At 51.6% G+C, this 60,948-nt stretch overlaps 2 protein-coding genes and 1 long non-coding RNA gene across 7 annotated transcripts; 1 reads left to right on the plus strand and 2 right to left on the minus strand.

Moving 5' to 3' along the window:
* Nucleotides 1-23,526: 23,526 nt before the first annotated feature.
* On the minus strand, nucleotides 23,527-32,892 carry HEMGN (hemogen). 5 transcript variants are annotated; one of them, XR_004000854.1, is made up of 5 exons: nucleotides 32,573-32,784; nucleotides 28,499-28,577; nucleotides 26,754-26,818; nucleotides 25,897-26,150; nucleotides 23,527-23,734 (listed from the first exon to the last, which is right to left on the minus strand). XR_004000854.1 is itself a non-coding variant. In XM_030565918.1 (4 exons), exons 1-4 carry the CDS (start codon nucleotides 32,840-32,842, stop codon nucleotides 23,625-23,627), a joined length of 507 nt encoding a protein of 168 aa, XP_030421778.1. In that variant the 5' UTR covers nucleotides 32,843-32,892; the 3' UTR covers nucleotides 23,527-23,624. The 5 variants fall into 5 exon arrangements, 3 of the variants coding, with proteins under 3 accessions (XP_030421778.1, XP_030421777.1, XP_030421776.1); XR_004000853.1 differs by having other exon boundaries at nucleotides 28,487-28,577; XM_030565918.1 differs by lacking the exons at nucleotides 26,754-26,818; nucleotides 32,573-32,784 and adding an exon at nucleotides 32,791-32,892 and having other exon boundaries at nucleotides 28,487-28,577.
* Nucleotides 28,577-31,780, plus strand: LOC115653135. The gene is made up of 2 exons (XR_004000855.1): nucleotides 28,577-28,652; nucleotides 30,787-31,780. It is a non-coding gene; the product is annotated as an uncharacterized LOC115653135 (long non-coding RNA).
* Nucleotides 32,893-46,142: 13,250 nt separating the features above from the next.
* Nucleotides 46,143-59,959, minus strand: SPINK4 (serine peptidase inhibitor, Kazal type 4). The gene is made up of 4 exons (XM_030566373.1): nucleotides 59,644-59,959; nucleotides 48,673-48,707; nucleotides 48,025-48,137; nucleotides 46,143-46,328 (listed from the first exon to the last, which is right to left on the minus strand). Exons 1-4 carry the CDS (start codon nucleotides 59,723-59,725, stop codon nucleotides 46,283-46,285), a joined length of 276 nt encoding a protein of 91 aa, XP_030422233.1. The 5' UTR covers nucleotides 59,726-59,959; the 3' UTR covers nucleotides 46,143-46,282.
* Between the last annotated feature and the right edge of the window lie 989 nt (nucleotides 59,960-60,948).

A 60,948-nucleotide genomic window follows, 5' to 3' on the forward strand; every position in this document is an offset into this window, starting at 1 on the left:
CACCAAAAAAGAAAATTAACCTTCTGCTGATGGCATCTGACTCAGATGATGAAAATGAACATGCATTGGTCCGCACTGCTTTGGATCGTTATCGAACAGAACCTGTCGTCAGCATTGACACATGTCCTCTGGAATGGTGGTTGAAGCATGAAGGGACATATGAATCTTTAGCGCATCTGGCAGGTAAATATCTTGCGACACTGGCTACAACAGTGCCATGCGAACATCTGTTCTCACTTTCAGGTGACGTAAACAAGAAGCGGGCAGCATTATCTCCTGCAAATTGTAACCAAACTTGTTTGTCTGAGCGATTGGCTAAACAAGAAGTAGGACTGAGAGGACTTCAGGCAGGGGTGAAATTAAGTTAAAGGACTTACCGGTATGCTGGAGTCCTGAGCAGGGGCGTGGCCTCAACTGGAATAGATGTGGCCTTAACCAGAAGAAGCAGGACCTTTAAATCAAGATTTAAAGGCCTCAGGGCTCCAGCTGTGGCTGGGAGTCCCAGGGCCTTTAAATCACCCCCGGAACTACCAGCTGCAGAGGTGGCTGGGAGTCCCGAGTCTTGGGCAATTTAAAGGGCCCGGGGCTCTGGCTGCCACTACCACAGTGGAGCTCTGGGCCCTTTAAATTGCAGATGGAGCCCTGTCGCCGCTACCCTGGGGCTTTGGCAGCCGGGTTCAGGCAGCAATTTAAAGCACCTGGGGCTCCAGCGGCGTGGAGTCCCTGACCCTTTAAATCGCCACCCAAGCCCTGCTGCTGGAACCCCGAGGTATTGGCGACAGGGATCCCATGGGGATTTAAAGGGTCAGGGGCTCTGGTTGCTGCGGGGAGTTCCGGGCCCTTTAAATCACTGCTCGAGCCCCGCCGCTGGAGCCCTGAGGTAGCACCAGCAGGGCTCCTGTGTGGATTTAAAGGTCCGGGGCTCCCCGCAGTGGCAGGAGCCCAGAGCCCTTTAAATCACCCCAAGAGCCCTGCCTCTGGGGCTCCGGCAGCCGGGCTTGGGAGGTGATTTAAAGGACCCTGGACTCCAGCCAGTGCAGGGAGCCCTGGACCCTTTAAATTGCCAGCCTCGGGAAGCCAGTCCGGTCTGGCATGGCGCACTGTACCGTACCAACTTACTTTCACCTCTGATTCAGGCTCTAAAGTTTTACATTGTTTTATTTTTGAATGCAGTTATTATCTGTACATAATTCTACATCTGTAAGTTCAACTGTCATGATAAAGAGATTGCACTACAGTACTTGTAATGGGGGACTTGAAAAATACTATTTCTTTTGTTTTGTACACTGCAAATATTTGTAATAAAAATAAAGTGAGCACTGTACACTTTGTATTCTGTGCTGTCATTGAAATCAATATATTTGAAAACGTAGAAAACATCCAAAAATATTTAAATGAATGGTATTCTATTGTTGTTTAACAGCGCAATTAATCACACGATTAATCACAATTAATTTTTTAATCACACAATTAATCACGATTAATTTTTTTAATTGCTTGGCAGCCCTGCTTGTACCTATGCTAATGGCTAAGCTATTCTTGCAGGCCTAGGCCTATAGGTCTCTGGCGTTCCTGTGGTCAGTTCCTTACCCATTTATCGTCTCCATACTGTGTAAGTGTCAGTGCTGTATGGGTGTGTACTCACTGCCTGGGCTACACCTGTGAACGCTCATTTGATGTGGGGGGTTTGCCCAGCAAAAAGGTACAAAATGCAAAACTCATGGGATAGACCTTCTGAGGGTGCTGAGTGTGTGACTGAGGTGCCTCATACGACACAGCAATGCCACAGCAAAGTTGTTTCACAGATGATGCATGTCAATAGGCTTAAAGCCTCTCTCCATAGAGAAGCCATTGTAAATATGATTTGTTGTGCGCAGGAGGATTCTGAAAGAGCTTCTCTCCTTGAGCTGTTGGTTGACTGCCATAGAGGGCAGTGAGATACGTACAGAGTTAGCAGACTGAAAGGGCAGAAATGTCAGCTGTGCTGCAAAGAAACAAGCAGGTCTCCTCTACTATGCCAGGTTTGATTCAGAAGATGGTCTCTCATTGGTGCTGGGACCTCAGCCTGCCCCAAGTGGAGCCTCCCAAACCACTGGAAAAAGGCAGGAGAAGATTCATAAAGAAATACTCAGTATGTTGGAAATAGAGATATTAGAGTGGGACAGTTCCTGCACCTCACTAGTTGTTATGGTTCCTAAGGGAGCTGGGACTATACGATTGTTGTCACAGTACCTGACAACTATCCTCTCCCCAGAATGGGTGATGTGTTCGATACCTGAGGCAAGGCAAAGTACCTAGGTTGGTTAAAGGCTATTGGAAAATACCTTTAAACAGCAAAGCATGGAGAAAATCTACTTCCATTACGGATATGAGACTTTGTGAGTACAAAGAGTTACCTTTTGGGTTCATTAATGCAGGAGTCACTTTGCAGAGGGTCATTAATCAAGTGTTAAACAGATTACAAGATTTTGCATGGGCTTAATATGCAATATTAATATTGCACTATGGAGCAATTTGTGGTGATATCATAAAAACCATTTGGGAACTGTGGGAAACATCTGGGAAAGGGGCAGCCTGTACAGGAAGGATGGGCTTCACCTAAACGAAAATAGAACCAGACTTCTGGCACTTAAAATGAAAAAGGTCGTTGAGCAGTTTTTAAGCGCTGTGGGAAAGCCGACAGGAGCACGTGGTTCGGACAGAGACATCGCTTATGGGAGGTTCTACTAATGGAGATTCTCTATGTCCTAGTAAGAAGGAGAGGATGGAAGATAAAATACGGGTAGGCTCTGATGAGAAACAGTCAAATGAAAGAGTTCCATTCAATTACATCATGTAAGGGCAGACAGCTAAAAAGTGACGAGTTTTTAAAGTGCTTATATACAAATGCTAGAAGGCTAAATAATAAGATAAGTGAACTAGAGTGCCTCATATTAAACGAGGATATTGATACAAGAGGCATCACAGAAACTTGGTGGAATGAGGATAATCAGTGGGACACAGGAATACCAAAGTACAAAATATATCGGAAGGTCAGAACAGGTCGTGCTCATGGGGGAGTGGCACTATGTGCAGTGGTGAGCTGGAGCCGGTTCGCACCAGTTCGCAAGAACCAGTTAATGTAGAAGTTGGTGTAGAACGGGTTATTAAAGGGGCTGTTGGATGGGCAAACTCCAGTCCATGGGCCACATCCGGCCCACAGGACCGTCCTGTCCTGCTCACCTGAGCTCCCAGCTGGGGAGGGTCCCCAGGCCCCTCCCCTGCTCCCCCCCTCGCAGAGCCACAGTGTGCCATGCTGCTGGTGCCAGCACTCTGGGCAGCTCTGCAGCTCCTGCTGCTTTGAACAGCATGGTAAGGGGGCCAGCCGGGGTTGGGAGGAGGGGTTGGATAAGGGGCAGGGAGTGGATGGAGGGAGCGGAAGTTCTAGGGGGGGCGGTCAGGGGACAGGGAAATGGGGGGGTTGAGTAGGCATGGGAGTTCCGTGGGTCTTTTGGGGTGGTGGTGGATGGGGTTGGGGCAGTCAGGGGACAGGTAGTGGGGCGAGTTTGGTAGGGGGTGGGATCCTGGGGGCAATTAGGGTGGGAGGTCTCGGGAGGGGGTGGTCAGGGGACAAGGAGCGGGGGGGTTGATGGGTTGTGGTTTCTGAGGGGAGCAGTCAGGGGAAGGACCTGGGCTGGGGTCAGATGAGTGGGGAGACAGGCACGTGGGGCTTGTACTCACCGCGCGGTCCCCTACCAGCTCTTCGGTGGCACTTAGGCAGCGGCCGGGGGGGTCTTCACTCGCTCCGCATGAAGGACCTGCCACCGAAATGCCACCAAAAACCCAGAGAGAGTGAAGACCTCCCCCACTGCCGAAGTGCCACCGAGGACCCGGTAGGGAGCCGGTTATTAGGATTTTGGGAGCTCATCACTTACATGTGTGTAAGAAAACATAGAATCAAATGAAGTAAAAATCTTAAATGAAGCAAACTGTGCCATGGAATCTCTGTGGAGAGTGATTCCAGGCTTGACACGGAACTCAGAGACGTGTGTCTCACGGTAAAGGGGTCAAAGCGCAAAATGGGAGCTGCCAAAGTTCCTTACATAGAATACTGGGCGAGGGGCGAATTTCTCCCGATCCCTGGAAAGTAGATGCTCTTGGCAACTGGCTCATGGTCCAGAACAAAAAACAAGTCCAGTTTTTCATAGGTTTGCTTAACTATTACCAGAGATCGGCAGGTAGTTTTAGTGATATTGTGTCTCAGTCACTGACTTGTGCAAAAAGCCAAAGCCAAATGAAATAGTTTGGGCAAAGGCTCGTCAGGAAGGTTTTGATAAAGTAAAGAAAACCTTATATGCAGTGTTGTTGTAGCCATGTCGGTCCCTGGATATTAGAGAGACAAGGTGGATGAGGTAATATCGTTTATTGGACCAACTTTTGTTGGTGAAAGAGACAAGCTTTTGAGACACATGAAGCTCTTCCGCAGGTCAGGGAAAGTTACTCCAAACATCACAGCTAAATGCCAAGTGGAACACATGGTTTAGCATGAGTAGTTAGCACATATTTGAAGGGACCATTCATGGTAGAGTGGCCCGTTAATGCCTGTGTAGCCATAGGACAAAAAGTGGGGGTAATGGGTTAGAGATTGTTGTAATAAGCCATAAATCTAGTGCAGAGGAGAACCAAAAAGCCTTTTGTAGGACATGGGGATATTAATGAAAACTTGGATCCTAATTCTGACTGAAAATCAGCTGTCAAAACCTAAATCCTTGGGAGAAAACCTACTTTATAAAATAGGAATGTTGTTGTCAAGGTTCCTTCCCCTTGCTGAACTCTAGGGTACAGATGTGGAGACCCGCATGAAAGCCCCCTAAGCTTATTTCTACCAGCTTAGGTTAAACCTGGTACGCTGCCACCACCAAGTGATTTAACAAGAAACAGGGAAAGGACCACTTAGAGTTCCTCTTCCCCGAAAATATCCCCCAAAGCCCTTACACCCTCTTTCCGGAGGAGGTTTGAGAATAGTATCCTAACCAGTTGGTTACAAAAGTGATCAAAGACCCAAACTCCTGGATCTTTGGACAATTGAAAAATCAGTCAGATTCTTAAAAGAAGGGTTTTATTAAAAAGAAAAGGTTAAAAATCATCTCTGTAAAATCAGGATGGAAAATAACTTTACAGGGTAATCAGATTCAAAGAGCCCAGAGGAACCCCCTCTAGCCTTAGTTTCAAAGTTACAACAAAACAGGGATACCTCCCTCTAGCTAAGGAACATTCACAAGTTGCGAAAACAAAAATAAACTAACACGCCTGGCCTGGCTGTTACTTCCAAGTTTGAAATATGAGAGACTTGATCTGGAGAGCCTGGATAGATGTCCGATCCCTCTTAGTCCCAGGAGCGAACAACCCCCAAAACAAAGAGCACAAACACAAGCCTCCTCCCGCCCCAAGATTTGAAAGTCTCTTGTCCCCTTATGGTCCTTTGGGTCAGGTGTCAGCCAGGTTACCTGAGCTTCTTAACCCTTTACAGGTACAAGGATTTTGGTGCCTCTGGCCAGGAAGGATTTTATAGTATTGTACACAGGAGGGCTGTTACCCTTCCTTTTATAGTTATGACAGATGCCATTAGTAATAGATGTAGGACTGCATTCTCCATTTTGTGTTATATGTGGAATCACTTCTCTTTCCACTCATTATCCTTTCTCAGTAGCTCTTAAACCTTAATCGTTGTTAATAAACTCGTAGTTGTTTTCACTATAAGCAGATTCCAGTGCTGTGCTGTTATAAAGGGTTTGACCCTGAGTTGTACCAGTCAAGCTGTGTGTACATTGTCTCTTTGGGCACAGCTTACCTGGTAATTACTGTGAGTGTCCACTGACAGTCTGGGGCCTGCAGGGAGTGCTCTGAGGATCGGATTGGTGTGTACCTAGTGTTAGCCTGCATGGAGACAGTACGGCCTGCAGAGATCTGGGAGCCAGATTTGTGGGGACAGAGGCTGGTGGTTTCAGGGAGCTGAACCACAGTAGGCACAGACAAGACTGTTTCCCACTAAGGGCAGGTAGTGGCATGGTGCCTCGCATCCCTGGGGACCCTGGGAAGTATCACAGAGATATTCTGCAGTCCTCTTCCAAAGTGTTCCAAGGATGCGTTGCAGGAGCACCGTAGTGCAGACCCTTACTACAGTGACAGATGGGGGGGGGGTTGCATCGCTGTAGTGAATCCACCCCTCAAGAGGCAATAGCAAGGTCAATGTAAGAATTCCTCCATTGACTAAATTGTGTCTACACTGGGGCTTAGGTTGGCTTGACTACATTTCTCAAGGGGGTGAAGGACATAGCTAGGTTGACCTAAGTTTTAGGCATAGACTGGGTTCTAGTAAGACAGGGTTAGTGCTCACTGGAGTGTTCTACTAGTGCCATCTGATGGCTGTGGGCTAAAATAGCGAGCCAGAGAATACATGATTAGCTAGCAGCTTCATCTTGACTTGGTTTGTATTATGGGAAAACCTTCCAATTAACAAATGCCTGAGCAGCAAGGCAGTGAGGGTGGTGACTATGATGCAGACGTGCATAAAGAGAAGACTGGATTAGCCAGCAAAGCACAGCAGACCCTCAATGATCTCCACTTCCTATTGTTTGTACAAATACAGAGTCCTTGTGCGTTTGTCTGCAAAAATTTCATTACATCACATGAAACAGACATGACCTAAACAGACAGCTGAGGCTGAGGATTCCCCTGGCATGGGGAAATCTCCAGGTGGCATAAAGCTGCTGTAGCAAATCCTACACTCCCTCCCCAGGCCCGGCATACTGTAGGCCACTGGCAAGTACTATAATGCAGAGCAGTCCCAAGGCTGCTCTGCTTGTGCAGCACAAAATGGCCTCATGACTGGGAAGCTCCAAAAGTGGCTTGGAGCCAGCTTTGCGCCTCTCCCCACCTGTGCTGACTGGGAAGGCTGAGACCCCACGCACTGAGTCAAAGAGTTTATAAAACTCCACACACTTATGGCCAGACTGTCTCTGCCCCTGGCCCACATGTGCAGGACAGGAGAGGACAAGGAGCCTTCCTACTCTCAGCACATCTTGTGCAAGGGCCTAGGACATGTACAGCCTCCTCCTGTCCCTGAGCATGCACATCACCCCGAAGGAGTTTTTGTACCACCCCTTGCCTGAGTTTCTGCTGGGGCAGTGCAATAAGGAGACAGGATGTGGTTGTCCTGCAGGTCCCTAGAGATCTCTTTGAGAGGACAGAGAAATGGAGTCCAGCACCACTCCATAGTGACATCCATGGGATGCTGAGAGCAGGAAGGTGGAGGCATTTGAGCCCTCAAAGCTTCCTGGGCTATAGGTGTTATTCCAATCTACACAGTCTGTCGGCATGTCTGTGCAGCCAGGAACAGGAGACATAAGGTCTACAGTCCAGAACAGAGTGGATCCCAGTTGTTCAGACAGCTTCCTGTTCCTGCTGCTGGCTGTCCCAGCAGGCCAATCAACTGCTCTGGGATTCTGGCAATGGGGTGTTGGGGGTGGACCCTCAAACTGGGGCTCACAAGGTGGCCAAGTGGAGGGTTGCAGCATAGCTGTTCCTGTGGACCCAGGTTCGAGGCCTGTGGGTCATGACATCCCTGCGGGCCTATTACATTCAACCCCAAGAAGCAGCAAGCAGAGAGGAAAAGAGCAGTGAAGGTGGGTCCTCCAAAATTGCTTAGAGAGGACTTTCCAGAGCAGCCATTTTGGAAATCAGAGAGATCTGGTCTTCGAGGGGCTAGCAAGAGCCAATCAGGGCCCAGCTGGTCCAGATAAGAGGAGCTGCCTGGCTGTAGCCGGTCAGTTCCCAGCTGGCACCAGAGCATGCCAAGGGGGTGGCTCTTTAGGAAAGGGAAGGCGAGCAAGCGAGCTTGCGGGTGGCCAGCCAGCTGGGACTTACACAGCTGAGCGTGCAGAGAGAGAACAAGCTGGGAGTGCCGGTCCTGACACTGCTCTGGTGATAAAAGGGCTGGTAGGAAGAGGCCCAGGGATACAGGAGCAAAGGGATGGAGAAGGCAGTTCATGGCGGCTGGAACTCCCCTACCAGCCACAGCAAAGGGGTGTCAACCCCAAGAATGGGACAGGGCTTATTTGGGAGCCTGAACAAAGAGCTGAATTTCAAGGTCCTAGATCCAAATTATGCTAGTGATGACAAATAGACTGTTTCTCTCTTGGACTCTGTAGTGCCCTGGGAGGGGTTCACTCAGCCAGCGGGCTAAGCTGCTGAATACCAGTCAGGGTCGGCCAGTAGCCTTCATGGGGCACCAGGATGAGAAAGGACTGTTGTACTGCACCCTGCCGTTTGGAGGCACCCAAGAGGTTAGTGCCCTGCCTCCCTTACACAGGCATGGGCGCCAAGTTTTGTATCATTTTTGGTGGTGCTGAGAAAGGGTCCAAGTCCTGCCCCCCACCTGCCTTGTAAGCTTATATATATTTTTGAAAATAATGTAAAAATGGACTGGAAACAGTAAGCATTTAACAGTTTCCCTACGTTGCACAATGTGGCGGGGGGGAATGAGGAGTTTGAGGTGCAGGCAGGCTGCCTCATGGCTGGGGCCAGAGGAGGAATTCCCCCCCAGCTTTCTCCCCACCAGCAGGAGTGAGCTGTGGGGGAGGGGTCCTCTTTTCCCTGCTGGCCAGGCCTGCCAATAGGGTGCAGGGTAGAGGGGGCAATTGCCCAGGGGCCCAGGTGATTTAAAAAGGCCTGGGGGCCCTGGCTGCTGCCGTGGTAGCTCTGCCTGTTCTAGGAAAAAGCATCTCTTGATTCAAAGATGCTTTGATATGCCCCATGCAGGTTCTGGGATGGCTGAAGCAGCGGAGTAGGAAATACCACTGCCTCAGTTGCCCCGGAACCTGCATGAGTCATAAAATATCAGGATTGGAAGAGACCTCAGGAGGTATCTAGTCCAACCCCCTGCTCAAAGCAGCACCAACCCCAACTAAATCATCCCAGCCAGGGCTTTGTCAAGCTGGGCCTTAAAAACCTTTAAGGTTGGAGATTCCACCGCCTCCCTAGGTAACCCATTCCAGTGCTTCTCCACCCTCCTAGCGAAATAGTGTTTCCTAATATCCAACCTAAACCTCCCCCACTGCAACTTGAGACCATTGCTCCTTGTTCTGTCATCTGCCACCACTGAGAACAGCCTAGATCCATTCTCTTTGGAACCCTCCTTCATGTAGTTGAAGGCTGCTATCAAATCCCCCCTCACTTTTCTGCAGACTAAATAACCCCAGTTCCCTCAGCTTCTCCTCATAAGTCATGTGCCCCAGCCCCCTAATAATTTTCGTTGCCCTCCACTGGACTCTCTCCAATGTATCCACACTGTTTCTGTAGTGGGAGGACCAAAACTGGATGCAATACTCCAGGTGTGGCCTCACCAGTGCCAAATAGAGGGGAATAATCACTTCCCTCGATCTGCTGGCAATGCTCCTACTAATACAGCCCAATATGCCATTGGCCTTCTTGGCAACAAGGGCACACTGCTGACTCATGTCCAGCTTCTCGTCCGCTGTAATCACCAGGTCCTTTTCGCCAGAACTGCTGCTTAGCCAGTCAGTCTCCAGCCTGTAGCGGTGCTGGGATTCTTCCTAAGTGCAGGACTCTGCACTTGTCCTTGTTGAACCTCATCAGATTTCTTTTGGCCCAATCCTCCAATTTGTCTAGGTCACTCCGGACCCTATCCCTACCCTCCAGCATATCTACCTCTCCTCCCAGCTTAGTGTCATCTGCAAACTTGCTGAGGGTGTGTCATGGTATAATTCCCCACTCTGAACCTTAGCGTCCAAAAGATGGGGTACCAGCATGAATTCCTTTAAGCTTAATTACCAGCTTACAACCTGTAGCGCTGCCACCAACCAGGAATTCCAGTGCCTGGTACACTCTGGTCCCCCCAAAACCTTGCCCGGGACTCCCAAGACCCAGTCCCTCTGGATCTTAACACAAGGAAAGTAAACCCTTTCCCTCACCGTTGCCTCTCCCAGGCTTCCCGTCCCTGGGTTACCCTGGAAGATCACTGTGATTCAAACTCCTTGAATCTTTAAACAGAGAGGAAAATCCACCTTCCCCCTCCTTCTCTCTCCCCCTCCCAGACTCTCCCTGAGAGAGAAAGTAATCCTAACACAGAGAGAAAATAACCTCTCTCTCCCCCTTCCCTCCTTTCTCCCCACCAATTCCCTGGTGGATCCAGACCCCATCCCCTGGGGTCTCACCAGAATAAAAAAACAATCAGGTTCTTAAACAAGAAAAGCTTTTAATTAAAGAAAGAAAAAACAGTAAAAATTATCTTTGTAAATTTAATATGGAATATGTCACAGGGTCTTTCAGCTATAGACACTGGGAATACCCTCCCAGCCTAAGTATACAAGTACAAATTAAAATCCTTTCAGCAAAATACACATTTGAACTCCTCTCAGCCAAATACACATTTGCAAATAAAGAAAACAACCATAAGCCTAACTCGCCTCATCTACCTAGTACTCACTATTCTGAACTGATGAGAGCCTGTATTGGAGAGATTGGAGAGAAACCTGGTTGCACGTCTGGTCCCTCTGAGCCCCTAGAGTGAACAACAACCAAACACTAACAGCACACACAAAAACTTCCCTCCCTCAAGATTTGAAAGTATCCTGTCCCCTGATTGGTCCTCTGGTCAGGTGACAGCCAGGCTCACTGAACTTAACCTTTTACAGGCAAAAGAGACATAAAGTACTTCTGTTCTATTAACCCTTGACTATCTGTTTATGACAGGGTGCAATTAATCCCATCCTCCAGATCATCAATAAAGATGTTGAACAAAACCGGCCCCAGGACTGATCCGTGGGGCCACTCTGCTTGATACCAGCTGCCAGCTAGACATGGAGCTGTTGATCACTACCCGCTGAGCCTGAGAATCTAGCCAGCTTTCTATCCACCTTAGAGTCCATTCATCCAGCCCATACTTCTTTAACTTGCTGGCAAGAATACTGTGGGAGACCGTATCAAAAGCTTTGCTAAAGTCAAGATATATCACATCCACTGCTTTCCGCTCATCCACAGAGCTAGTTATCTCATCATAGAAGGCAATCAGGTTGGTCAGACATGACTTGCCCTTGGTGAATCAAAAGTGTCTTTGGATCAAGAGACAATGCAGCTTTTTCCCAGAGCAGGTTGGGTTGGCACGGATGCCCTGAGGCTCCTCTGGGCAGCTGAGGGATGGGACTGTGGCCGGCCCAGGGTTTCTCTGGTGGGGGGTAGGGGAGGCAGTGCTCGGGGCTTCTCTGGGCAGGGGCGCTGTGGCCCTGATGAATGGAGGGGTGGGGGACCCCATGACTGATCTGCCCTGGGACCCAGAATTGCTGTCAGCAATGCTGCCAGCAGCACATTCACCCCGCACCACACTACATGTGCTCCTAGGGCCCCTCTCCACCAGCCCCTGCATGCTACCCAGAAAGGGGGCAGGGGGGCAGCGGATGTGCCCTGTCAGCTTGTGGCCTGACTGGTGAAGGGTCACGGCCCAGGGGGAGGGCTGCTATCACATCACATGTGCTTCCTCCGTCCACTGATCACAGCAGCAGCCACTCAGCCTTCCCTGCTCCCTTGTAGCCAGAGCGGTGGAGTGGGATGGGAGCAGCGTGAAAGGGCCAGCCAACAGCCAGCGAGGGAGCGCAGCATGGGGGGGCAGCAGTGTAGTTAGTGTAGCTCAAGTATCAGCAGGAGCTGTGTTAGTCTGTATCCACAAAAACAAGGAGGAGTCTGGTGGCACCTTGGAGACTGACAGATTGATTTGGGCATAAGCTTTCGTGGGAGCTCAGTTCACTGCGAAGACTCAACGTGCCATACCAGGAGCAGAACCGAGCTGGCGTAAAATGCAGCACATGGTCCACGTATATTGGTGAGACCGCCCTTAAGTATGAGCAAATGCCCCATAGCCTCTTCCCCCTACCCCGCCTCAAACTATGGGCACAGCTAGCTAAAACTGCAGAATACTAGGAACTTTCACATTGCCGAGATCGCTCACAGCATCAAATACTATGGCAAGCTGTGCTCTGAGTAGGTCTTTAAGGGATGGCTGCATCGTGCCAATAGCTACTGCAAGGTTGTTGGCAAACACAGTGTTCTAGTTATATGAACTCAAACATGCATACATACGATCACAATTATTGATGTTACCACTAGGTGCCGCTGCTGGCACGGGTGCCAAATGCATTCACTAATTCAGAGCAAGGTGCTGGAGGTGGCTGTCACCCACAGCGCTGCCCAGTATTATGCAATTCTGCAAGAGACAGACATTTGAAGGGCCAGGCGTGCCATGTGCCATGAGTAGTACCAAAGCACCACCAGACTGCGCACAGCAGTTAATGCAGAAGGGAGCCAGGCGGTTCTGGAGCAGCCAGTGCGTCCAGCTGGATGCAATGGAAAGTGTCCTGTCGGGAGGTATTTCTGCTGTGGGATTTTACTGCGGAAAGGCTGCCTGCATGTCCTCAGACGATCCTCTCTCAGCCCGTCCTTGAGCTGCCCTTGTTTGTCCGAGGAAGGGCCAAGCTCTTGTGGGGGAGGGAATTGGGCAGCGAGACTTGAGCAGGCTGTTCCAGCATTAGGATTATGGAAGCTGTGTTCTCAGCAGGGCTGTACCATGGAAGGTGCTAGGAATGGGAGGTGGGGGGAGCATGGCAAATCCCTGTCCCACCCACCTTAGCAAGCTGGCAGCAGTAGTCTGGTTCCAAACCCCAGCCTCCTTCCACAGGGAAGAGCGAGAGTTCGTTTCAGCCTTGGGAGACCAAAGCCTTTCAAGCGACTGTCAGGAAGTGGCACCCCAAACCACCAGTCACTTTTGAAAAGCTTGGCCAGGGGGATGCACGTGTGTGTGTGTGCACGTGTGTGTGCACATGTGTGTGTGCGCGTGCACCCACGTGTATTCCACCTCCCATTTCTAGCTGCTGCTGCTGAGCTCACTGTGCCCCTGTGCAGGCCTGAGCTGCCTGTCCCACCCTTCAGCTGTAACCAGGCTGGACACCAGCCTAGTGCCTTTATCAGCCCCATCCTCTTGGGCAGGGCGGCAGAGTAAGAGTCCATCCCTGGGCCGTGTCCCCCTTCTCTGCACCCCATGGGCTAAAGTCTCAGGAGATGGGGCTTCTCTGCTGCCCTCCTGCAGTGGTTCCAGCCTGTGGGCTCTCAGAGGGGAGGCGCTGGGCTGGGTGGAGGAGCCTATGCTGGTAGCTGCTTGTGCTGGAGCGCCCTAGCTCGAGTGCCATGACCCTGAGAGCACAGAGACACTGGGGGCAGGAGAAGGGGCCTGTGGGTTAAGCGGGGGTGACGGGGATTGCATACTCAGTGGGACAGGAGGCTTTGTGGGGCTGCCTGCAGTTTGGATTCTGGCCAGGGCTGTCATGTGGCACCTCTCCCACTCACTGTCATCTAGAGACAGCTACATGCAGGAGCCCGCACGTGCCACCACCGCCTCCTGCCTTGGGCTCATCCTGGGGCATTGGGGATCTGGGGCTGGGAGAGAGGTGATGAGGCCCCCAGTGACCTGGTGCAAATCTGCCCCTCTCACCGTCTCCTCCCTCCACCCATCGGTTTCTGGCGGCTCCATGTGTGCACACACTTAGCCCTGCTCCAGGAGCAGGCTGATGAAGGCACCAGACAATGGCGTGTGCCCCAGTCTATCCTCTCTGCCACCCACATCGATCAGAACCCCCAGGTACAGTGCATCATGACCCTTAGCACTCTGCCACATCTGTGCCCACCCCACAGGGTGAAAGTAACTTACAGGACTTACTGGTACCGCTGGAGTCCTGAGGGGCGTGGCCTCAACCAGAAGAGGCGGGGCCTCTCAAAATTTAAAGGCCCCGGTGCACCAGCAGTGGCTGGGAGCCCCAGAGTCTTTAAATCAACCCAGGACTCTCAGCTGCAGAGGTGGCTGGGAGCCCCTGGGGCTCAGAGGCAAATTAAAGGGCCCAGGACTCTGGCCGCGGAAGCTCTGAGCCCTTTAAATCTGGCCCCAGCCCAGCTGCCGGAGCAGTGGGTGGGATTTAAAGGGCTCTGAGCTGCCAGCAGCCATGGGAGCTCTGACCCCTTTAAATCCAGCCCCAGCCCAGCTGCCGGAGCCACGGGCAGGATTCAAAGGGCTCTGGGCTCCCCGCTAAGGCGGGGAGCACAGAGCCCTTTAAATCCCCACCGTACTCTTGCCGGCACACTGTACTGGACCATACCAGCTTGCTTTCACCTCTGCCTCCTGCCATCAGCATAAGGCCAGGGCAGGGAATTGTTCCCAAATCTACGTTTTCCTGCCATTTTTAGCAGACACTCTTAGTGTAGGAATTGCAGGCAGAGCAGTATGTGACTGCAGTTCCCCCAAAGGCCACTAGAGGCAGCTGCTCCCAGCCCACTGACCTTCCCCATTCAGAGCCTGGCACGCACCCACGCAGAGGTGCCCACATAGAACGCTTATGTGCCATTTCAGTCTCATTTAAACTGCGTTAGGGCCTGTGCGCTGCTCCGGCACCAAGCTGCTGCGTGTGGTGTGGAACCTGTGTTGTGGTGAACGTACCCCACAGCCCTGGTTGCTGAATGGCACTGTGCTAGCAGAAACCATGCCAAGCTCAAGTGCCGAAAACCAGGAGACTGGATGAAAATCATGAGATTAAAAATAAAGAAATCTGGGTTCTTGCTATTTGCTCTCTGGTTTTGGAAGCTGTAACGCACATTGGGATCATGGGTTCAAGCTTTTCTCTACAACCATAGAGCTAAAAACGTACTTTAAAAAAACAAGAATGTGATTTTCAGAAAATAAAATGACTGAAGGAGCTGGTGCTTGATGAAGAACATCAGATCTCACTATTCGCACAATGAAAGCACAACTGGCAACACTGCAGGTGTTAGTTATTGACACAAATATATTTTTTCTACAAAGTAACGTACACTTTCACAAACAACTTATTGGGAAAGCCTTTTGAACTAACTGCTACAGATATTTTTCTTGCAGTTCCTAAACAATTGCATATAAAGTTTTAAATTATGACGATAGAACATCTTGACTAATGACATGAACACATTGTGGTATTTTATCAGCTTAAAAATCTGCAACAGGTATTGTGTGTTTATTCAGAGCTCTCAGACATCTCAGACTCTGTGGGACATGCCTCCTATCAACAGAATCAGTCTGCGCTACCGACATCCCATCCAAATACCCTCCGGCCTGGAGACCATTTCGGGTCTCACCACTGCTGTGTGCTTCAGAGCCCTTATTAGTGAGCAAGGCTTCACACCAGAACTCAGCACACAGTTAAGTATCTCCCCACCCTCCACCCCCAGATTAACAAATGAGGTATCTGAGATGTTACACAAGGCTCCTTGCTAGCAGTACAAATGTCTTCACTGGGATACGTGCAAGACTCACCCACTCAACCTTGCAGAAAGCTTGTGCCAAATCTACGTGATGGGCTACCCTTTCTCTAACCTACCACTGTTCTAACCTCTGGGTCACACTCCTCTCCCAGACACCCAGGACTAGAGCTCAGGATTCCTGAGCTCCTACATCCTACTTCTGTCCAGCAATTGGCTATGTACTCCACTGGCAAAGCATGTGCACCCCCCCTCCACTGGCAAAGCGTGCGCACCCCCCCCCTCCACTGGCAAAACGTGTGCACCCCCCCCTCCACTGGCAAAGCATGTGCACTCCCCCTCTAGGGAGTGACCTGGACTAGAAATAAGTGGCTCCTTCAGCGCAAGTTACAGAGGTCTGTGCTAGGACATGACGGTCTAAACCCTGCTGATGCCTGAGGAAGGGCTAATAGTTGCATGTGATGGCATTTTCCCCTGTTCGCTTTCTTTTAAAATGGCTTATTTAATTCACAGTGAGCGAACATCCTGCAGACAAGTTTTGTCATTCAAAATACTATTTGAGTGAAAGCAAGGTATTCCACTCTTGGGCACTTGTCACCAGCTTTGATGGCTTGTGTCACTCACTGACCCACCGTGGAGCATGAGAGGTGTGAAGTAATGGGGAGGATGAATTCCTGATGTCTGAGCCTGGACATGCTGCTGACTTTCACAATGGACTTTTAAGGAGCGGGGAAATTTTGAACTGTATCAAATAACAAACTCCAGTCTCTTTGCCTTTGCCATTGTTCTTTGTGTTTGCTTACAGCCCAGTCACTCTTTGTTTGACCCAGCATTTACAGCTAGATTCATGAGGATTCTGTGAACGGAAAATCAACAAACATTTTGTAGTGTCATGTCAGAACAAGCCTAAGCAAGATAATCCTGTTTACTGACTAGGTGAAAGCAGTTGTACACACAACTTACATAGGAGGTGAACATTTTAGAGCCAGATTGTAAATCATTGTTAATAATTAATATAACGGTTAATAGAAAAGGCTTCCTGATGACAGATAATCAAAGGACAATATGTGTTCTGTCACTTCCTAAAACTGTCTGGTATGGCACTAGTAAATAATTTAATTACAGCCATGAAGTCCTCTATCCTGCAATGATATCCATGTAGGCACAGATCTCACTGCTGGAGGGGACCTAAAACATGGAGTGTAAAAAGATTTAAATTCACTGTTTTGACTCATTTCCCTCTTAAGTGAATGAATTTGAGTATGGCCAAGATTTGCAATGTTGGGCCCAGATCCTCGAAGGTATTTAGGCACCTAATCCCATTAGTTTGTCTTCCAAGTCCATATTCAGACCCAGGGCCTGCTCCAGGCCACAGCATGCCAAGCGATTGCTTGGGGCAGCACACCGCGGGGGGCGCTCTGCCGGTTGCTGGGAGGGCAGCAGGTGGCTCCGGTGGACCTCCTGCAGACAAGCCTGCGGCAGCTCCACTGGAGCCGCAGGACCAGCTGACCATCCACAGACACGTCTGCGGCAGCTCCATCAGGGCTGCGGGACCAGCTGACCGTCCGCAGAAACGCTTGTGGGAGGTCCACCGGAGCCACGGGACTGGCAAGCGGCAGAGCGCCCCCTGCGGCGTGCCGCTGTGCTTGGGGCAGCGAAATTGCTAGAGCTGGCCCTATTCAGACCTAAGTAAGAGATTTCATTGTTGAAAGTGTGGCACTTCACTGATATGTAACCCTTCTTCCCCTCTGAGTTGGCAGCAACAAGGGCCGGGTTCCGTATCTAGGGGTTCCATTTCAATGACACAATGCAAAACCAGCTTGAGCCCCCACCCAGTGACCTGGGACAATTACATACCACCCCCCCGGGCGCCTCTAGGAGGCGATACTTCCCCTCTCGCAAGCACGGAGTCTGAGTGTAGCAAAATCCTTTTAATAAAGGAGGGAAACAATGTGGCACCATATTGGGGAAACACCACAAACAGGATTCATAACATAAAGCAAATGAGCAAAAGACCCACCCAGTAAGTTTTGGCAACGTCCTTTTCCCCTTAGGGTCCTAAGTCCAATCACCCCAAAGTCCAACAACCCAAAAGTCTCTGTTCCTGGTTAGTGCCATCCCAGAGTTCAAAAGTTTATCTGCAGTTTTACCTCCCACCCAGCCTGGGTGGAAATGTGGGGGGGGGCACACAGGGTGTTAAGGGGCACCTTATGTGGGCTGGGGCCAACTGCCCCACCTCTCTGCAGAGTTCTGCTGCAGCCTTCACCACAACCTGCTCCACTCCACCAGGTGGGCCGCTCCTCCAGCCAACCTGTGAACTGCTCCACTCACTGCTCTGTGGGGTGCTCCAACTGTACTGCAAACTGCTCTGCTCTGCCAGCTGCTTAGCCATATATCTTCAGGCTCCTCCACTAGTTAACACAGCACTCAGTGATCTCAGCAAGCTTAGCTCTTTTAGTGATTTCAGCTTGTAGTAGGGGAGCCCCAGTGCTGGTGCACCATTGGCCCAACGTGAATTCAGCTCAGCAGCCTCTAGGTAGGCTCCTAACAGAATCAAAATTAGCTCTACTCTTCAACAGCAGAGAGAGAAGGTACAATTAGCATTTTATACCCTCAAAGGAAGACCCATACCCCCAGATACACATAGCAATCCCCAACCACTCTCAATTCACTGGGTTTTGGAACCCATGTCCCTTGTCTAGCGAGTGCTACTTCATTGATGGTGAGATCCTCTGTCATAAAACAGGTTCATAGTCCTTCATTCACATAAATCAGGGTAACAACACTTTATTCCTCCTGCCCCAATAACAGAGAAATTGAGGATCCCACAGCTATCAAAGTGACCATTTTAGGCCAGCGTGGGTTATGCTAGACAGGGTGGGTGTGCCTATGCAAACAAGATCAGCTCCTGAAATTCTTTTCCACACTCACCATAATTCACCACCAGATGTCAGGGTAGCACTCATCCTGACTCTGCTTACAGACATTAACAGCAGCTAATGGATGCTCAGCACTCGTGCGAGTCAGACCTGACTATGGATTTAGCAGCCTAACTTTGAAAATCTTGGTCTCTGTTACTAACAATGCACATGGTGACTAAGGAACAGCTCTTTGAAAGTACTTAGGTTTAGACAATGATGTCATTAGTTAAAAAATAGTTGATAGTTTATGTTGCTTGTGCCTAGGCAAATTCTAGTGCAGTACACTAAAAATGGTAACTATGGCATAGTAGAAAGTCAATTTGAAATTGCTCTGTACTCTGGGCCGTCGCCGGTGTGGCCTCCAGCTCAGCCAGGCTGCCTGTACCTTGGGGAGGGTGAGCATTCTGGGCCAGCAGGGGATTGATCTCCAGCTCAGCCGGGCTGCCTGTACCTCGGGGAAGGAGAGTGTTCTGGGCCAGTGCGGGTGTGGCCTCCAGCTCAGCCGGGCTGCCTGTACCTCGGGGAAAGTGAGCGTTCTGGGCTGGCAGGGGGGTGCCTTTCCAGAAAAAAGCTGGCGTGAGCTGGGTTTAAAGGAGCTCTGTGAGCTTTTCCAAATCCTGTCTCCAGTCTTTGCCATGGGAGCCAAGGTACTGACTTGCTTTCACTGTCTCACCCCTGGGAGCAGCCTGGGGCTGCACAGCTTTCTGGGTTGGAGGATGTCTCAGTGCCAGAAGTGGGATTTTGCTTTCCTGTTGGAATAGGATTCCCTTTGCCTCCAGTGTCTCTGGTTTCCCCACATGGCTTGATTGGCTCTTGACTCCTGCGCAGTTTGCAGGGGAAGAGGTACCGAGCAGAACAACCTGTCGATCTGCTTGTTGTGGCCTGGGCTTGCCAGCCCTTAGCCGTCCTGGTGCGGACTTGATCCCTCCCTTGCTCGGGGCTGGTCCCAGTATCCCGAAGCATGTTGGCACAGACCATGTGGCCCTTGCGATGAGCCTGCATCAGTGGGGTGAGTCCATCCTTGGTGGCCCTGTTGATCTCCAGGCCGAACTGCTTTAGTGAGAGGATGATCATTGTGCTAATCCCCACATGGCCCTTTCCCTGCCATGCCATGAGCACCCAAGAGCTTGCTGGGCACTGGGCCTCTGAAGATGTGGGGGGGGGCCTCTTCCTGGCTTTGGCTCACTGACCCATCTGGCCACGCTGGCAACTAACCTGCAGGGAGGGCAAGAGATGAGCACTCGGCTGGAAGCCCTTGTTGTTCTGTGCTGATGCCAGAGCTCAGGAAAGGCCTGTGAAGGTTGAGACAGGCCAGGCTGCTGCACTGGGAGCTCATGGATAAGCTCTCTGCTGTGCATTGCAGAGGGCTCCAGCCCCATTCAGGTGCGGTTGCTGCTCTGATGGGGGCCTGGTTTGCACTGCAGCCTCCTGTACCAAGCCCAGTGCTGAGGATTTCAGTACTGAGGGTGAGCCCAGCCTGGCGGGATGCTCTGTAGTACAGGCCCACCCAGCCAGACTCCAGCCCCACTGCACTTGGGTATAGCCCTTGTCCCACAGAGCTACGGGCCAGACGTCCAAAGGGATGTAGGCACTCAAGGTGCAGAGAGGTGCTTCTGAAGACCCCTCTAGGTCCCACTGAGGTCAAACACCATCATCCCTCTGTCACAGCTCGGCTGCTGAGGCACCGAGAGAGAATGTCAGCGGCAGAGCGAGGGCCTGCCTGCCGCTTTCCAGGGTCCCAGCCCAGCGCCAGAACCAGAACCACAGGCCTGCTCAGTAAGGAGCCTCAGGGTTTCCCAGAAGCCATGTCTGCGCTGGCTACACATAGCCAAATGGAGTTAAGAGTCGCACCCACACAGTCTTGCCTGCCTCTGCTCCTCCCCAGCCTCAGGCACAGGCTGAGGCAGGGGGGTCCTTTCTCCCTGCTGGTGCGGGGGTGCCTCTCCAGGACACATGCTGAGGACTCCAGTGGGTCTGTAACAGTAGCCTGTGCTCTGCTGACAGCCATGGAGGAGCTCTCCCTCTGTGCAGACTGGTGTGTCCAGGGCTGGCTGTTACTAGCAAGGCCAGAGAGGAGAGATTTGGGGCTGGAAGGAGACAACTGTGAAGGCTGATCCTCCGCAGGAACCTGGCGGCTCCTCTCTTTGCCCTGCTGCTGCAGCTGCTCCCTGGTGACATGGACTTTCCTCCCCTAGTAACCCTAGCTCCTGCCTGGGAACACACTGCTCACAGCAACCCAGGCTTGGCCTGGGTACTAAAGCATCTGTTTTGCTGATAGCAGATTCAATGTTACTACTGCTCCGGTCTCTCCAGCTCTGCACAGGTACAGCATGGCCAGGGCATTGCGCCCCCTCCCCCCCCGCTTGGCACCCAGTCTGAGATGAAGGGAGCCCCTCTCGCGGGGAGCGCAGCAGCCTTGTGATCCTGCTTTGGGCCTCTGCTCCACAGAGCCATCTGTCCACGAGCAACATGGCATCACACCACTAACGCACGTCACACAAGCTGCCAAACAGCCAGCCACTAGCAGCGTATCTCTGTCACCACATACCTAGGCTGGGAGAGAACCAATGATTAAGGGTAACAGTTCCAGATCTTATACTAGTGCCAGCTTGGTATAACCCCCGAGCCATGCAGCCCAGGCCAGCTGAACTCTTACCTGGCACTGTGGGACCTACATGGCACAGTAGGACTGGGGCTGTTGTTTTTAGTGACGTCTCTCATTCTGTAGCGCTCTCATTTTAATTAGTCTAGCGGAGAAGTGCGTTCCTCTGCACCCTGCAGGGACATCAGAAAGCTCTCAGGGGGTGTCTGACATCAGGGCTGTGCTAGGAAATGGCTTCTTGGCATTTTCAATGGAGTTTTATGAAAAAATATCCCAGATATAGCGAATGCAAGAGACCGGTGTCCTGCATTGCACAGCCTAGCTCCCATCAGATTTGGGCACACATGTCAAGGCAAAAATACTGTCCTAGGCTAGGTGGAAAGAAACCTGATGCATCTGACTCTTATAGATAACTTTGGTACAATCCTCGCTTATCTCATCAGACGACTCCATGAATAAGGCAGTGTGCCAAGGGGAAAGTGTGCTCCTTTCTGACCGCAGTCTGGCTAGCATCTACTGCACTCAGGGCTGTAATGGCAAAGTAGGAGATTTCAGTTGGAAATTATCAGGAACAGCCACTTGGCTTCTGCTTTCAAACTTCTTGTCGACTCCACCCTAGCACCTGTGGCAATATTGTCATATTGGGGATCAGTAGCCAGGGGATTGTAAAGAAGTTGCTGGCAGTGCGATAGGGCAGAGAAGGAAATAGAAGGAAACACATTTACATGACTAGGTCTCCTGGCACAGCAAATGTTTTGATTAATTTAGTAAAAGATCCACGCCCAATGGAAACAGGTCATAGTTCTGCTAAGCTGAATGCAAGGGCCTGATCCGTGCTAATCACTAAGCTGCCGGGTGTATGGAGTCGATCCTCTGGGCCCACTAAGATTTCTTTGTACTGCCAGGGTAGAGGGATCTTGGAGCAACCCTACATGGCTCCACCTGCCATAGGGAGCCAGGGTCCAGCACACTGGAGTGGCAGGGCTAAGGGGTCCATCTGGTCAGAAGCAAAGCTAGGCGTCCCAGGCATCCACCGAGCCCTGGAGTTGGCAGGGACCAGAAGGGAAGATTGAGCTTGACACAGAGACAGACTCAGGAGAGGGGCAGGAGAGATTGGTGGGTCTAGCCCAGGGCACAAAGCACATTGTAGCCTGCCCTTGTAATGCACTGTTAATTGGCCACTCACTCCTGCTCGCTCACACCCACACTCTGTGTGCAAATGAGTTTGTAACAGTATCCAGAGCTGATCAGAAACCATGTATTTTAGCCAAAATCTCCTTGGCCTTCTGAACACATTGTTTGGCTACAGAGTTGCAATCTCACTAAGGCACTGACAGGCTAAGATTTTTTACCAAGGATGCCTACAAGTAGGTGCCCCTATAAACCCAGCCCAGTTCCAAACATGCTGAGACCCCACAGTCCCTGAGCAACTTAGTGTGGCTGCAGAGGCTCCCATCTCTGAAAATTAGGCCGGTATCCATGGAGCTCAGGAGAAGACTTTCCGTCGAGTTCAGTGGGAGCTGGAGGAGGCCCTCAACCTGGCTATCTCTGGGCACCCAAGTATGAAGATTTTGGCCACAATGCCTGATTTCAGAAGTGCTGAGAATCTACAACTCTTGTTTAAGTCAATGGAGCTCAGCACCCCTGAGAACGGGGCCCATTCTGCTAGGACATTCTGCAGCATCCACTTAGTGGAGTCCATTCTGGGGTCAGTTCTGCAAGGCACTGAGCACCCTGCCTGGACAACCCTTTATCCCCATGATAACACGTAGGCATGGAATAAGAAATTGCTAGCCTTCTTCAGCACAGCAGTAAGCATGGGATCTATGGCTGTCTTTAGCCATGGGATGTGGAGATATGTGCCCAGCAAAATGCTCAGGGGGGGTAAGCGACATCCTCCCTGTGATCCAGACACTGACTAAAGGGCAGTTTCAGTTTTGGTTGGCTAGAAACACAGCATTGTGCATTCCTTATCCTTTTCCTGGCCTTACTTGTGTGTTCCCAGCGCTGTCGACACAGGAAGCCACGTCCAAGGTGCACGATTTATGCAAAGCAGCTAAACAGGGAGTGTCTGAGTGAGTTTGACAAGTGAAAGGTGAAAGCTCAACACAGCTTCCCTCCCTCGTGGTCTGCGAAGGGGCTGCAGGGAGCAGATGAGGGGCCACAAAGGAAAAGTACAAAACACAGATCAAAGTGAAGAGACTTTGGAAAGGCCTAAGATTCATCACCGCTAGAGAGAAATACCACAGCTGCTGGGACAGTCAATTAAACTCCGGCACGCCCCTCTCCCTGGGTCTATCTGGGAGAGTCATGTGAAGCTATCCTGTAGTTACATGTTCAGCACCAGCTGGAAAGCTGGATAAAGAGCTGGCTCTTCAGTGCTGCCTGCGATCTAAGTCTATGTTGCAAGGCCCAGTCCAGAAATGGGCTCTGCCCTGGAAACCTCTGGACTTCAGTGGGAGTAGGGACTGCTGGGGAAGAGCAGCAGAGGGAATTGGGTGAAGGGAAGGGGCTGGAAGAGAAAGCCCAAGGTCTGTGGTATAGTCCTGAGCATACAGCTGCTGAGTTTTAGAGGGAGAATATTTTTTTTTTTGGCTGAGGGGCAAGGGAAGGGGGAATGAACAGATTTCCCCAGTATTCCTAGGTAGGCAAAATACCAGTGATGGGAGACGATGGTGCAAGTGTTTAGTTTTTATTGCTCACACAGGAATAGCATATCTAAATCATTCTACAGTGGCTGGACTTTGACCAAAGCAATGGGAAGGAAAAAAAGATCAAAATAAAACAGAGGGGTAGTATCCATTATCTGTATGGTCATTTTCCAGAGGGATATTCAAAGCCTCTGATGTTCCTGCTTCTTCTGACTTTGGTTCTTCCCCATGCTCTGTAAAAGAGAAAGAGAAAACCCATTGCCATGTTGAGTGTCACGGTATTTTCCTTAACTCCCCAGCTGCTGGAATCATGATCACTTGAGAATCTTGGCTTTTATTTAAAACAAAAACAAAAAGGAAAGGGTCCTAGCTCTTTGTGAGGGAGTGTCCTCCACACACAAAGCCAGAAGGGGTAAATTAGGCCAAACTTGCCCCTGGAGAGAGCCAGGGATTGCTAAAGCCTAAGGGCTGAGGAAGTCCTGCTGGGGGAGGAGCTGGGCTGGGTTAATAAAGCTAGGAAGTTGGCAGCAGAAAGGGGGCTATGGGGAAAGTCGTCTGCAGTCCTGCCCTGGGAGAAGGTTAAGGTATGTGTGTTTGGCTCTGTGGAGTGTAGTCTACAGTTACTGCCTGGGAGGAGGGGGTTTGGACTGGCAAACCCAGAGAGCGGGGAAACCAGAAAGTCGAGCTCAGAGGTAGGAAGGTGTTCAGGAAAAGAGCAACAAGGTCTGAGGGAAGGCAGACCACAGTCGCAGGTATAGTGTCCCTGGGCTGGAACCTAGAGAAGTGGGTGGGTCCAGGTTCCCCTACCAGCCACTAGGGAAGTGGCACAGACCAGGCAGTGGAGCTCTGACTGCCTAGGACTGTTGTCTGCAGAGCTTTTGTTACCCTGGAAGAGGGGGACTATAGTGACCTGACCAGAGGACTGAGTCCTGAAGAAGCCGCACACTGTGTGCTAGAGAAAGAGGGAGACCACGGGCCAAGGAACCAGCAGGAGGGAGTATCAGCTCTGAAACCAGCTAATTCCCAGAGCAAAGTGGTGGAGGCGCTCCAAGGGTGAGTGGATCCCATGACACCTTGTGTTTCTATGTGCACTGATTTGGGGGGGCCTGACTCAGGATTTTTAAGGTGTGGTGTGGGTGACCCTGCGTAGCAGTAGCAAATAAGATGCTGGCCTCTGGTCACACAGACTATTCCTTTGTATCGAAGGATCATGTGCACAGGCCCAACCTGAAATGAACTCTGCAGGGGGGAGCCCTGCCCCTAAACAGAAACCTGGGAAGTCAGTGGGCCCCTGTAAGGCACATGGGATCTTGATGCAGGACTGGGGCCTCAGGGTTTCTGGACTCCAATGGAGGTCAATGGGCATAGCAGGCACCCAGCACTTCTGACATGCTGGCCCTAAGAGGATGGTTTCAAAGCCCCCAGGGAAGGTGGATGTTCAATTTCCATCAATGTCAATGGGAAATGGCACCCAAATCCCATAGCCACCTCTAGGAATCTCAGCCCAATCTCCAGGAAGCGCCCTGTGGAATAAACATGAACGGCCTGGTGTCGATAGCGCTAGTCCCAGTGAGTTCCTTGTGAGCCAGGAAGAGGCCCAGGTAATACAGGGACCCTGTTATCTCTGTAGCTGTCCCATGGGGCACCTATGGGGAGAACCTTTGGCAGTGCTGTAACAAGGGCGAGGTGAGTGAGGTACTTGCCTCGGGCACGCAAAGCGGAGGGGCACAGCTCTACCGTGATTGGCAGCAATTCGGCGGCGGGTCCCTGAGTCCCTCTCGGAGGGAAGGACATGCAACTGAATTGGTCTCCGACAGGGACTCAGGGACCCGCCGCCGAATTGCCGTCGAAGAGCCTGAAACCAGCCTTTGCCTTGGGCACAAAAATTCCTTGTTACAGCTCTGAGCCTTGGGCCCCAGAATCTCCATACCTGCCATTTCCAGGCTGCACTGGTGATGGATGGGTTCCTCTTGGGTCTGGACTTGGTGGGATCCCCTTCTTGTTGCCCAGGCCCAGTTCCCTGCTCGGCTCTGCCCCCTCTGCACTGACTGTCTGGGACACCCCTGCTGCGGGGACCTCCAGGGTAGAGAAATTCCCCAAAGGCCTGGACAGAGCCATCAGCTCCACTCCCGCCTTGGGGCACTTGTGGCCAGGGAAGCAGGGCCTTCCCAGGGGTTGCCGTTTTGAACAGACTGGCTCAGCAAGTGGGGTGCCAGGAGGTTGCTGTATCTGTCACTGCAGTGTCCAAGTGCAGGCTTGAGCGAGGAAAAGGCTCTGCATCTAGCCAGTCACTGCTCCACTGCCTGGCTGGGCAGTTCCTCTCCTCCCCAAGGATGCACCCGGGGAGAGTTCTCTGGGAATATGCTCTGATCCCTGAGGGTCTCTAACCACTTACCTGCTGGATGCAGAGTATCCTCAGCTCGTGGGCCCTCCACCACCTCCTGCTGAGTCCCACCAGACAGCTCTTGAGTCACAGACAGGGCGGGCTCCTCCTCGTGGTGCCCTGGAGATGCCTGTGCTTTCTCTGGGGGCTCCGTCTCCAGCTCCTCTTGCACTTCAGGCTGAGGCTCCGGCTCTGTACCCCGCTGTCGGCCTCTTCTTCTCCCAGCTCCTCGGCCCCTCTTTGGCCCTTTGCTCGTACCTTGCTCTCTGTCGGAACATGACAACATCTCACTCAGCGCCATGAACCGGGGACAGCCCGGCCAGGCACACAGGGGAGGGAAGCTCCCGGCTGCCAGGCACTTTCAGTGTGAGCTGCGTGTTGGATTCCCCTACGCAAAGAGCGCTTTGTCAGTGTAGCTGTTCTGCTGAGCTCCACTGGCAAACAACTCTCACTGTGGGCACAACCAGCCCAGTAGAGCTCAGCACTAGTGCTGGTGTAGTTTATCCAACCACTCCTCTTCTCCCCTTGTGTGCGCACTTCTCCGCCAGCCCAGCCCAGCTCAAGCAAACTAAACTTGACTGGCAAAAGTACAGTTCTGCTGCTACAGCTGGCTGCACTAGGGGCTTTGGCTGGTACAGCTGCATTCGTCACAGATCACATATACAGCGACGCTGGCACAAGTCTGTAGTTAGACCTGGTCTGGGCATTAGTGCCTCTCCCCTTTGTAACATAGATATGGACAAACTAGCTATTCTGGGAGATAAATCACTGCCTGGGAAAATAATGCACCACGGCCAACACAGCCTTTCCTGTGGACTGATGCACACAGCTGGTGACTTCTGAGCTTGCCTGGGTAATAGGGGTCATACCTAAAGTCAAGTGTCTTGCCAGCAGGTGAGTGGGCAAAGTCATGCCTCCAGAGAGATACCACCACCTGGAGAGAGGCACATATATACTGCTTCAAGCTGGATTCTTCAGGGACCCGCAGCCAAAGAAAGGACTTCGGGTTAACTATCCTGAGTTTAAACTGACTCAGGGCCTTCTTCCTGTCCAGCAAACAGACTGGACCTCTGTCCCAGGGCCCCCCCCCCCAATCCTTAGGGAAGAGTTGGAAGGAATTTAGCCTACTGAGACAGCATAAGACTGAGAGGACTTGTTCTGAACTGAAGCTGGGGTGAAGTTGTGACTGGAAGAAAACCAGCCATGGGGTTTGAAGGACTTGCTGGAGACAGAGTGATCTCTGGTGGAGATTCTTTTACTATTTTCCTGTTTTCTCTGGAATGCTTTCACCTTAAGAATAAATGTGCTTGCTTAGGCAGAGCCATGTAGTAACTTAACTGTGGCAATTACCATTTGCTGTCTCTGAGGAGAAACATTAAGCGGGCTGCGTAGGTAGCCAAACTGCTGGGGATCTCCCAGTGTAGGCAGGGAGCTGTGCAGTCTGGTCAGGAGGGAGAAAGATGGGTGGAAAGCTGGGAGCCTACAGTGGGTGCAGGTGCCCTGAGCTGTGATATTGTGGTCACCGGGGGTAGGGCTAGATGGCCCAGGCCAGAGCAAGGGAGCAGGAGCAGCCCTGAGAGCCAGCATGACACACGCCCACCCCGAATCACAATTCCTTCTCCCTGCCCAAGGTCTCCCACAGCTGCCAAGTTTTGTGTGGCTCCATGTCTGACAGTTTGTGAAAATTATTTAATGAACTACTTTGCATATGCACAATCCATATATCACAATAAATGCCATCTTATGGTCAATTCACTTTGCCGGGAGCAGCGGTGGGAGATAGGACATGGAGCTGCACACCACTTGGCAGCTCTGAGGCTGGGGCAGATGGAGGAGTGGGGAGGCTGGAGGGTGTTGGGGGCACCAGAGGAGGTGGGGATGGTGCTGGTGTGTTGGGGTCAGTGGGAACTAGAGGGCAGATGAGGAGGCTAATGTGTATCAAGTCCTAGCTGGGGGCTGGCAGGGGACTGGGGCTGTCTCTGGGGGGCTGGCGGGGGGATGTGTCTGCATGAGGGAGCCTGGGGCTAGTATTGAGCCGGCCCCCCCAACAGAATAGCCCATTGCGTGCGGCATGCTGGGTAAAACCTCATGGCTGCCTTGGGCAGTGGGTTGGTTTCTCCCACATGCTCTCAGTGGTCCCTGAGCTCATCAGGACATGTGTGAATGTTTGACCAGCAGAAGATTTGGATCCATGACTCCTCCCCTGGGCAGCAGTGCGTAGCGGCGTTCATTGCACTTACCACTGCACATGATCAAAGGGACAGGGCTAGACGTGGCCATTGGGCCCTGCCCTGAGCTGGGCTGGTGTGTAGGTGGCATCATCCCACAAGTAGCCCTTGGAGCAGAGTTACAGCCCCGCGGCTCTCAGCGGGGGCTGGTCTCTCTCACACCCAGCACCAGGTCAGCCATGCTGGATCAGACCCCCGGCTCTGCCCACTTCCCGCTCTGCCGGAGGGGACTCCCCATAACAGTGCAGAGGGGTTCTTCTTCCACCCACCCCATGTGAGCCTGCGTCACAGTGTAGTGCATGGCCATTCCCTGGGTACAAGGAGTGCTTCCCTGTCACTAAGACAGAATTCCCATGGGTGTAAGTATAATTTACCCCAGAACCCACTGGACAGTATCTTTCTCCTGTGCCTCCGCTTTCCTTTTCCGCAGCAGCTCTCGGTCTCTCAGGCGGTGCGTGATGGCCCCTACAAGAACAGACCAATTGTCAATTTGGTGTCATGACTGAAAACTAGTCCTGGCGATGACAGGGACACAGCAAGGTGAGTCGAGCAGGAGCACCCTGGGGTGGGGCCTGCTAGTGGAAGGGAGTCACCTCAGCCAGAGAGCGAGCTATCATGTAAATAACACTCGGGACAGCAGTGCCCTAGAAGCTGCAGATAACGGGCAAGTGATCACATCCCTCATGCTGCAGATAACACTTTAATGGAAGCAGATGGGCTTTGGGTATGGACTGGGCATGCCCAGCTTCTTGGACAATCGCTCCCACAGGGCAGCAGTGGGTGCTGCATCCAGAACATTGTCTCCCATTAAGTCTTTGCAGAGCAGCTAGTTGGAAAGCCTGCAGGCTGTTAACCCAAAGCCTGTTGGATTGGCAGGGTGTCATTCTGTCTCTCCCGTCCCTTGTCTGTGAGTCCCACGCCCTCGGCTCCAAGTGGACCTGGACACATGGCTTTACCTCCCTTTGAGCTGAATTTGCTGCTATTTGAAGGCTCATGTATTCGTTGCTCATCTGTACTTGGAGAGCTACCAGGTATTCAGGAATCCCAAGGTTCATCCAGTTTTGCCTACACTGAGTATTCATTGTGGCCTGTGGCCTGGAACTCATCAGACCTGCATTCTAATCTGCTGAGTGACCCGGGGGGAAGCCTCTTTGAACTGCATTCAAAAAAGAATGAGAAGTTCATGGAGGGGAGTTCATCAGGGGCTATTAGCCAGGTGGTCAGGGATGTAATCCCGTGCTCTGGGTGTCCTTCGCCTCTGGCTGCCAAAGCTAGGAGTGGACAACAGGGGATGGATCACTTGCTGATTGCCCCAAAGAGAATGAACAGAACAGGCACCTGGCATTGGTCACTGTTGGTAGACAGGATACTGGGCTAGATGGATCTCTGGTCTGACCCAGTGTAGCCGTTCTTACTTCCCATCTGTAATATGGGGGTAATGACACTGACCTCCTCTACAAAGTGCTTTGAGATCTACTAGAGAGAAGAGCCAGGGATCACTATCTGACAATCTGCAGTAGGTGCTTGCATGTGGCTCTTCTCATCAGCTCCTCTCCTGTGGAAGGGCCAGGTCCTGCGAGAGGCGATGCACCCTGGCCTGGATCTGACAGTACAGGAACGCACTCGGACTGCTCAGGGGGCGAGCGGTCATGATGAGGGCAGGGAGAGGCTCAGTCAGGAATGAGTTCCCGGGCAGTGTTGGAGTGGGGTGGGAGTGCTTGGCACCTGGCAGGACTGAGGCCTACTGGGTTTCAGCCAGCCCATCAGGAACCAGGAACATTCTTGTCTGACAGGGCTGAGCACTTACTGCAGAGAATAATGACAGCCACAGGGTATGTCTGCCCCACAGTTAGACACCTGCAGCTGGCTGGCCCATGCCAGCTGCCTCGAGCAAAGGGGCTGTTTCATTGTGATGTTCAGGCTTGGTCTGGAGTCTGGGCTCTAGGACCCTGCAAGATGGGACCGTCTCAGAGCTTGGGCTGCAGCCCATGATGAAACTGCCCACAGCCCAAGAGGCCAACTGCAGGCGTCTAATTGCAGTGCAGACACACCCAGCGTGACTCCATGGGCTGAAGGCTGTTTGCAGAAAGGAGGCCACAGTTCCCTTCAGCACAGGGCCCAGCACAAGACCCCCATTAACCCTGTGTGAAAGGCTGAAGCGGGCAGAGAGCTGGGCACATCACCCATTCATGAATTAGTCCTCACTGCCTCTGTGGTCTGGTGTTTTTGGCCTCAGTGACTTGCCCAGTGTCACATGGCTGGCCAATGGTGGCATTGGGGACAGAATTCAGGGCTGCTGTCAATGACAAAACTCCTATTGACTTCACTGGGGCCATGATTTCCACCCCGACCTCCTGAGGCCCAGCCCCAAAGTTATCCTTGTGGTACGGACACCTGCCCACTAGGAACATCGAGTTGCGGTAACTTGGTCTGTATGTACATGCCTTGTTTCTCTCTCCCTATGCCTCAGTGCACCGTAAACAAGGCTCAGGGCAGAGCTGCTAGCATACTCCTTGGCTGAGACTCCTGGCCGCAGCTGGGCCATGCAGGCAGAATATAACACATCTCTGCACCAGCTCTAGTGAGGGACGGTGTGAAGTCAGGAGTGAGGAATGAGGCATGGTACAGATACATTAAAAGAATAAATGAGTTGTGACTTCCTAATTTCTAACAGGCCAGCACAACAGACAACTGGTCGAAATAATGACACCTTCCAGCCAACAGCCGCAAAGCACGTTAATGCATTAAGCTTCCCAAACGAGCACTGGGAGAACCAGGAAGGGTTATCACCAAATGAAGAAACTGAGCCCTGGTCTACACTACGAGTTTAGGTCGAATTTAGCAGCAACAGGCAAAGTGACTTGGTCACAAGGAATCTGACTGTTCTGGGAATAGAACCAACATCTCCTGACTGGTGTGCTAAGCCAAGAATAGCCGTCTCTGGATCTGTAACCCTGAACAGAAGGCAATGATGGGAATGCTTCTTTCATGTGCTTTGGATCCCACACTGAGCTGAGCACCAGCTACAGAATGATTATTATTACAGTAATGCCTGAAGGCCTCCTCATGCTGGGCACTCTAGAGACCCAGTAAGAGACAATCCCCATCCATGAGAAGCTCACAATCTAAACAGACAAGACAGGGAAAGGGTGGGAGATTACAGTGTGATTCACAATGTGTACTAGAAAGAGAGCAATATGTAGTAAGGGGTGTGTGCTGGAGCCTGATAGTCATATACAACGGCAGAGGCAGCCCTTAATGCTCAGCACAGGAATGTTGTGAAATATCACGTTCTAAATGCCATATTGACAGTCCCTAATAACAATGCCCCCGCCGAAGGAATTCTTTTAGTGACCTGCCATGGCTTGCAGTGATCAGTGGAGAACCTGTCGTCTGCCAAATAGTAAAACAGAAGGAGATTTGCTGAGAAGGAGATTGGCTATGTCGAATGGTAGAAGGACGCTCTCACAGGACTGACAGGATGAATTCACTGCTGGTTATTAAACCAGGATGCATTTAGCTACTGACGCATGTTGTACTTTGCATGTGTAACAGAAATCAACTCTTATTTATTTTTGTGAGCTAAGGGCCTGTCAAAACTTGCTGAGAAACAAACTAACTGAGAAAAATATTCTAGGCTAAGTACAATAAAACCTGTGCCACCTTTACACACCAGCCTAAGCAAATTATTTTTGACTGATCAGTCCGAGACCTCCAACCTTTTTCTTTTGTTATTACGAGAGAGTTCTGAAAGGCTGATAAGCTGATGGACTAGGGTTTGCATGCATTCTATTAGCCATAGTCTCTGTGTGTTGGCATTTGAAGTCTGGTATATGGAGTCCACATATTGATTGTGTGGGGCTTGTTTAAACTGGAATGGCAAACTGTCTTGTTGCTTAAAATACCCTGGGATCTCTGATTTCAGCTGCATGCTTGCAAACCCTCCCCCTGCAGAGGTTTTGCTACACACCTGCTTCCAAGCAAGTTTGCAGGTAAAAGCAATAACTTAGATGGGTTTCACAGCACATGGCAGTGCTTTGCATTGACCACCTCACTCACAAGACAGAAACCTGATGCAAAATGCCCATATTCTTTAACAAAAGAACATTGATGCACAAAGTAAAGGCCAAATCAAAGAGGCATAAAATTCTATATAACCCTACTGGGTATTTGTAACGGCTCAGGATTCTGACCACTCTGAGAAGCATTTCCAAATGCTTGTACCCTTTGTGACAACGAAAACAATAACCTGATTGTTATTTTGTGCAGGGCAATCATCTGTTTCTTCCATACTCTGTATACCAAGCATCTTCCATAGCTTACATACATAGTTTTGATCATTTAACTCTTTTTTTTGTATGTTGCAATTGTATCTCTTTTCTGCTAAGACATCTAGTGATGCATTAGACTATAACAAGCTCCCGTTCCACCCAGTCATGACATTAACTTTGTAATGTTACCTGGCACAGTGTGTTCCTCTCTGGCTGGTGGATGCTGCTGGGAAGATTCCGAGTAAGGATGGTCCTTTTCTAAGCCCTCCATTTTTCTTTCCAGTTTGTTGCTGGGGTTCTGGGTTTTAACTAAAAAGCAGCTTAGCTGCGCAGTAAGGGCGTCAGGAGTTACTTGGGCTACATACTGCAAAGGAGTAGTTAGAGAACAACACAACCCGCCCACTCACCATGGTTTATCTGGCCTGGCCACTGGTCTGGTACTGCTGTTCTCCTTATCATGTCACAGAGATGGGGGAGCCTGGGCTCATATCCTGTCTCCTTGCTGCAAAGGAATATTAGTGTGCTTCTCCATGACTGGTGCTCCTCAAATAGGAAATTAAGAGCGGCTGATGCTGTCGAGTATAGAGACCCTGGTGTTTAAGAAGCAGTGGGGGAGGGAGCTAAGCAGCCCCTTCTACTTGCCCTCCTGCCTCTCTCATCAACTGGCAGCAAGCCCAACACAAAGGAGGCAGTGCCCCAGGCAGCAGGCTCTCATTTGAGGTCTTAAGTGGGACATAAGTGGCCACAGGCCTTCAGCACAAGGACACTTGTGCATCTCAAATCCCTGGGGCAGAGTGCTTAAAGACAACCAGCTTTGCCCAACGGGAAAGACTTTTGTGGCTGGGACCAGCCTCCCATGCAGCTCCTGCTTTCCGAGCTGTCAGTTCTCCACAAGCCTGTGCATGGTGCCTCTCCCAGTCCACGGACCACTTTGTAAGAATGTTGGTGACACCCGCTCAGCACCATTTTGTGCCCTCGGTGCTGCATTTTAAACAGTCCTTCCCAGTCTCACCCATAATCAGACAGGGTCAGTCCTCGTACTCACAATATCAAGGCCCCAACCCAGCAAAACACTTAGGTCTGTGCAGAGGATGGGAGGAAGGGTATCCCAGTGCAGACCTGACCTGGGGCCATCTGCCATTGGAGGGAGGAGAGACCCTTGTGGGGGAACTGTCAGTAGGAAGCCAATGGTATAGGAGAATAGGCCCTCTGGAGTCACAGTTGCAGGCAGTGAAAGTGAACTTGAACAAAGACGGTAACATGCGGGCAGGCCACCAAGTGGCCAAGAAGGGAAAGGTAAGCCCTGGCTGGAACAGAAGAACTGGCGGTGGAGACAATCCATTCTTGTAGGGTCTCTGGAACCTGTCCTCTGGTAGACAGGTGCGTGCGAAGACCACATTGATGTGAGCCCCAATGAATTCTAGGGATTGTTTGGGATCCAAAGTCGATTTTCTGATGTTTATGCTCATCCCCAGGCAGGAGAGGAGTATGAGTGGCATGGAGATTGAGGCTTGAGCCTCCTCTTTGGATCACGCTGCTATCAGTCAGTTGCTGAGATAAGGGAATATAAGGACCTCTTGATGCTGAAGGTGGGCCACCACTACCGAGGGAACTTTGGTGAAGCCCCGTGGAGCAGTGGTGAATCCGAAAGGTAGAACCATGTATTGGATGTGTTGAGTTTCTGCCATGAAGCTCAAATGCCCGTGGGTAGTATGGATATCCATGTGAAAGTAAGCATCCTGTATATCAAGAGCTGTAAACCACATGCTTTTTTATAGCAAAGTTATGATGGTTGCTAGGGTGACCATACTAAACTTTGGCTTGCATATGAAGTGGTTGAGACGACTGAGGTCTAAGATCAGTCTTCACCCACCCATCTTCTTAGGAACTAGGTGGAATAGAACCCTGCACCCTGATAGGTTGTAGGAACAGGTTCTATCACTCAGCTTTGCAGCAGGGAGTCCACTTCTAAGGTGAGGACTGTGACAGGTTGGGTCACAGAAACTCCCTTGGGACTGCCACCTGATGTGCTGAGACTACCTCTGAGCCCGTTTTCCCCACCAGCTTGGGACTCCGGAACCCTGCCTTGTTGAGCCAGATATGCTAGCCTGCTGCAAACACAGACTCAGGGTCTGAACCACGTCCCCCAAAAGCTGCAGACTTAACTGAAAACAGTTTAAGAAGCACTCCTGTCTCTGTCACCCAAATACCCATCTCCTAATGGGATCCAAACCCCAGATAAATCCATTTTACTCTATATAAAGCTTATACAGGGTAAACTCATAAATTGTCTGCCCTCTATAACACCGATAGAGAGGTATGCACAGCTGTTTGCTCCTCCAGGCATTAATCACTTACTCTGGGTTAATTAATAAGCAAAAAAGTGAGTTTATTCAATATAAAAAAGAGGATTTAAGTGTTCTCAAGTAATAACAGACAGAACAAAGCAAGTTACCAAGCAAAATAAAACAAAAACATGCAAGTCCAAGCCTAATACAGTAGAAAACTGAATCCAGATATCAGAGGGGTGGCCGTGTTAGTCTGGATCTGTAAAAAGCGACAGAGTCCTGTGGCACCTTATAGACTAACAGACGTATTGGAGCATAAGCTTGTGTCTGATGAAGTGGGTATTCACCCACGAAAGCTCATGCTCCAATACATCTGTTAGTCTATAAGGTGCCACAGGACTCTGAATCCAGATAAACTCTCACCCTCAGAGATGTTTCAATAAGCTTCTTTCAGAGATTGGACTCCTTCCTAGTCTGGGCCCAATCCTTTCCCTGGTACAGTTCTTGTTAGCTCAGGTGGTAGCTAGGGGATTTCTCATAACTGCAACCCCCCCCCATGTTCTGTTTCACCCCCTTTTATAGCTTTGGCACAAGACGGGAATCTTTTGTCTCTCTAGGTCCCCATGCCTCCTTCTGAATGGAAAAACACCAGGTTTAAGATGGGTTCCAGACAGTACCAGGTGACATGGTCACATGTCCTGTGAGAGCCCAAGCCTTCATTCCGCAGCCTGACTCACAGGAAGGCCTGCAAACAAACAGAGCCATCCACAGTCGATTGTCCTGGTTAATGGGAGCCATCAAGATTCCAAAACCACCATTAATGGCCCACACTTTGCATAATTACAATAGGCCCTCAGAGTTATATTTTATATTAGTAGATTATAAGCTTTGTAATGATACCTTACAAGAGACCTTTTGCATGAAAGAATATTCCAGTTACATTATAGTCACACTCACTAGCATATTTTCATAAAAATCATATGCAATGCAACATCACAAGGACACGGCCCTGAGAATGGTCCGTGAGGTGTGGCCGGGGGACGTGAGGGAGGTAGCACCGTGAACTCGATTGTATGGCCATGTTGAATGACATCCAGCACCCACTTGCCTGTTACTGCACTCCAAGTGGGTAAGAAGATGCCCCCTGAAGGGGGTGAGGAGGGTGTGTGGCATGAGGCAAGGTGGTTGCCAGTGCTCTAGATGCACTGAGGAATATCACTTCTGCAAAGACTGCGTATGAGATGCCAAAGGCTGTGGAGATGAACCTGGAGAACGGGGCTGTTAGGTCTTCGGTCATTTGTGAGGCGGCTCAGAGGGCTGCTGATGGAAGAATTGAGGAGTGCTAAATCAGTGCGTCAGTGGTGGGTGATAACACTCCAGTTGCTTGACTTCTTTTTCCGCCAACATGGAGCATGCATGGTCTTGTCAGGCTCATTCCCTGGCCACCTGTATGATGAGAAAATTGAGTGGGGGGGTGAGAAAACAGAAACTCAGACCCCCTTGCAGGTACCGCGTACCTCTTCTCCATCCCCTTGACGGTGGGGGCGCAAGTGCAGTGGCATTGGAACATTTTTAGTATTGGGTGTGCTGAAAGCCTGCCCTCTTACCCCATCCACGCCCCCCTGCCCCCAAGCTGAGCCTGGGAGAAGAGCTGTGTCTCCGGGATGGGGGGACCCAGACAGGGGTCAAGGGGCTGAGGCTGTGGCCACAGCTGGGTGTAGGTGTGGGGCCAGGAGCAGAGCCCCAGCTATGAGGCCAGGAGCAGGACCCCGGGAGTGAAGGCCTGGGAGCGGGGAGGCTGGGCGTGGGGCCCCGGGAGCAGAGTCCTGGGAGCAGAGGGTGGCCCCAGGCACAGGGCCCCAGGCACAGGGCCAGTGGCCGGGACCCAACCCCTGGGTGTGGGGTTGGGGAGCGAAGTGCTGGGAGCAAGGCCCCATGTGCAAAGGCACCAAGAAGTGGGGTGCAGGGCCGGTCCCTGGGACCTGAGCCGGGGAGTGGAGCCCCAGGGGCAGGGCCAGTGACTCTGCATAAAAGCTGGGTCTCCTGCAGCACCCCTACTTCCCGCGCCTATGCACAAGTGGCCGAACTGAGCCAGACAGTCGGAGCTGGTTGAAGAATGGTGGTGTTAATCGGTAGAGCCACTCTGGACGGAACTGAGGCTTGCAAGACATCAAGCAGCTGGTGCTGTTTGTCCTGTTCCTCCTCCAGTGGGAGGTGGTGGTGCTCATCACTCTGTGCAATAGGTCCTGAAACTGGCAGCAGTCATCTGAGGCAAGGAGGGAGCCAAAAACACTGGGATGTCTGGTGACAAGGAAGGGAACTGCTCTGGTACCAGCAGTGTTGTTGGAGTCAGGCTTATGTGGTTCTTCCTCCAACTCCGGTTTTGAATGCCTATTCTATGACAGCTGAAGAGGCAGGTTGGGGGACTCCTCCTGAGTTGAGCAGGAAGGTTCTGATGGTGGATACTGGGTCCAGGACCCCTGTGCGGCAAACAAAGTGGATCTGACGTTTGCTGCGAAGGGCTCCAAGGAGTGAGGTACCAACAACTACTTTGCTAGGGCACTGCCACTGAGTCGGCAGAACCTTTGGATAGTCATATGGATGGTATGGGAGGGACAAACCCTGTGCCCCTTCCAAGTCCTCCAATGCTGAGAAGTCAGAGCCTGGTTCAAACAGTGGTGCCACTGGAACATGGGAGGTAAGTCCAAACTAGGAGAGCGTAGCCTCTTAGGTAGTGACTGCACGTGGAGACCTCACACCTCCATGGCAAAGAGTTCATGAGGCTTGGGGGCCGACTCCAGCCTCCCCATATGTGGGGACTTATCCTCCCTACTCTGATCTAGGTAGATGGAGTGCGGCGCTGAACCGGGGTTGTGTCCGGGCTCTTCGCGTGGAGCCGCTGCCTCCTCGCTGCCCCCTTGCTTCCCCCCGGGCCGGTCTCTCTGCTGCCGCCGTCCGGGAGAGGAGGCGAGCGGCTCGGGCCGCGGCCCCCGCTCCTCGCTCCCTCTCATGCGCTCTGACGCCGGGCGCTGCTGGGGCCCCGGCTGGGCAGTGCGGGGAGCCCAGGCGGCCGGGCTCGGCGCCGCTCCCGCTCTGGTCTTGGGTATGTGTGGGTCTCTGCGCGGGGCGCTCCACGGGCAGAGGTGGGCGGCAGCTGTCACACGTGAGTGTCCGTTGCCTCCTCAGCTGGAGTCCTGTGGCTGTGGCTGGGGGGGCTGGTCCGAGCCGCTTGTTTTCTGTGTTTCACACAGAGCGATTCGTTCAGGAGAAGAGAGGGGAAGAGGCTGTAGATCATTCTTTGTGTGGTCGGGGATTGCGTTGTTGCGGTTGGCCAATCGCGTGATTAGAGGCATGGTAAGCGCGTGATTTTTCTTTTTGTCCAATTAGATTGCTAGCATGTATGATGTTAGCCCGCATGATTGGTTCTTATGTAACCAGACTTAACTATATAAGGGGGTAGTGGAAAAGAATAAAGGTGATTCCTGACTTGTTTGCAGCTGTGTTGACTGTGTGAATTTTCTTCGCTCCGCATGAGATACCACACCCATAGTCAATGGTACATGCGCTACGGTCTGAACAGGAGCTGGAATTGAGGATCCCTTAGAACTCAGAGTGCCTTTGATGTCAGTGGTGCCAATCTGGAAGGGGTACGCGGCTCGGTAGACGGTATCAGCAAGTCAGACCTTCTGTGCAATTTCTTGTCATGCTTGTGAGCCTTGGATCTGGGCCCAGCAGCCTTCTAGGCAACTCATAGGTGCTGGAATTAGGGGAGTGGCGGGTGCTGCAGGACCCCCTGGCTTGAAGTGGTTCTCATCAGATACAGGGTTTACAGTTTGGTTCAATGGCTCTCAGCACCCCCACTAGACGAGTTATCCCAGCACCCTTGAGGCAACCCCCAGTAAGCCATTCTTATTAGACAGGCCTGCACATAGAATCACGTGAGAATACTTGCAGGATGAGGGCCACAGATTGCAGTCCAGGACGTCATGCTTAAACCACAGGCAGGTACTGCCTGAGATGAGACGAAGATTCAGCTGAAATGAGAAAACTGTCCCCTAACTGTGTGAAGTGTCTGCTTCCTCTACACAATGTCCTGTAACAGTGATGGGCCAAGCTGGGCAGGGGCAGCCTGCCCGGGGGCTGGAGGCTCTGCCTAGTCCTACATCCAGTGCTTGGTTCCAGTTCTGAAGGTAGTGGCTGGAGGGACGTGGGGGCAAGGGGTGGGTCTTGTTTCATAGGGTATATATCTGGTTTTATGGTGATATGAAATCTGGAAAAGAGGGCAGGAATCATCCCCAGGTGTTTCAAGAGGATGACTGTGCACCAGGGATTCCCCAGTGCCTCACATCTAGTCCCGTTGGGTTGCTCCAGGGGGTGCGTGGAAGGAAAGGGGCACCCTGTTGACTAGAGGTGAGAACCAATGCTTGAGGCGCCTTGGGCACTGCGAGCACCTGATGAGGCCTGTCACGGAGCTGCCTAGGAACCAGCTGGCACCATAGGAACAGAAGGGCAAGTGTGTGCAGCATGCACCCAAGGAGACCCATCCCAAATGGCAACAGCAGGGGAAGATGAATGGACGTGGGCCTGACGGGGGTCCCACGTGACAGACAGGGTGAGCACATGATGCACACGAGGAATTTCTCTGTTCCCCTAACACTGAGACAAGCAGGATGCTTCCTAGCCCTTGCCCTAGTCACAGGGGCCTGGTCCAAAGCCCCCGACGTTAGTAAACATTGGCTGCAATGGTTGCAGGCTCATGCCTCTTCCTTGCAGAGGGGTCCTGGGCCAGCGTTAGTTCTGTAGTGCTATGCATGCCCTTGGCCCCAATCCTGAAGGGTACTGAGGTGCCCAACTCCTATTTATTTCAATGGGAGTTAGGTGGCTCAATATCTTTTGAGGCCTACGCAGCGGTGGTGGTGGTATTCTAGTCTAAAGCAGGTCCTGCTGAAAATGTATCTGTACGAAGTTGTGCCTCGGGGCCCCACGTACAGGACTGTACACTCCACTTAGAAAGGAGAAATACTATCTGTGGATTCTTGTCAGAATAATTGTGTTAAACATTTTGTAGGGCTGGCTGTGTTGGCCAGCAGCTGAGGTTTGACTGAAGGCTCTGGAATAGTCTGTGTGTTGCAAAACTGCTGAGTAACCTGAGACGCTCATATTAGGGCCTGGCTAGGCTTCCTTTTCATGCACTGGGGGGAGATGTGCTCGTTCTCCTGCAGCCTGTTGAAGCATGATAAACGAGCCTTGGCTCTGCAGAATGTTACTGGATGACATTGCAAACCCAGGCGATAAAACCTTTCCCCCATGAGCCTTTGACGAGCTGCAAGAGTCCAATGGCACGCCCCTCCATGGAATGTTAACGGCAGCCTCACCGACTCGGGGGCCCAGCCACCCGACAGGAGTCGCTGTGAGGCAGGAGAGGATGACTGCAGCAGCATCCCCTATTCACCCACCCACACACTCACTTAAGCAGCTGCAGCGCCATGGCAGGGTGTGATGATGCAGTTCTGGTGGGACTCAACTGAGACTGCCAATTCAGGACAAATTTCTTAAAACAGGGTAGTTACAGCCCAAGGCTGGGGTTTTTCCACCTCTAAGGCAAACCAAACCAGCCAGACAAAGAGGACTTTGGTCTCACCCCACTGGCTAACCACAAGTCACACAAGCAATTCCCTTAGACACTCCAGTCTCGCAGTATCACCACCGGTGCCACTCGTTATGGGGACAAATGGTTATGAAAACCAACACCCCAGTAAAAGAAAAAAGGTTCTCTCAATCCCAAAGAATCAAGCCCCAGACCCAGGTCAATATACAAGTCAGATCTTAACCACAAATCACTCTGTTGCCAATCCTTTAGAATCTAAAATCCAAAGATTTATTCATAAAAGGAAAAAGATATAGATGAGAGCTAGAATTGGTTAAATGGAATCAATTACTTACAGTGATGGCAAAGTTCTTGGTTCAGGCTTGTAGCAGTGATAGAATAAACTGCAGGTTCAAATCAAGTATCTGGAGTACATCCCACTCTGGGATGGGTCATTCAGTCCTTTGTTCAGAGCTTCAGTTTGTAGCAAAGTCCCTCCAGAGGTAAGAAGCAGGATTGAAGACAACATAGAGATGAGGCATCAGCCTTTTATAGGCTTTTCCAGGTATAAGAACCTCTTTGTCCTTACTGTGGAAAATTGCAGCAAAATGGAGTCTGGAGTCACATGGACAAGCTCCTGCACTTTGCTGAGTTACAAGGCGTATCTGCCTTCTCTCAATGGGTCAGTTGTATAGCTGATGATCCTTAATAGGCCATCAAGCAGGCTAGGCAGAGCTAACACCAACTTGTCTGGGATGTCTCCCAGAAGCACAGCCTAAGTTTGAAACACAGACAGTATAAAGCCAATATTCATAACTTCAACTACAAAATGACACATGCATACAGACAGCATAATCATAACCAGCAACCCATAACCTGGTCTTAGACACCTTATATGACCCCCTTTACATAAGATTTGGTGCCACTATGGGACCTTGGTTGCAACCATGTTCTATATGGTCCCAGATTATATCAATAACGTCACATAGGGTAACTACTGGGGTAGCCCTGCTGCCACACTGGGGTGAGAAGGAGGCCCCGTGCCACTGCCTCTGTCTCTCTGGGCGGGAATGACACCCTCACATGAAGGAGGATATGGTGTGGGGGTAGGACATAAGAACGGCCCTACTGGGTCAGACCAAAGGTCCATCTAGCCCAGTGTCCTGTCTTCTGACAGTGGCCAGTGCCAGGTGCCCCAGAGGGAATGAACAGAACAGAGAATCATCAAGTGGTCCATCCCCTGTTGCCCATTCCCAGCTTCTGGCAAACAGAAGCTAGGGACACCATCCCTGCCCATTCTGGCCAATAGCCGCTGGTGGACCTATCCTCCATGAACTTATCTAGTTCTTTTGTGAACCCTGTTATGGTCTTGGCCATCACAACATCCTCTGGCAAGGAGTTCCACAGGGTAACTGTGCACTGCGTGAAGAAGAACTTCCTTTCATTTATTTTAAACCTGCTGCCTGTTAATGTCATTGGGTGACCCCTAGTTCTTGTGTTTATGAGAAGAAGTAAACAACACTTCCTTATCTCCTTCCTCTACACTAGCACTAGGTGTGGAGTAGAGTTAAAGAGATAGATCCTGGGTGATGGGGGGGCAGGAAAGACACTGGCATGGTGCCTAGGGCCCAAATTGCCTTAATCTAGCCCTGCTTTGCCAGCTCAAGGTATAAATTGTCACAGTTCAGGCAACTGCACCTATATTCCCCCCTACAGTCTGGCAAGGGCACCTACACTAGACATCAGGCTTCTCAGCCGTTCTCTCTTGGGTGGAGATCTGTCTGTCTCCCTCCTGACCAGGGTATTTCCAGGCTGCACAGCTCCCTGCCTGCACTGTGAGTGACCAACAAGTCAGATGGCCTAAGCTGGCCCACTTTGCTCCTCCCCCGCGTACCTGCCACAGTGCTAAGGCACCACACAGCTCTGCCTCAACAAGCACATTTAGTCGTAGGGTGAAAGCATTCTAGGAAAATCATATTACACACAATAAAAGAACTTACACACCTGCTAATGCATTCACCAATGATCACCCCAACTCCAGCAAGTGCCCTTCCCAGGGAAAGGCCTTCAAACCCCACCCAGGGATCTCCTGGGTTACAAGTTCATAACTGCCTTGGCTCAGAACACATACCCTATAAATCAGAGTCACTTCTTTATACCACCAGGGCCACTGCTCTGTCCTCATGGAACAGGTGATCAGAAGACAAAAGGGCCTGTCCTCGGAGCGAAGCAGCAGAAGGCTGCATTCTTAGATACCTGGAGGAGTTACATTTGCACACACTTCCCCTAGCCACATCCTGGGACACTCGCTGAACTTTAAACCTTCACAGTGGTTCAGCTGGTCCTTGCGGCTCATAGCTCTTCCCAAAGGTTACGCTGGCCATGTTCCCACCCCCCCCCACACACAGATGGTCCATATGATCCCACACCAGCACACAACCATTCACATTTTGACTACACTGAACGCCTAAGCTACTTTAACTTAATTCAATCAGTTTGACCTGAATTCAGTGAGGTTTGTCCTGGCTGGTGCAGTAAAGTGCCATGTCTGGCACACAGAAATCGGTGTCAGTTGGTGCTGGGTAGGCACCCTTCGGGACCCCATGGCCTATTGCCTGGCTAGGTTTAGTCCCTGAATGGCATCTCTGCCATTAGCTCGTATTTCACCTGTGTGTAAAACAAGCACTCTGCCAGCGAGCCAGCATGCAGTCGTCAGCCACACAGCGTCACCTGACAACCATCCCCCGTCATTTCTCTCTTCAGAGCTGAGGGGCTGGTGCTCACCTCGTGCTGCAGAGGCTCATGGACTAAGCTCCAGAGACCCCGGGTTCAATCCCCCCTGCCAGTGACCGGGGTCCGTCAGCGTTATGCTCTCACCTGCCCCTTGGGACCCCAGAACTTGTGGGTGTAAACTTGAGATCTGATCCTCCCACTCCCATCTAGCTGTAGGGTATGTGCAGTGTCCCGCTCCTCACCCCCAGGGTTGGCTGCCCAAAGGGACAGCTAAGGCAGGGCTGCCTCCCTGTGAAGCAGTGCTCAGCTGTGCACGGCTTTCAACAGCAAAAGGGTCAGGCCAGGGGGTGTCTTCAAACCTCCCCCATAGCCAAATTCTTTTCTCCGCCCCACCACTCCGAGGTCAGGGCTTGGGGACTCTGGTGGCCTAATCTCTAGAGCCAGGGGCCAGAGTCTTGATCTCCCTCTCCCCTGCACACTGGGGCAGTGGTTGTTCCCCGCACAGAGTCAAGGCGAGTGGAATTCCCTCTCCGCCCTCACCCAGCAGACCATCAGAGCCTGTGGGAAGAAGTCCCCCCTTCCCCCTGACTGTAGGCCCGACTCCCCCAGCCTTAGGGAAGGGATTTGTCAGCAGATGCAACATGGGGTCTTCCTGGCAGTCTCCAAGAGCACGCATCAGCCCTCCTCCTCCCTCTCTGCTGCCCCAGTTGCTTTTGGCTGGGACAGTCCCTTGCAGGCCAGGGGCTAACTGAGGGGGCTGGCGTCACCCCTTGTGATTTCAAAGCGATAATATCCCCTGAAAGAAAAGCTTCCAGCCTGTCCAACACCTCCCTACAGCCAGCACACTGGCCCTGCCGACAGAGCAGTGCCGCAGGCAGGGCCGGCTCCAGGCACCAGCCCAGCAGGCTTCACTCCGGCCCTGCCGAGGGAGCTGTGCCACAGGCAGGGCTGGCTCCAGGCACCAGCCCAGCAGGCTTCACTCCGGCCCTGCCGAGGGAGCTGTGCCGCAGGCAGGGCCGGCTCCAGGCACCAGCCCAGCAGGCTTCACTCCGGCCCTGCCGAGGGAGCTGTGCCGCAGGCAGGGCTGGCTCCAGGCACCAGCCCAGCAGGCTTCACTCCGGCCCTGCCGAGGGAGCTGTGCCTCAGGCAGGGTTGGCTCCAGGCACCAGCCCAGCAGGCTTCACGCTGGCCCTGCCGAGGGAGCTGGGTTACAGGCAGGGCCAGCTCCAGGCACCAGCCCAGCAGGCTTCACGCTGGCCCTGCCGAGGGAGCTGGGTTACAGGCAGGGCCGGCTCCAGGCACCAGCCCAGCAGGCAGCGCGCCAGCCCTGCCGAGGGAGCTGGGCTACAGGCAGGGCAAAGGCGTTTACCCAGGAACCTGAATCCACAGTTTACACCAGCAGCACACATTCAGGTCTAACTATAGGCTTAGCAGTCCCAGGCTGCTTGCCGCACGGCTGCTACCACAGCCCATCATACTGGCCACTGCTGGCTCCGTCATTCCTTGTGCTCCCCACTGGGCTGGCTGTAGGCATCCATTGCCTTGTCTCATTCATACACTGTCAGCTCTTTGAGGCAGAGCCTGTCTTTGTTCAGCACCTGGCACAATGCTCTGCGCTGCTCCAGGAGTGGGGCTCCTAGGCGCTCAGGTAATATAGACAATAAATAACACACCACTGCCCTACTGCTGCTTTCTGACCTTTCCCTGGTGCAAACCCCATGGAAGGCAATGCGAGCCTTTCCACTGGTTTCAGGGAGCTCTGGGCCAGGTCTCTGGTGCAGTGACAGCCACATAGCAGTTTAGAATAACATCACAGCCTCGTGATATGGGTTTATTTTGCTCTGTGTACAGACTGAGGGCCCAGTGCCAGCAATTGGGAGGGAGGGGGGAAAGTGATGCAGAAAGTGGAATGGACCAGTAGGTTCAGGAGGGAGACTGTGTGTGTTTTCATTCTGAGTGGTGTTCAGTTAAAGACGGGCCACAGCCAAAGCCCCAAATTCAAACCCCCTATACCCAGAAACATGCAAATCTCAATGCTGACTCAAGGTGAAATTTGATGCTTGGGTCCATCTCCATTGTAAATTTATCATTTTATTCTGCAACCTCTCAGCAGCAAGCGAGAGCGATTGCAGGAACACTTCAGTGCTCAAGCTGCTGGGGGGGAGCCGTTTCACTTTGGGAATGCGGTGTTCCCTCGTGCTTTGAGCAGAGGACAGGGAATCAGGGGGTTCTGGCCTTTGTTCCTGGCTCTCCCTCTGACTTGATGTGCTACTTGGCACTTGTCAATTGCCCTCTCCTTGTCACCAGCTGTCAAATGGTGATCCTTACCTCTTGGGGTGTCGTAGGGGTCGATTGATGTTTGTAAAGCAGTTGGACAGCCTTGGCTGAAAGGTGCTTAATTACCTACAAAGTATTGTTACTATCAGGGCCGGCTCCAGGCACCAGCTTAGCAAGCAGGTGCTTGGGGCGACCACTCAGGAGAGGGGAGGCAGGTCCAGCTATTCGGCAGCAGTTCAGCGGAGGGTCCCTCATTCTCGGTTGGAGCAAAGGATCTCCCGCTGAAATGCCGCTGATCGTGATTGCGGCTTTTAAGGGGGGAGCTGCTTGGGGCGGCAAAGCCCCTGGAGCCTGCCCTGGTTACTATATATAATTTGCACCAATGGGGGATGGCCCCTAGCAAAAGGAAAAAAGCTCACTTAAGGCCAAATTCTCCTTTCACACTCTTACTGGCATTCCTCTCTCTTCGACACACTGCAGAACTATACTGCATTCCATGGGACAAGAACTGGCATTTCTATAGTGCCATCCATGCTTGGATCTCAAAGCCTTCTATAGTCTGTGCTAGTTCCACATGTGGCCCTCTTAGCAACAGAACATGGGAACAATTCATATGATGGGTAAGAGATCCACACCATGAATCCGAGACAAGAACTTACTTTAATTGTTCTTCTTGAGTAGGGTGACCAGATGTCCCGATTTTATAGGGACAGTCCCGATATATTGGGCTTTTTAAAATATGGGCTCCTATTACCTCCCCACCCCACCCCATCCCCATCCCAATTTTTCACACTTTCTATCTGATCACCCTGTTCTTGGGGAGATCATGTGTGTCTTCTCAGTACTTAAAATTAAATAAAAATGCTTCTTGTGAATGCTTCCTATACTAATTTTATTATTCAGAATAACAAACTGAAATGATCATTATTTGTTCTTTTGAATCAACTTAGAGAGTAGAGCATCGATTACAGAGCTTTCTTGTGGTTCATAATGTGTCCTGGAGGGCTCCAAATATTAACATATTTCATTCTTCACAATCTGGATATCTTGCTTGGTTATTCTAGAATACCAGAAAAAAAGAAAATAAGAGTTTTAGAAATTATTCCTTAGGTGACATTTAGGATTTTTGTCTAGCCAAATAGAAAAATGGTTGATTTTCTAAAAACAGTGTTCAATTTTCCATTCAAAATGTGTGCATTATTACACATCTAAACTGCATACAGAATTAGCATAGTAGCCAGTTATACGCATAATTGGTTATTTGTATGTACAATTATCCAATTTGAAGTTAATGCTGCTAATTTAATGTACAAATTAAGCATATAATGGTGCTTTTTGTGTGTTTAATTACATAAAAATCAGTCAAATTGCTGACATCCTGTTCAAAACTGGTGAAGCCAAGTCTGTTTGCTATTGGCTTCCATGGAATGTAAAGCAGGGCAGAATTTTGCCCAGTGAGACCATAGTAAAATATTGGAGTGGAAAATACAAGGAAACTGCAGTGGGACTCACTCCGCTCTGAAAACATTCTGGCAACTTGACCATTTCAGAAAGCACAATTTCCCTCCTGGTGAACAGTCACTATCAGGCAGACGAGGTGCAACCTCTCTAACTGTGAGCCAATGTCTGACTGACAAGGCATCCGATTGTGGTAACTGCAAAGGGCAAGGCATCTTGTGTATTTTGCTAATTTGTTTAAAAATCCAGCCCAAGAGTTTTTCCTTAATTCAGTAAGAAAAGTACAATGCAATTGGGGTCAGTTGAGAAGTCTCCTCCTTCTTTCTCATTTTGGGGCCATTCTGATTTTCTAGAGTCCAGCCCATCTGATCTGGCTGGATTCAGCAAGAGCCCTGGATTAACTCACAGAGTCAGTGTGTTTTGTTATGTTGTTGCTTCCTCACATGCGCAGCATTACATCAGCTCTCGGTGTGTCATTGCAATGGGCTAGAACACTACCCAAAAGGGGCTAGAATGATTCTGGGCATGGCCCGGAGTGAGAGGCAGCATGCCAACTGCCCTGCCCCAGGAGCTGCTCGGACCCAGACTCCCCGCTGATGCTCCCGTTACCTGCAGAAAGTGATTAACCCCTCACTGCTGGCCTAGCTCAGATACTTGGACAAGTGAGAGAGGGCGGCTGGAGCCACTTCCCCGGTGGGGGAGAAAGGGAGGGAGTAGCCCCACTGGATCCTATGTGGCTGGACCCGGCAGGACTGCCCGGGGGGGGGCAAGTTGGGCAATTTGCCCCAGGCCCCCACGAGAGTTTCTTGAGGCCCCTGGAGCGGGGTCCTTCACTTGCTCCAGGGGCCCTGGAAAACTCTCACGGGGCCTGGGCCCCAAGAGCTTCTTCCGCTCCGGGTCTTCTGTGGCAATTCGGTGACAGGGGGGTCCTTCCACTCTGGGACTCGCCGCCGAAGTGCCAGGTCTTCGGCGGCAATTCAGCAGTGGGGGGCTCCCCACCACCGAAGACCCCAGGCCCCCTGAATCCTCTGGGCAGCCCTGGGAACCGGCAGCCTGGATTCAGGGTACAAAGAGGGGTTTTTACCTGAGTCACAATCTACCACCAAGAGATGAAACTGCCTATGTGCCAGAGAGGTCCCCGACTCAGGAGCCACTCGGGAACATCACTGTTTGCCTTTAGGTTGGGCTGGGACAGCCCGAGAACCCTGCCTCCTTCCCCTCCCTGCTCTGCGCTGTTACCCTAGGCAAAGCACTCTCAGCACTCAGCGGTGGGTGAGCCATAGCCAGGGCGACCTTACCTTCGGCTCTCGCAGAGCATGCACTCGTTGCTGTAGCTCTTGCCATCAGTCCCACAGACAGGGCTGTAATTCAAGGGGCACGCTGGTGCCAGGGCAGCGTGCTCACATGCCGGCTGGAAAGACAGAAGCCGAACAACAGTGATCTAATTCCTGCAGTGTTACTGTTGCAGCAACCAGGGAGCCCCTGTGCCGGTGACAACTTCCACTGTGCCAGGGATGTGGGGTAGAATTATTCTCGATCCCTGTGGGGATTCCCTGGGATGGCCGAGTGACTGAGCTCTGGCAGGGGGTCCTGCATCAGCATGGACCTGGAACTAATTGGGGGGTGGGCAGCACGAACTGTGTCTGCAGTGGGAAAAGTGAATGGTGGTGGCAGGGCAGGGGCTGTATAAGCTGAATCGATGGGGCAGCCTGGACAGGGAACCCTCCTCCCTTCCTGAACCCTCTCGCTTGTGTCTTCTTGTGCTTTCAGCTTTGCCCACAGTAATAAGGAGGTCCTCTAGGGCTGGCAGCGCTAGCAGCCTTTGTTTTCCCCACTGCCCCAGTTACAGAGGGCCCCTGTGCACTCTCTCTTCCCAATGTCCTGCATTGGCTAGAGCTTGGCCCATACATGAACAAGGCAGAAGAGAACAGCAGGATCCTACTCACCACTCTTGGAACCCCTCCTTCCTGAGCCCCTGCCCCTGAAAGGGAAAGGAACCCCATGAAACCCAAGAGCAGGAGTGACACCAGTGTAATGGACAGGCCGGTCTCGCTCTGAGGTCAGTGGCAGGCCAGGCACTGGGGAGATAGCCCTGCTAGGGGGCTGAGGGAGGGGGAAGCTAGCCATGCCTCAGAGCCGAGCATGAGCCTCAACTCAGTGAGCCCGCCCGCCTCAGCCACGTTCCACGTGTTCGGGTTCGGTTCTGCTCCAAGCCACACACAACAATTAACCCTTCGGTTACTGGTTCCAATCAACTTTCAATCTTAGGAGAAGTAAATTCATTCCCGCTCCCCTCCCCCGACCCTACATTCTCTCTCTCTGCTGCTCAGTGCTCTGCTCACCAAGGCCATAGGGCAGGGCCAGCAGCGCCCCCCAGGGTGGAGAGCTGTCACTGCAGCAGAAGAATACACTGCTGCCTCCCAGACAGAATCATAGACTACCAGGGCTGGAAGGGCCCTCAGGAGGTATCTAGTCCAACCCCCTTCTCAAAGTAGGACCAATTCCCAACTAAATCATCCCAGCCAGGGCTTCATCAAGCTGGGCCTTAAAAACCTCTAAGGATGGAGATTCTACCACCTCCCTAGGAAACCCCCATTCTAGTGCTTCACCACCCTCCTAGTGAAATAGTGTTTCCTAATATCCAACCTAAACCTCCCACACTGTAACTTGAGGCCATTGCTCCTTGTTCTGTCATCTGCCACCACTGAGAACAGCCGAGCTCCATCCGTTTTGGAGCCCCCCTTCTATCAAATCCCCCCTTACTCTTCTCTTCTGCAGACTAAGTAAGCCCAATTCCCTCAGCCTCTCCTCGTAAGTCATGTGCCCCAACCCCCTGATCATTATTGTTGCCCTCCACTGGACTATCTCCAATTTGTCCACATTGTTTCTGTAGTTGGGGGACCAAAACTGGACACAATACTCCAGGTGTGGCCTCACCAGTGCTGAATAGAGGGGAATAATCACTTTCCTCGATCTGCTGGTAATGCTCCTACTAATACAGCCCAATATGCCATTGGCCTTCTTGGCAACAAGGGCACATTGCTGACTCATATCCAGCTTCTCATCCACTTTAATCCCTAGGTCCTTTTCTCTAGAACTGCTGCTTAGCCAGTCAGTCCCCAGCCTGTAGCAGTGCATGGGATTCTTCCTTCCTAAGTGTAGGACTCTGCACTTGTTCTTTGCAAACCTCATCAGATTTCTTTTGGCCCAATCCTCTACTTTCTCTAGGTCACTATGGACCCTATCCCTACCCTCCAGCACATCTACTTCTCCCCCAATTTTAGTGTCATCCGCAAACTTGCTGACGGTGCAATTAAACCCATCATCCAAATCATTAATAAAGATGTTGAACAAAACCGGCCCCAGGGCTGACCCCTGGGGCACTCCGCTTGATACTGGCTGACAACTAGACATGGAGCCATTGATCGCTATCCATTGAGCTTTGCTCTAATCTGAGCCTGCCATCGCGAGCCAGGTGGGGGAAGAGAAAGACCTGCTCGGGGTGGGGTGGGGATCAGGCAGTGCACTGGGCAGGTGGGAGGGGGTTGGGACTGGGACCTTGTAGCGAGTCAGTGTGGCTCCCTTCCTGCCCAGGAGAGGGCGCGCCCCACTGGATGCCTGAGTGGGCGGGGCTAAGGAGCAGTGAGCCCGCCCCTCAGAGGGTCAGGCGGAACCCGGAAGCACAAAAGCCGGCTGTCAGAGCTCAGTCGGGGCCCAGCCACTGCTGGGAGCAGACCTGCCGCAGGGAGCTCATGACTGGGAAGCCGCTAGGACCCAGGGCAGTTGCCCTGACTGGCTGGAGCCTCCCCGCGCTCGGTACCGGGAGGAGCTGCCGGAGCCTCCCCGCGCCCGCTACTGGGAGGAGCCGCCGGAGCCTCCCTGCGCCCGCTACTGGGAGGAGCCGCCGGAGCCTCCCCGCGCCCGCTACTGGGAGGAGCTGCCGGAGCCTCCCCGCGCCCGCTACTGGGAGGAGCTGCCGGAGCTTCCCCGCGTCCGCTACCGGGAGGAACCGTCGGAGCCTCCCCGCGTCGGCTACTGGGAGGAGCCGCCGGAGCCTCCCCACGTCCGCTACTGGGAGGAGCCACCGGAGCTTCCCAGCGCCCGCTACCGGGAGGAGCCGCCGGAGCTTCCCTGCGCCCGCTACCGGGAGGAGCCGCCGGAGCTTCCCCGCGTCCGATACCGGGAGGAGCCGCCGGAGCTTCCCCGCGCTCGGTACCTAGAGGAGCCGCAGGAGCTTCCCCGCGCCTGCTACTGGGAGGAGCCGCCGGAGCCTCCCCGCGCCCGCTACTGGGAGGAGCCGCCGGAGCCTCCCCACGTCCGCTACCGGGAGGAGCCGCCGGAGCCTCCCCGCGCCCGCTACTGGGAGGAGCCGCCGGAGCCTCCCACGTCCGCTACTGGGAGGTGCCGCCGGAGCTTCCCCGTCCCTGCTGTTACCCCGAGGAACCCCCTGAACCTCCCTGCGCCTGCTACTGGGAGGTGCCGCCGGAGCTTCCCCGTCCCTGCTGTTACCCCGAGGAACCCCCTGAGCCAGCCTGGCCGGATTTCCCGGAGGAGCTGCCGGACCTGCCACCCCGCCCTGGCCGCGAGGAGCCCATGCTGCTGGACTTCCCGGGGGCTGACGCCATGGACCAGGTAGGCCCGGAGGGGGAAATTGGAAGTAGCCTGGGGGCAGCCGACCCCAGTCAGGCTGCAGACAAACCTGAACCCATGTCAGTGTGTTTCGGCCCGGATCCCCACTGACCGTCAGCAGTGACAGCCGCTACTAGGGCCCTGGCTGGGACGCAGTGGGGCGGGAGGGCCTGCGTCCCCCCTGCCACCCTCTCAAGGGTGGCAGGTTCCCCCTCCCCCTGGCCTGAGGAGGCCATGCTAACAGACCGTTTGTTTGCTCAGCCTCTGCTGAAGGGCCTGAGCCCTAAACTGCTTGTTGCCCCGCCCTGCCCAAGGGCCTGGGCTTCTAGATTGTTTGTTTGCTCTGCCCTGAACCAAAAGGGTCTGAGCTTGGTGACTCTGCGTTTGGTGCCCCGCCCAGCCTTAGGCCGGGGCCCCCATTGACTCTGTATTGTAGTTCGGCCCCCAACCCGGGGCTGGAACTTTGGACCTTCGTGTTTGCTGCCCCAGGACCTGCCTGGCCCGACCGCGTGTAGCGAGCTGGTGTGGCTCCCCTCCGCCCCTCAGGGAGGGTCAAGCCCCGGTCCCACACCTTTAGAGACCCCCAGCTCACTCCAGTGGGGAGTGGGTTTGGAACATGGCTCTGCCTCGTGTGAGCCATTTGGAGGGAGGAGTTGCCAAAGGGTTAGGGGCAGGGGGCTAAAGGGAGAAGGGCTGGGCAGCCTTCAGCTCTGTTCTTGGGCTTGAAGGGGTCAGGGAGCAGCCCCCCTCTTCTCTCCCTGGGGAGAGCCTCTGAGATGGTCCCTCTGTCTCTGGGGCCCCTGCTGCCCCATGTGGTACCTCATGCAGGTGGTTCCCAAACTTCCCTTCCCTCTTACTCTTCTAAGCTGGCCTCCCCCGTCCTCAGAATTGTCTCACTAGGCCGGGCTGGGCCTGTCTGGTAGCAATCCCAGGCCCATTTGTTATTCTGTTGGCTGGTTTTATAAGGCGAATAACATCACTGTAGTTTTTAAAAATACTGAGCCTAAAAAATGCTGAACCTTTGTTTTAACCAGTAACCCTAACTTGTTTCAGTTCCATTCCAGTTCAGGAGGCAGGACGAAAGTATGGGTCAGGTTCGGGTCCAGATCATGGAGAAAAATACTGGTTTGGACGGATTCTCCGGTTCCAGTTTGGTTCTGGATCAGCTCATGGCTCAGACTCCATCCCACAGCCTTCCTGCTGGCGCTCCCACGAAGGTGCAGCAGGCTTGTACCTACACTGCCGACTGCTGTTCCCTGTCTTGTAACCTTGGCCTCCCTGCCTGCCTGCCCATAGACTGTGAGCTCTTCAGAGCCAGTGGGTTTGGAAAGCGCCAAGCACATCATGGGCACCACTGGCATCATGGGATATAAACTGGCCATGAGGAGGTTTAGATTTGAAATTAGACAAAGGTTTCTAACCATCAGAAGAGTGAAGTTCTGGAACAGCCTTGCAAGGGGAGTAGTGGAGGCAAGAGATGTATCTGGCTTCAGGACTAAGCTTGATAAGTTTATAGAGGAGATGGTATGATGAGATTGGTCTTTGACTACTAGCGGTAAATATGCCCAATGGTCTGTGATAGGATGTTGGATGGGATGGGATCTGAGTTACTACAGAGAATTCTTTCCTGGATCCTGGCTGGTGAGTCTTGCCCACATGCTCAGGGTTTAGCTGATCGCCATATTCGGAGTCGGGAAAGAATTTTCCTACAGGGCAGATTGGCAGAGGCCCTGGAGGTTTTTCACCTTGCTCTGCAGCGTGGGGCACGGGTCACTTGTTGGAGGATTCTCTGCATCTTGAAGTCTTTAAACCACAATTTGAGGACTTCAGTAGCTCAGACACAGGTTAGGGGTTTATTATAGGAGGGGTGGGTGAGATTCTGTGGCCTGCGTTGTGCAGGAGGTCAAACTAGGTGATCATAATGGTCCCTTCTGACCTTAAAGTCTATGATTGTATGATTCAAATAATACACAAATCATTCCTTAGATTAACATAATAACGGCCACCACAGAGCCAAATAATAGCTGCACAGATATGAGGCCCAAGGGAAGACATAGCCATTTGCATTTTTTAACCTTTGTTCTAACTAGCCAGTAAACAAAGGTAAGGACTTCCCATTCCTGGGCCCACTCTCGCTTTGCCATTAGATCTCTCCTTAAACCCGCTCTCAGCAGAATCTTCCCCACCAGCAATTGCTCTTCTGTGCTAGGCTGCGAGCCCAGTGACTTGAGGCTGGTGCTGGGTCTCCCTCCCTGGTCTCAAAGGTGCTGGGCACCTTCACAGCCCTGCATTGAAAACATCTGCTCAGTGTGCAGTGGGAGTCAGAACAGCTAACAATGTTCAGAACTATTAGGAAAGGGATAGATAATGAGACGTTAAATCTCACAATGCTACTTCATAAATCCCTGGTACACCCACATCTTGAATACTGTGTGCTGTCTGGTCACCTCATCTCAAAAAAGATGTATTAAAATTGAAAAAAGTACAGAGAGTGGCAACAAAAATTATTAAGGGCATGGAACAGCTTCTGTAGGAGGAGAGGTTAAAAAGACTGGGGCTGTTCAACTTAGAACAGAGATGACTTGGGGTGGAGGGTATGATAAAAGTCAATAGAATAATGACTGGTGTGGAGAAAGGGAACAGGGAGGTGTTATTTACCCCTTCACATAACACAAGAACTAGGAATCACCAGATAAAATGAATAGGCAGCAGGTTTAAACAGAGGGAAGTATTTCTTCACACAATGCCTAGATGGACCCAGTATCTTATGTTCTTAAGCAACAGAAACAGCCCAACTAGGAGCTGACAAACAGTATTCCAGGCCTGATTCCCCACATTACCCCAGTTCTACACTGAGTTACTGCTAAGTTCAGTGGCATGACACCTGCCTCACACTCCTGCAATCCTGTTGTGCCACACGTGGCAAGTGGCATAGAAGACTCAAACTCCCCTTGCATATGGGGCTCAAGACCTACCATACATCCTACAGTAGGCCCTGCAAATCACAGGTTTCAGGGGACAATTCAGTGGACAAGTTTCAGGGCCCACTCCCTGGCCCTTCCCCTCCCTCTCTGCTAATAGCGGTTTTACAAACTTTAGCTCCAGGAGAAATCCAAATGGCTCCACAGCACCCTCTGCTGCCACATTAGTGTGATGCTCCTTGTCCCCGTCCCTGCCTATTCCTTTGTGTCAAGTGCCAAGTTACTCTCACTCCACATTCCACATTTTTCCACCAGAGAATTCAAGAACAAGGGGAAACGTTGAATGTTTTATAAGAGCTCTGCATGCATTGACTGAAAACTTATTTTGGAACTGCAAAATGTGAAAATATCAGAGACGGGCTGATTATTGGGTTAGCAGCTACAACTGAAGACAGATTTAACCCTAGCCACAGCTATACAGATAGCAAAGCAGTTTGAACTAGTCATACAGCAGAATAAAGGGCAGAAAAACCTGTGTGACCGAATGCAACCCTGTATTCACAGGCTACACACCATTGTAATAATCTTTGTACACAATATGCTTAACAACTCACTGATCAATAATACCATGACGAAATTTGTGCAGCAACATTATGTGTAAAGTTATGACCATAAGCTGAAATCATGTCTGAAGTGTGTTTACCAGACAAGTCTGGGGAGGGGGTAAACAAACCAGTTTCTCAAAGACAAAGGACAAGCTGACGCCTCTAGCCAGATGTCAAAGTTGATAGGCCATCCCCAGTCACATGGCCGTTCTTTGGCAGTTAAGGGGAGTAGGAACTGATTGATCTGCATTTCAGCAAACAAAATGGAACCTCTTTTACCTTGAGACTCCTTATCTCCATGCTCACAGCAGGAAGGAACTTGATCTAGGGGTGACCCTCATGAAAAGCCTTTCAAAGGGTGAACGGATTATAAAAGGGATGGGCAAAAAACTCCTCAGGGTCTCTCTCTCTCTCTCTTGCTCTCTCACCTAAGACAACAAAGGAACCAGCCCTTTGGGGGCAGATCCTCACTTGAGAATTTGGCCAGCCCTGTTGCTGGGAACTTGTGGTAAGAATTTTACTTTGAACCAAGTCTAGTTTGTTAAGTTTTAGCACTAGAAGCATTTTATCTTTGTTTCTCATTTCTAACTTTAATACCTTACACTTGTACTCACTTCAAATCTCTTAGTAGTTAAATAAACTTGTTTTAGTCTTAATCAAAACTAAAACAGTATTGTGGTTAAACTGAATTGTTTGGTAACTCCAATTAAAGTAGCAAGCCATTGTACATTGACTCCTTCTAGGGACAACGGACCTCTAATATTTGAACTGTCTAGGAGAGGGCCAGACAGTGCAGAACCCACGTTTTGGGAGAAAGTCTGGGACTGGGAGTGTGTTGGGGTCACCCTTCAAGTGGAAACCCAGGCTGGTGGAAACCAGAGTGTGATTGATGTGTGGCTTGCAGGCTGCAGCCATACACAGACACTCAGGTGTGGCCTGCAGGGTGTTTGGGTATTTGTGAGCAGCCCAGGTTGGGAGCTACAACAGAAAAGCATTGTAAGGAACCCACGATGACAGGGCAGGTGGTGACAACCCCTCACTAGACTGGATTGCACCCAGGAATGCGATATCCTGAAACTAGTTTAGAAGCTGTAAATAGCTACTTGAGTGTTAAAAGTCATTATCACAATACTCTGAGGCCAGGAGACAAAACTCTCAGGCATGGAGGGACAAATCCCAGCCTACATGCACAAGGTGCGGAAAAGTCGTATCTGAGGAGATGGTGCATGTGCAGCCAGAGGCACATGGTGAGATACATGCACAAAATATGGACATTTTGCAGTTCTTTGCTGCACCAAAGCACTCAGGGAGTTATGGACAATAGAGATTCATTGTTTCTGGGATCTATCACTTGTGACAACACAGAACCTGTCTGGCCAGTCAAATTGAGTATTCATGGCAAGACTACTGACTTTAAAACTGATTCAGGAGCAGAGGTCACAGTCCTCTCAGAAGGGATTTACAATCACCTGCAACCCCTCCCGGAGCAGAGGTCACCTCACACAGCTCTGAATAGCCCTGCGCTGTGCTGAATGGCAGGGGCCAATTCACCACAGAAACAACTTACAAAGACACAAGCTGTGATTCAGCTTGCATGTGATCAAAGGATCAAAGACCAACAACTTTCTCAGTCGCAGCATGGGAGCCATGACAGACCTAGTGAGAAAACTGGAAGAATTTGACTGGGGATTTGATGTCATTGACTTTTGAGAAGAGATCCAGTACAAATCAAGTTAAGAGACAATTCTGAACCAGACAGTATACAAATACCCCTACCAGACTAGCTACAGACTTATGTGAATTCAGAGGACATCATTGCCTGCTTGGTGGGGAATATTTGTCCAGGTACATAGAAATAAGGTACTCGAAAGATACAACATTCATGGTGTTATTGAGAAACTGAAATGCCATAGGCACCAACTCTGTGGGTGCTCCAGGACTCAGACACCCACTGAAAAAAAAAATAGGGGGTGCTTAGCACCCACAGGGCCGGATTCATTTTTGTGGGCCCCAGCTCCCAGGCCATGAACCCACCCCTGCTCCACCTCAAGGCCCTGCCCCTGCTCAGCCTCTTCCCCCTAAGGCCCCACCCAGTGTGCCACTCCCAAGGCCCCACCCCTACTTGGACTCTCCCCCCCGAAGCCCTGCCCATGCCCCATGCTGAGGCCCTGTGCCCTGCTCGGCCTCTTCCCCCCCAAGGCCCTGCCTGCTGCTCACATGCAGGGGAGGGGAGAAAGAGAGGAGAAAGCAGGGGAGAGGGGGCGGAGAGGAGTGAGCCTTGGGCAGAGCCTTGGGCATGGAGCAGGAGGCAGGGCCATGGTCCAGGCACTGGGGAACCTTCTGGGTGTTGGCCTGGCCCCACAGACCATTGGTGCCATTGTAAACCTGGTACTGAGCACCGACAAGCCCAGTGTTGCTGGCAGTTTCATCCAGAAAGCCTCTGTGAGACGTAATGGCTTTAAACTGGGACATTAGTGAAGACAGCTTGTAGGTGAGTACAATGTTTTTAATATACTGTAATTCATTATAATGTAATTATGCAATTCATTACTATTTTAATAATGATTACATTGGTAAAATAGCAATGATAGACACATTCAATAACTAGAATATGAAAGAAGTGTATAAATATGCTGAAAATAGCCTCCTCTCAAACACACACACACACACACACACACCTCTTCAAAAGCACCAACCAGCAAAAACAAAAGTCAGTGTCTGCGTGAAGTGCACTTTTACTCATGGCAGTATTCCAGAACAACTAGTGACAGACAATGGACCACAATTCACTGCAGCAGAATTTAAGTCCTTCTGAATGAAATACAAGTTTGATCCTATTACTATCAGCTCACATTACCCACAAGTGAATGGAGAGGCTGAGAGAGCTGTATAGACAGCCAAGAAAATCCTACAGCAGGAAGATCTATTCCTTGCTCTTCTGAGTTGAAGATCAACACCAATAGCAGCTACTGGATATAGTGCAGCACAACTCCGGGTGAGAATACAGCTCAGAAATAGATTCCTTTCCAAAGCTGGAACTGTATCTCCAATGTGGCCAACCATGAAGACAGTAGCCATATTGGATAAAAAGGCTAGTAGAACTTACGAACACTTTTACAACAGATGTCGCTCAGCAAAAGAGCTGCTGGGTCTAGAACCTGGTGACCGAATTCGCTACAAATTTATATGGTGGAGAAAAAGGAAGTGGTGAAGAAAAATAAGTCAGTGCCCAGATAGTATGTGATTGAGACCAACAATCGAGAGGTCCACAGAAACTGTTGACATCTATAGTTTGTTCCTCAGAAAGAACAATCAGAGCAAACTCTACAGGTGGATGCAGAAGAAGAGAAGGACCAGGACTTAAGGATTCTAGACCGACTACAGACAGTCGTTGCAACAAATGACAGCCAAATGACCAAGCTATTATGCATTTGGATTATGTAATTTAAAAACCAGGACAATCCTTCCAGAGACACTTAGACTGCTACCTACTGCTCTACAAAGACAGCGGAGACAGTGTCAATACTGAAGTCAGTAGAAAAGTAGAACTTAGAGGGGAGAAGTAATGGAATGCTAATCTGTACAGTACCTTATTTCAGATCCCCTCAGTACTAAAGGATCTTACAGTGCACACGTCGGGTGTACCTCTCTGAAAAGTACACTCTGCAGTCAGACTACATCTGATGCAGAAGCCTGACCTGCTCGGAGCAACCCTGGGGTCACCCTACAGTGCACAAAGTACAGCTTCCGAGCAGGGTACGGCCCACCGAACCTGTCCACATGGCCCCTGTGCAGTGTGCCCCACTAGGCATCTCTCATTGCCATAGGGCACAGCTCATCCCACGGAGCCCATCCGCACAGCCCTTGTGCATGATATGTCCCCCTCAGGCCATCCATATGGCCCCTGTGCAGGATAAAAACATAAGAATGGCCACACTGGGTCAGACAAAAGGTCCACCTAGCCCAGTGTCCTGTCTGCCGACAGTGGCCAATGCCAGGTGTCCCAGAGGGAATGAACAGAACAGATAACCATCAAAGTGATCCATCCCCTGTCACTCAGTCCCAGCTTCTGGCAAACAGAGGCTGGGGACATCATCCCTGCCCATTCTGGATAATAGCCATTGATGAACCCATTCTCCATGAATGTATCTAGTTCTTTTTTGTACTCCATTATAGTTTTGACCTTCACAACATCATCTGGCAAGGAGTTCCACAGGTTGACTGTGTGATGTGTGAAGAAATGCTTCTTTTTGTTTGTTTTAAACCTGCTGCCTATTAGTTTCATTGGGTGACCCCTAGTTCTTGTATTATGAGAAGGAGTAAATAACACTTCCTTATCTACTTTCTCCACACCAGTCATGATTTTATAGACCTCCATCATATCCCCTTTAGTTGTCTCTTTTCCAAGCTGGTACATCCTCCTCAGCCCCTCCACAGGGCCCCTCTGTGCACAGTATGACCTCCTGAGACTGTCCGCCTAGCCCTTGAGCATGGTATGTCCCACTTAGCCCGTTCATAATGACCAGTCTTGTCGACATGCAAATCTTTCAGGAAGGTCCACATGGGCATGTGATTCCTGCATTTGTGGAGGCTCGGCATGAGTGCCAGAAGCTCCCGGGGGGGTGGGGGACTCAGACCCTGGACTGGGGCCCTGCCTCCTGTTCCACCTCAAGGCTCATCCCCACTCAGCCTCCTCCCCCCCAGGCCCTGCCCAAGCTCCACCCCTACAGGCTGTGGTCCACCACACCAGAAACAGACTTACCACACTGAGCAAGGAGAAGGAACAAAGCCGTGAGGGCCCCCAGCATTCGGACAGTCATGGTGATTCCAGCACAGCTGTGCATACTCTGATCTACTTACAGCTCCTGTTATAGGGAAGGCCTTGTGCTTATCTCTGGGGAGCTGGGAAAAGCCATGTGTCCAGTGTTTATTTAAACTCAGTGCTGACTCCTCAGCTGTGCCCAGGAAGTGTACATTTTTAACAGTGTGTAATCAACCACTGGAACGATTTACCAAGGGTCGTGGTAGTTGACACAGCTACTGCCTCTCAGAAAGGTGGAGTACCTACTGTCACGGAGTGTGGGGGAGTCAGGGCCCTGCACCCCCACTTCCTGTGATTTACCATGACTCTCAGCCAGCCGGTAAAACAGAAGGTTTATTAGACGACAGAAACAAAGTCTAAAACAGAGCTTGTAAGTGCAGAAAACAGGACCCCTTCAATTAGGTCCATCTTGGGGGGTGGGAGCCCAGACCCAAGTTCTGGGCCTCCCTCCACCCCGTCTCCCCAGCCAGCTCCAAACTGAAACCCCTTCCTGCTGCCTCCTCCAGCCCCTCCTCCAGGCTTTGTCCAGTTTCCTGGGCAGGAGGTGTCACCTGGCCCCAGCCCCCTCCTGGGCTCAGGTTACGAAGGGCAGCCACCATCCTTTAGATGCTGGCTGTCAGGTATCATCCCTCAGTGAAGTCAGACCCTTATTTCCCAGCACCATCAGTATTAATGCAGACAGTAAACTAGTAAAACTCTCATGCAGCATTACCAGTTAATACCCCCTACTCCCTATTCCATCACATCTCTCCCCACTTCAAGACTGAACTGAGCGGGGTCACTCTGACCAGTGACCTGGGGAAGTTCGGCCTCCCCTCTCCAGACACTCCCCTTCCCATGGACCACCTCCATATCATAATCCTGCAGGAGCAGGCTCCACCTCAGGAGCTTGGCGTTGGCTCCTTTCAGCTGGTGTAGCCAGGGCAGGGGAGAGTGGTCAGTGTACCCAATGAAGTGTCACTCAAATAGAAATGGCAGTAGTTTAAGTACCCATATCATGCCTTCTTTATGGCCACAATGTTTTGCTCCCAAGCTAACAACTTCTTGCTCAAGTACATGATGGGGTGTTTCTCCCCCTTTTCATCAACCTGCAACACCATCCCCAGTCCCATGTCTGAGGTGTTGGTGAACACCATAAAGGGCTTGTCAAAGTCTGGGTTTGCCAGAACTGGGCCACTGACCAGAGCCTCCTTCAGCGCCCGGAGAGCCTCCTGACACTCCTTGGTCCAGACCACCTTGTCTGGC

This window comes from Gopherus evgoodei, chromosome 6 (assembly GCF_007399415.2).
Source record: "Gopherus evgoodei ecotype Sinaloan lineage chromosome 6, rGopEvg1_v1.p, whole genome shotgun sequence".
Lineage (NCBI taxonomy): Eukaryota > Metazoa > Chordata > Testudines > Testudinidae > Gopherus > Gopherus evgoodei.

Coding starts and splice junctions, on each gene's coding strand:
- HEMGN (XM_030565916.1), bottom strand. CDS start 32,654: ATGGAGGGCTTAGAAAAGGACCATCCTTACTCGGAATCTTCCCAGCAG. Junction 26,151..28,486: donor ACTGTCCAGTGGGTTCTGGG/GTAAATTATACT, acceptor ATGTTCCGACAG/AGAGCAAGGTACGAGCAAAG. Junction 23,735..25,896: donor GGATACTCTGCATCCAGCAG/GTAAGTGGTTAG, acceptor TCTCTTTTACAG/AGCATGGGGAAGAACCAAAG.
- SPINK4 (XM_030566373.1), bottom strand. CDS start 59,725: ATGCACAGCTGTGCTGGAATCACCATGACTGTCCGAATGCTGGGGGCC. Junction 48,708..59,643: donor CCTTCTCCTTGCTCAGTGTG/GTAAGTCTGTTT, acceptor TTTCCCTTTCAG/GGGCAGGGGCTCAGGAAGGA. Junction 48,138..48,672: donor AAGGAGGGGTTCCAAGAGTG/GTGAGTAGGATC, acceptor CTGTCTTTCCAG/CCGGCATGTGAGCACGCTGC.